This window comes from Haliotis cracherodii, unplaced genomic scaffold (genome assembly GCF_022045235.1).
Source record: "Haliotis cracherodii isolate W230 unplaced genomic scaffold, xgHalCrac1.p SCAF_20, whole genome shotgun sequence".
NCBI lineage: Eukaryota > Metazoa > Mollusca > Gastropoda > Lepetellida > Haliotidae > Haliotis > Haliotis cracherodii.
The window spans coordinates 10,774,075-10,846,163 of record NW_027266276.1 but is presented as its reverse complement, the minus strand read 5'-3'; the positions used below and the strand labels follow the sequence as shown (position 1 = coordinate 10,846,163).

At 38.7% G+C, this 72,089-nt stretch overlaps 2 protein-coding genes across 2 annotated transcripts in view; both read left to right on the top strand.

Moving 5' to 3' along the window:
- Positions 1-57,278: 57,278 nt before the first annotated feature.
- LOC139470486 (ovarian abundant message protein-like) lies at positions 57,279-58,553 on the top strand. The gene has a single exon (XM_071252892.1). The coding sequence runs from the start codon at positions 57,279-57,281 to the stop codon at positions 58,551-58,553; it is 1,275 nt and encodes a 424-aa protein (XP_071108993.1).
- A 10,457-nt stretch (positions 58,554-69,010) lies between these two features.
- The window catches only part of LOC139470063 (glycoprotein 3-alpha-L-fucosyltransferase A-like), a 14,309-nt gene continuing 11,230 nt past the window's right edge, over positions 69,011-72,089 (top strand). The window contains exon 1 of the mRNA XM_071252352.1: positions 69,011-69,235. Coding sequence (XP_071108453.1) covers positions 69,197-69,235 — 39 coding nt within the window. The 5' untranslated portion in view covers positions 69,011-69,196. The remainder of the gene's footprint in view (positions 69,236-72,089) is intronic.

Here is a 72,089-nt window from a genome sequence, read left to right as displayed (position 1 = left end):
CACAGCTTATGTCCAAGACATTTGCTCAACAGCCCTTTTCAGGGCTGACCACATATCACAAAAGAAAACTTGAAAACATAGTTTGAAAATCCTTCCAATAGTAATTTCACACCAGTGTGGAAAATGACTATAGGTCACCTCATTGAAAGAAAGCCCAATATGTCTTAATCTATGTACATCAAGATTATCCCTCTTATTTGTGTTTTTTTTTCCATATTCCTCGCTTCATGGCATACCGTTCAAATCCTGACTACACAATTTCAGTTTGCAGATGTACGATACTATTGAAAAGCAGGAGATGACAACACTGAACCAGCTCAAAGGAGAGTTACGGGAGAGAGATATTATCTTACAATGGTATAAGCATAGCCATTTACACCTGTCACATATATTGATTTCAGTGCACGTCAATAAGAAAGCAACACCTTATCATAACGGTAAAACAACAACATATCGAATTGTGTATATGAATACTCTTTGTGTCATTAAATTGTGAAAGCTTCAAAGAAATGCTCAATGTAATGGTTCTTCTTGCATGTTTACGGCAATTTACATAAAAAAATACCACTGGCTTCGTTGTGACTTCTTACTATATACTGGCCCTTTCAGAATATGGTACACTTTTCATTCATGGCTCAATACATTCACCAACAGGTGGAAACAAGTAACACTGTAACATGTTGCATCAGGACCAAACTAAATGGAAACGGTCACCCAACGTGAAAATCGGATTTGATGAGTGTTATAAAACTGTAAGATTAAAGTTGTCTGTTATCACCTACTCCTACACAGTTCTGTCTTGCACAATAGGAGTCTTCCTTCGTACATTTGATCTCAGAAACATCAAAAAGACTAGAAAATAGTATGTTACATTAGAACACGTTCTCCAGAAGTTAATCACTTGTCTATCAGCACAAACATGTGTGTTTGTTAATCTTCTCCACGTGTGGTAAACCAAATTAGACTCCTTACTGTTGGAGACCTGCAGATAGTGGTCTCACTTGAGTATAGCTCTTATCAAAATAAAGGCATATTCGATTCATCTTTTATTCCTAACACGTGTCACCGAGAAGCTCCATTATTTCAATCAGGAAAATCTATGTTGTTTCAAGATGCTGTGAAATCAAGCCTTCTACGGGCATTGCTCCCAGCTGAAAGTTCCAATGGTACGAAGAACAATATTTCATCACCATCTTTCAACAATGGTATTAAACATTTCTTTATTATGTATTCCGGGTAAACCAGCACTGTTTTCATGTCTATCAGCTTCTTTTGTGATAGTTATATGGCCCTTAAAAGAGCCTTTTAGTGCTTCTGTGTCAACGACTCACGCTGAACATTATTCGAGATCCTCTCTTTCTTCTAACAGGAAATGGCGAACCTTTACGATTTCCTGTGCTTTCCCGCAAGCGTATTCATAATAAGCATTACGAACGCCTTCCATGGTCGTCATACGCAGACGATGGTTAAAAAGAAAAGAGAGTTGTCTGTCTCTTTGCGCCTCTTCGCAATGGACCTCTAATTCCTCAAGGCGAGTATTCAAAAGCCGAACTTGGGCACATGCTTGATAAAACTTCTTCTCTTTCTCCACGAGAACGCTTTGTAAATCAGACTTTTCACACAGAATGGCCATTTTTGCAAGTACCAGTTTTCAAAGAACTGTAGTCATTTGAAGCCCAAACTGTCTTTTATACCTTTTCTCTCTCTCTCTCAGACAATATAGAATTGTTGACAGATTAACTCTAACTGATAAATCCATTAGACACTGAGAAAGAACTTTCTTCTCTCAATTAACCTAGATAAATTGATTGGTAGAAAGAATTGGTCAAAGAAACAATACTTGATTAAGTCAGTCTCAGTCACCAAGAAGAAGTGGGCTAGGACAAACAACACACACCCCAAGCTGACAGTCTCACGTCCACTTTCACTTACACTGTCATATGGATTTTGCTAACTTTCGCCTTCATTGCCTTGCTTTTAAATGTGCATCTTGCTAGGTTTTTTTAGATTGATCAGACACCCAATGAAACAAAGTGGATTTGTGAGCAGTTAAATATTCTCTCTTTATATTGGAATTGCTGTTAGTATTGTCTTAGATGGTGTTCTGAGGAAATTGCATGCCAATCAGTTGTATAAACTCGTGTCTGGTTGATAGCCTCTGTAGTGACAGTCATGAGTACAGAGTATCAGCCTGTCTCTGATTGGCTCTCGATTCACATGACTGAATATACAATTGAGATAATCGCCGTGTCAGAGCGATGAGTATTGTGACTGGCAAATTGGTGTCAAGTCCGCTATATAAGGCCCCAACCACTTTCTACTGGCCATCATATTATCAGACCTCAGAAGCATCCAAATGGAGAGATCTAACTTTGACATCAACACTCGACTTTACGAAACTGAGATGAAGTTCAAAAAGGCATGTGAACAAGTGGTCCTTCTTAATGACAAGCTGGAGGGATTGCAGACTCGTTATGACAAAGCACGACAAGAAAACCACCGCTCGTTTCGCTACAACTTAAGGCTTCGCATGGCAACAGTGGAAGGGGTTCGCAATGCATTCTACGAGTATGCCTGTGAAAAAGCTGAACGAATTGCAGAGCTTAGATACGACATCTCACAGTTGGATGCAGACTCCAGCTCGGAGCAGAGCGATTCTGATTCAATGGAGTATTGACAACACAGCTTATGTCCAAGACATTTGCTCAACAGCCCTTTTCAGGGCTGACCACATATCACGAAAGAAAACTTGAAAACATAGTTTGAAAATCCTTCCAATAGTAATTTCACACCAGTGTGGAAAATGACTATAGGTCACCTCATTGAAAGAAAGCCCAATATGTCTTAATCTATGTACATCAAGATTATCCCTCTTATTTGTGGTTTTTTTTCCATATTCCTCGCTTCATGGCATACCGTTCAAATCCTGACTACACAATTTCAGTTTGCAGATGTACGATACTATTGAAAAGCAGGAGATGACAACACTGAACCAGCTCAAAGGAGAGTTACGGGAGAGAGATATTATCTTACAATGGTATAAGCATAGCCATTTACACCTGTCACATATATTGATTTCAGTGCACGTCAATAAGAAAGCAACACCTTATCATAACGGTAAAACAACAACATATCGAATTGTGTATATGAATACTCTTTGTGTCATTAAATTGTGAAAGCTTCAAAGAAATGCTCAATGTAATGGTTCTTCTTGCATGTTTACGGCAATTTACATAAAAAAATACCACTGGCTTCGTTGTGACTTCTTACTATATACTGGCCCTTTCAGAATATGGTACACTTTTCATTCATGGCTCAATACATTCACCAACAGGTGGAAACAAGTAACTCTGTAACATGTTGCATCAGGACCAAACTAAATGGAAACGGTCACCCAACGTGAAAATCGGATTTGATGAGTGTTATAAAACTGTAAGATTAAAGTTGTCTGTTATCACCTACTCCTACACAGTTCTGTCTTGCACAATAGGAGTCTTCCTTCGTACATTTGATCTCAGAAACATCAAAAAGACTAGAAAATAGTATGTTACATTAGAAAAGGTTCACCAGAAGTTAATCACTTGTCTATCAGCACAAACATGTGTGTTTGTTAATCTTCTCCACGTGTGGTAAACCAAAATTAGACTCCTTACTGTTGGAGACCTGCAGATAGTGGTCTCACTTGAGTATAGCTCTTATCAAAATAAAGGCATATTCGATTCATCTTTTATTCCTAACATGTGTCACCGAGAAGCTCCATTATTTCAATCAGGAAAATCTATGTTGTTTCAAGATGCTGTGAAATCAAGCCTTCTACAGGCATTGCTTCCAGATGAAAGTTCCAATGGTACGAAGAACAATATTTCATCACCATCTTTCAACAATGGTATTAAAGATTTCTTTATTATGTATTCCGGGTAAACCAGCACTGTTTTCATGTCTATCAGCTTCTTTTGTGATAGTTATATGGCCCTTAAAAGAGCCTTTTAGTGCTTCTGTGTCAACGACTCATGCTGAACATTATTCGAGATCCTCTCTTTCTTCTAACAGGAAATGGCGAACCTTTACGATTTCCTGTGCTTTCCTGCAAGCGTATTCATAATAAGCATTACGAACGCCTTCCATGGTCGTCATACGCAGACGATGGTTATAAAGAAAAGACAGTTGTCTGGGTCTTTTCGCCTTTTCGCAACGGACCTCTAATTCCTCAAGGCGAGTATTCAAAAGCCGAACTTGGGCACATGCTTGATAAAACTTCTTCTCTTTCTCCACGAGAACGCTTTGTAAATCAGACTTTTCACACAGAACGGCCATTTTTGCAAGTACCAGTTTTCAAAGAACTGTAGTCATTTGAAGCCAAAACTGTCTTTTATACCTTTTCTCTCTCTCTCTCTCTCAGACAGTATAGAATTGTTGACAGATTAACTCTAACTGATAAATCCATTAGACACTGAGAAAGAACTTTCTTCTCTCAATTAACCTAGATAAATTGATTGGTAGAAAGAATTGGTCAAAGAAACAATACTTGATTAAGTCAGTCTCAATCACCAAGAAGAAGTGGGCTAGGACAAACAACACACACCCCAAGCTGACAGTCTCACGTCCACTTTCACTTACACTGTCATATGGATTTTGCTAACTTTCGCCTTCATTGCCTTGCTTTTAAATGTGCATCTTGCTAGGTTTTTTTATATTGATCAGACCACCAATGAAACAAAGTGGATTTGTGAGCAGTTAAATATTCTCTCTTTACATTGAAATTGCTGTTAGAATTGTCTTAGATGGTGTTCTGCGGAAATTGCATGCCAATCAGTTGTATAAACTCGTGTCTGGTTGATAGCCTCTGTAGTGACAGTCATGAGTAAAGAGTATCAGCCTGTCTCTGATTGGCTCTTGATCCACATGACTGAATATACAATTGAGATAATCGCCGTGTCAGAGCGATGAGTATTGTGATTGGCAAATTGGTGTCAAGTGTCGCTATATAAGGCCCCAACCACTTTCTACTGGCCATCATATTATCAGACCTCAGAAGCATCCAAATGGAGAGATCTAACTTTGACATCAACACTCGTCTTTACGAAACTGAGATGAAGTTCAAAAAGGCATGTGAACAAGTGGTCCTTCTTAATGACAAGCTGGAGGGATTGCAGACTCGTTATGACAAAGTGCGACAAGAAAACCACCGCTCGTTTCGCTACAACTTAAGGCTTCGCATGGCAACAGTGGAAGGGGTTCGCAATGCATTCTACGAGTATGCCTGTGAAAAAGCTGAACGAATTGCAGAGCTTAGATACGACATCTCACAGTTGGATGCAGACTCCAGCTCGGAGCAGAGCGATTCTGATTCAATGGAGTATTGACAACACAGCTTATGTCCAAGACATTTGCTCAACAGCCCTTTTCAGGGCTGACCACATATCACGAAAGAAAACTTGAAAACATAGTTTGAAAATCCTTCCAATAGTAATTTCACACCAGTGTGGAAATTGACTATAGGTCACCTCATTGAAAGAAAGCCCAATATGTCTTAATCTATGTACATCAAGATTATCCCTCTTATTTGTGTTATTTTCCACATTTCTCGCTTCATGGCATACCGTTCAAATCCTGAATACTACATTTCAGTTTGCAGATGTACGATACTATTTAAAAACATGATATGACAACACTGAACCAGCTCAAAGGAGAGTTACGGGAGAGAGATATTATCTTACAATGGTATAAGCATAGCCATTTACACCTGTCACATATATTGATTTCAGTGCACGTCAATAAGAAAGCAACACCTTATCATAACGGTAAAACAACAACATATCGAATTGTGTATATGAATACTCTTTGTGTCATTAAATTGTGAAAGCTTCAAAGAAATGCTCAATGTAATGGTTCTTCTTGCATGTTTACGGCAATTTACATAATAAAATACCACTGGCTTCGTTGTGACTTCTTACTATATACTGGCCCTTTCAGAATATGGTACACTTTTCATTCATGGCTCAATACATTCACCAACAGGTGGAAACAAGTAACTCTGTAACATGTTGCATCAGGACCAAACTAAATGGAAACGGTCACCCAACGTGAAAATCGGATTTGATGAGTGTTATAAAACTGTAAGATTAAAGTTGTCTGTTTTCACCTACTCCTACACAGTTATGTCTTGCACAATGGGAGTCTTCCTTCGTACATTTGATCTCAGAAACATCAAAAAGACTAGAAAATAGTATGTTACATTAGAAAAGGTTCACCAGAAGTTAATCACTTGTCTATCAGCACAAACATGTGTGTTTGTTAATCTTCTCCACGTGTGGTAAACCAAATTAGACTCCTTACTGTTGGAGACCTGCAGATAGTGGTCTCACTTGAGTATAGCTCTTATCAAAATAAAGGCATATTCGATTCATCTTTTATTCCTAACACGTGTCACCGAGAAGCTACATTATTTCAATCAGGAAAATCTATGTTGTTTCAAGATGCTGTGAAATCAAGCCTTCTACAGGCATTGCTTCCAGATGAAAGTTCCAGTGGTACGAAGAACAATATTTCATCACCATCTTTCAACAATGGTATTAAACATTTCTTTATTATGTATTCCGGGTAAACCAGCACTGTTTTCATGTCTATCAGCTTCTTTTGTGATAGTTATATGGCCCTTAAAAGAGCCTTTTAGTGCTTCTGTGTCAACGACTCATGCTGAACATTATTCGAGATCCTCTCTTTCTTCTAACAGGAAATGGCGAACCTTTACGATTTCCTGTGCTTTCCTGCAAGCGTATTCATAATAAGCATTACGAACGCCTTCCATGGTCGTCATACGCAGACGATGGTTATAAAGAAAAGACAGTTGTCTGGGTCTTTTCGCCTTTTTGCAACGGACCTCTAATTCCTCAAGGCGAGTATTCAAAAGCCGAACTTGGGCACATGCTTGATAAAACTTCTTCTCTTTCTCCACGAGAACGCTTTGTAAATCAGACTTTTCACACAGAACGGCCATTTTTGCAAGTACCAGTTTTCAAAGAACTGTAGTCATTTGAAGCCAAAACTGTCTTTTATACCTTTTCTCTCTCTCTCTCTCTCAGACAGTATAGAATTGTTGACAGATTAACTCTAACTGATAAATCCATTAGACACTGAGAAAGAACTTTCTTCTCTCAATTAACCTAGATAAATTGATTGGTAGAAAGAATTGGTCAAAGAAACAATACTTGATTAAGTCAGTCTCAATCACCAAGAAGAAGTGGGCTAGGACAAACAACACACACCCCAAGCTGACAGTCTCACGTCCACTTTCACTTACACTGTCATATGGATTTTGCTAACTTTCGCCTTCATTGCCTTGCTTTTAAATGTGCATCTTGCTAGGTTTTTTTATATTGATCAGACCACCAATGAAACAAAGTGGATTTGTGAGCAGTTAAATATTCTCTCTTTACATTGAAATTGCTGTTAGAATTGTCTTAGATGGTGTTCTGCGGAAATTGCATGCCAATCAGTTGTATAAACTCGTGTCTGGTTGATAGCCTCTGTAGTGACAGTCATGAGTAAAGAGTATCAGCCTGTCTCTGATTGGCTCTTGATCCACATGACTGAATATACAATTGAGATAATCGCCGTGTCAGAGCGATGAGTATTGTGATTGGCAAATTGGTGTCAAGTGTCGCTATATAAGGCCCCAACCACTTTCTACTGGCCATCATATTATCAGACCTCAGAAGCATCCAAATGGAGAGATCTAACTTTGACATCAACACTCGTCTTTACGAAACTGAGATGAAGTTCAAAAAGGCATGTGAACAAGTGGTCCTTCTTAATGACAAGCTGGAGGGATTGCAGACTCGTTATGACATAGTGCGACAAGAAAACCACCGCTCGTTTCGCTACAACTTAAGGCTTCGCATGGCAACAGTGGAAGGGGTTCGCAATGCATTCTACGAGTATGCCTGTGAAAAAGCTGAACGAATTGCAGAGCTTAGATACGACATCTCACAGTTGGATGCAGACTCCAGCTCGGAGCAGAGCGATTCTGATTCAATGGAGTATTGACAACACAGCTTATGTCCAAGACATTTGCTCAACAGCCCTTTTCAGGGCTGACCACATATCACGAAAGAAAACTTGAAAACATAGTTTGAAAATCCTTCCAATAGTAATTTCACACCAGTGTAGAAATTGACTATAGGTCATCTCATTGAAAGAAAACCCAATATGTCTTAATCTATGTACATCAAGATTATCCCTCTTATTTGTGTTTTTTTCCACATTCCTCGCTTCTTGGCATACCGTTCAAATCCTGAATACTACATTTCAGTTTGCAGATGTACGATACTATTGAAAAGCATGATATGACAACACTGAACCAGCTCAAAGGAGAGTTACGGGAGAGAGATATTATCTTACAATGGTATAAGCATAGCCATTTACACCTGTCACATATATTGATTTCAGTGCACGTCAATAAGAAAGCAACACCTTATCATAACGGTAAAACAACAACATATCGAATTGTGTATATGAATACTCTTTGTGTCATTAAATTGTGAAAGCTTCAAAGAAATGCTCAATGTAATGGTTCTTCTTGCATGTTTACGGCAATTTACATAATAAAATACCACTGGCTTCGTTGTGACTTCTTACTATATACTGGCCCTTTCAGAATATGGTACACTTTTCATTCATGGCTCAATACATTCACCAACAGGTGGAAACAAGTAACTCTGTAACATGTTGCATCAGGACCAAACTAAATGGAAACGGTCACCCAACGTGAAAATCGGATTTGATGAGTGTTATAAAACTGTAAGATTAAAGTTGTCTGTTTTCACCTACTCCTACACAGTTATGTCTTGCACAATGGGAGTCTTCCTTCGTACATTTGATCTCAGAAACATCAAAAAGACTAGAAAATAGTATGTTACATTAGAAAAGGTTCACCAGAAGTTAATCACTTGTCTATCAGCACAAACATGTGTGTTTGTTAATCTTCTCCACGTGTGGTAAACCAAATTAGACTCCTTACTGTTGGAGACCTGCAGATAGTGGTCTCACTTGAGTATAGCTCTTATCAAAATAAAGGCATATTCGATTCATCTTTTATTCCTAACACGTGTCACCGAGAAGCTACATTATTTCAATCAGGAAAATCTATGTTGTTTCAAGATGCTGTGAAATCAAGCCTTCTACAGGCATTGCTTCCAGATGAAAGTTCCAATGGTACGAAGAACAATATTTCATCACCATCTTTCAACAATGGTATTAAACATTTCTTTATTATGTATTCCGGGTAAACCAGCACTGTTTTCATGTCTATCAGCTTCTTTTGTGATAGTTATATGGCCCTTAAAAGAGCCTTTTAGTGCTTCTGTGTCAACGACTCATGCTGAACATTATTCGAGATCCTCTCTTTCTTCTAACAGGAAATGGCGAACCTTTACGATTTCCTGTGCTTTCCTGCAAGCGTATTCATAATAAGCATTACGAACGCCTTCCATGGTCGTCATACGCAGACGATGGTTATAAAGAAAAGACAGTTGTCTGGGTCTTTTCGCCTTTTTGCAACGGACCTCTAATTCCTCAAGGCGAGTATTCAAAAGCCGAACTTGGGCACATGCTTGATAAAACTTCTTCTCTTTCTCCACGAGAACGCTTTGTAAATCAGACTTTTCACACAGAACGGCCATTTTTGCAAGTACCAGTTTTCAAAGAACTGTAGTCATTTGAAGCCAAAACTGTCTTTTATACCTTTTCTCTCTCTCTCTCTCAGACAGTATAGAATTGTTGACAGATTAACTCTAACTGATAAATCCATTAGACACTGAGAAAGAACTTTCTTCTCTCAATTAACCTAGATAAATTGATTGGTAGAAAGAATTGGTCAAAGAAACAATACTTGATTAAGTCAGTCTCAATCACCAAGAAGAAGTGGGCTAGGACAAACAACACACACCCCAAGCTGACAGTCTCACGTCCACTTTCACTTACACTGTCATATGGATTTTGCTAACTTTCGCCTTCATTGCCTTGCTTTTAAATGTGCATCTTGCTAGGTTTTTTTATATTGATCAGACCACCAATGAAACAAAGTGGATTTGTGAGCAGTTAAATATTCTCTCTTTACATTGAAATTGCTGTTAGAATTGTCTTAGATGGTGTTCTGCGGAAATTGCATGCCAATCAGTTGTATAAACTCGTGTCTGGTTGATAGCCTCTGTAGTGACAGTCATGAGTAAAGAGTATCAGCCTGTCTCTGATTGGCTCTTGATCCACATGACTGAATATACAATTGAGATAATCGCCGTGTCAGAGCGATGAGTATTGTGATTGGCAAATTGGTGTCAAGTGTCGCTATATAAGGCCCCAACCACTTTCTACTGGCCATCATATTATCAGACCTCAGAAGCATCCAAATGGAGAGATCTAACTTTGACATCAACACTCGTCTTTACGAAACTGAGATGAAGTTCAAAAAGGCATGTGAACAAGTGGTCCTTCTTAATGACAAGCTGGAGGGATTGCAGACTCGTTATGACATAGTGCGACAAGAAAACCACCGCTCGTTTCGCTACAACTTAAGGCTTCGCATGGCAACAGTGGAAGGGGTTCGCAATGCATTCTACGAGTATGCCTGTGAAAAAGCTGAACGAATTGCAGAGCTTAGATACGACATCTCACAGTTGGATGCAGACTCCAGCTCGGAGCAGAGCGATTCTGATTCAATGGAGTATTGACAACACAGCTTATGTCCAAGACATTTGCTCAACAGCCCTTTTCAGGGCTGACCACATATCACGAAAGAAAACTTGAAAACATAGTTTGAAAATCCTTCCAATAGTAATTTCACACCAGTGTGGAAATTGACTATAGGTCACCTCATTGAAAGAAAGCCCAATATGTCTTAATCTATGTACATCAAGATTATCCCTCTTATTTGTGTTATTTTCCACATTTCTCGCTTCATGGCATACCGTTCAAATCCTGAATACTACATTTCAGTTTGCAGATGTACGATACTATTTAAAAACATGATATGACAACACTGAACCAGCTCAAAGGAGAGTTACGGGAGAGAGATATTATCTTACAATGGTATAAGCATAGCCATTTACACCTGTCACATATATTGATTTCAGTGCACGTCAATAAGAAAGCAACACCTTATCATAACGGTAAAACAACAACATATCGAATTGTGTATATGAATACTCTTTGTGTCATTAAATTGTGAAAGCTTCAAAGAAATGCTCAATGTAATGGTTCTTCTTGCATGTTTACGGCAATTTACATAATAAAATACCACTGGCTTCGTTGTGACTTCTTACTATATACTGGCCCTTTCAGAATATGGTACACTTTTCATTCATGGCTCAATACATTCACCAACAGGTGGAAACAAGTAACTCTGTAACATGTTGCATCAGGACCAAACTAAATGGAAACGGTCACCCAACGTGAAAATCGGATTTGATGAGTGTTATAAAACTGTAAGATTAAAGTTGTCTGTTTTCACCTACTCCTACACAGTTATGTCTTGCACAATGGGAGTCTTCCTTCGTACATTTGATCTCAGAAACATCAAAAAGACTAGAAAATAGTATGTTACATTAGAAAAGGTTCACCAGAAGTTAATCACTTGTCTATCAGCACAAACATGTGTGTTTGTTAATCTTCTCCACGTGTGGTAAACCAAATTAGACTCCTTACTGTTGGAGACCTGCAGATAGTGGTCTCACTTGAGTATAGCTCTTATCAAAATAAAGGCATATTCGATTCATCTTTTATTCCTAACACGTGTCACCGAGAAGCTACATTATTTCAATCAGGAAAATCTATGTTGTTTCAAGATGCTGTGAAATCAAGCCTTCTACAGGCATTGCTTCCAGATGAAAGTTCCAGTGGTACGAAGAACAATATTTCATCACCATCTTTCAACAATGGTATTAAACATTTCTTTATTATGTATTCCGGGTAAACCAGCACTGTTTTCATGTCTATCAGCTTCTTTTGTGATAGTTATATGGCCCTTAAAAGAGCCTTTTAGTGCTTCTGTGTCAACGACTCATGCTGAACATTATTCGAGATCCTCTCTTTCTTCTAACAGGAAATGGCGAACCTTTACGATTTCCTGTGCTTTCCTGCAAGCGTATTCATAATAAGCATTACGAACGCCTTCCATGGTCGTCATACGCAGACGATGGTTATAAAGAAAAGACAGTTGTCTGGGTCTTTTCGCCTTTTTGCAACGGACCTCTAATTCCTCAAGGCGAGTATTCAAAAGCCGAACTTGGGCACATGCTTGATAAAACTTCTTCTCTTTCTCCACGAGAACGCTTTGTAAATCAGACTTTTCACACAGAACGGCCATTTTTGCAAGTACCAGTTTTCAAAGAACTGTAGTCATTTGAAGCCAAAACTGTCTTTTATACCTTTTCTCTCTCTCTCTCTCTCAGACAGTATAGAATTGTTGACAGATTAACTCTAACTGATAAATCCATTAGACACTGAGAAAGAACTTTCTTCTCTCAATTAACCTAGATAAATTGATTGGTAGAAAGAATTGGTCAAAGAAACAATACTTGATTAAGTCAGTCTCAATCACCAAGAAGAAGTGGGCTAGGACAAACAACACACACCCCAAGCTGACAGTCTCACGTCCACTTTCACTTACACTGTCATATGGATTTTGCTAACTTTCGCCTTCATTGCCTTGCTTTTAAATGTGCATCTTGCTAGGTTTTTTTATATTGATCAGACCACCAATGAAACAAAGTGGATTTGTGAGCAGTTAAATATTCTCTCTTTACATTGAAATTGCTGTTAGAATTGTCTTAGATGGTGTTCTGCGGAAATTGCATGCCAATCAGTTGTATAAACTCGTGTCTGGTTGATAGCCTCTGTAGTGACAGTCATGAGTAAAGAGTATCAGCCTGTCTCTGATTGGCTCTTGATCCACATGACTGAATATACAATTGAGATAATCGCCGTGTCAGAGCGATGAGTATTGTGATTGGCAAATTGGTGTCAAGTGTCGCTATATAAGGCCCCAACCACTTTCTACTGGCCATCATATTATCAGACCTCAGAAGCATCCAAATGGAGAGATCTAACTTTGACATCAACACTCGTCTTTACGAAACTGAGATGAAGTTCAAAAAGGCATGTGAACAAGTGGTCCTTCTTAATGACAAGCTGGAGGGATTGCAGACTCGTTATGACATAGTGCGACAAGAAAACCACCGCTCGTTTCGCTACAACTTAAGGCTTCGCATGGCAACAGTGGAAGGGGTTCGCAATGCATTCTACGAGTATGCCTGTGAAAAAGCTGAACGAATTGCAGAGCTTAGATACGACATCTCACAGTTGGATGCAGACTCCAGCTCGGAGCAGAGCGATTCTGATTCAATGGAGTATTGACAACACAGCTTATGTCCAAGACATTTGCTCAACAGCCCTTTTCAGGGCTGACCACATATCACGAAAGAAAACTTGAAAACATAGTTTGAAAATCCTTCCAATAGTAATTTCACACCAGTGTAGAAATTGACTATAGGTCATCTCATTGAAAGAAAACCCAATATGTCTTAATCTATGTACATCAAGATTATCCCTCTTATTTGTGTTTTTTTCCACATTCCTCGCTTCTTGGCATACCGTTCAAATCCTGAATACTACATTTCAGTTTGCAGATGTACGATACTATTGAAAAGCATGATATGACAACACTGAACCAGCTCAAAGGAGAGTTACGGGAGAGAGATATTATCTTACAATGGTATAAGCATAGCCATTTACACCTGTCACATATATTGATTTCAGTGCACGTCAATAAGAAAGCAACACCTTATCATAACGGTAAAACAACAACATATCGAATTGTGTATATGAATACTCTTTGTGTCATTAAATTGTGAAAGCTTCAAAGAAATGCTCAATGTAATGGTTCTTCTTGCATGTTTACGGCAATTTACATAATAAAATACCACTGGCTTCGTTGTGACTTCTTACTATATACTGGCCCTTTCAGAATATGGTACACTTTTCATTCATGGCTCAATACATTCACCAACAGGTGGAAACAAGTAACTCTGTAACATGTTGCATCAGGACCAAACTAAATGGAAACGGTCACCCAACGTGAAAATCGGATTTGATGAGTGTTATAAAACTGTAAGATTAAAGTTGTCTGTTTTCACCTACTCCTACACAGTTATGTCTTGCACAATGGGAGTCTTCCTTCGTACATTTGATCTCAGAAACATCAAAAAGACTAGAAAATAGTATGTTACATTAGAAAAGGTTCACCAGAAGTTAATCACTTGTCTATCAGCACAAACATGTGTGTTTGTTAATCTTCTCCACGTGTGGTAAACCAAATTAGACTCCTTACTGTTGGAGACCTGCAGATAGTGGTCTCACTTGAGTATAGCTCTTATCAAAATAAAGGCATATTCGATTCATCTTTTATTCCTAACACGTGTCACCGAGAAGCTACATTATTTCAATCAGGAAAATCTATGTTGTTTCAAGATGCTGTGAAATCAAGCCTTCTACAGGCATTGCTTCCAGATGAAAGTTCCAATGGTACGAAGAACAATATTTCATCACCATCTTTCAACAATGGTATTAAACATTTCTTTATTATGTATTCCGGGTAAACCAGCACTGTTTTCATGTCTATCAGCTTCTTTTGTGATAGTTATATGGCCCTTAAAAGAGCCTTTTAGTGCTTCTGTGTCAACGACTCATGCTGAACATTATTCGAGATCCTCTCTTTCTTCTAACAGGAAATGGCGAACCTTTACGATTTCCTGTGCTTTCCTGCAAGCGTATTCATAATAAGCATTACGAACGCCTTCCATGGTCGTCATACGCAGACGATGGTTATAAAGAAAAGACAGTTGTCTGGGTCTTTTCGCCTTTTTGCAACGGACCTCTAATTCCTCAAGGCGAGTATTCAAAAGCCGAACTTGGGCACATGCTTGATAAAACTTCTTCTCTTTCTCCACGAGAACGCTTTGTAAATCAGACTTTTCACACAGAATGGCCATTTTTGCAAGTACCAGTTTTCAAAGAACTGTAGTCATTTGAAGCCAAAACTGTCTTTTATACCTTTTCTCTCTCTCTCTCTCAGACAGTATAGAATTGTTGACAGATTAACTCTAACTGATAAATCCATTAGACACTGAGAAAGAACTTTCTTCTCTCAATTAACCTAGATAAATTGATTGGTAGAAAGAATTGGTCAAAGAAACAATACTTGATTAAGTCAGTCTCAATCACCAAGAAGAAGTGGGCTAGGACAAACAACACACACCCCAAGCTGACAGTCTCACGTCCACTTTCACTTACACTGTCATATGGATTTTGCTAACTTTCGCCTTCATTGCCTTGCTTTTAAATGTGCATCTTGCTAGGTTTTTTTATATTGATCAGACCACCAATGAAACAAAGTGGATTTGTGAGCAGTTAAATATTCTCTCTTTACATTGAAATTGCTGTTAGAATTGTCTTAGATGGTGTTCTGCGGAAATTGCATGCCAATCAGTTGTATAAACTCGTGTCTGGTTGATAGCCTCTGTAGTGACAGTCATGAGTAAAGAGTATCAGCCTGTCTCTGATTGGCTCTTGATCCACATGACTGAATATACAATTGAGATAATCGCCGTGTCAGAGCGATGAGTATTGTGATTGGCAAATTGGTGTCAAGTGTCGCTATATAAGGCCCCAACCACTTTCTACTGGCCATCATATTATCAGACCTCAGAAGCATCCAAATGGAGAGATCTAACTTTGACATCAACACTCGTCTTTACGAAACTGAGATGAAGTTCAAAAAGGCATGTGAACAAGTGGTCCTTCTTAATGACAAGCTGGAGGGATTGCAGACTCGTTATGACATAGTGCGACAAGAAAACCACCGCTCGTTTCGCTACAACTTAAGGCTTCGCATGGCAACAGTGGAAGGGGTTCGCAATGCATTCTACGAGTATGCCTGTGAAAAAGCTGAACGAATTGCAGAGCTTAGATACGACATCTCACAGTTGGATGCAGACTCCAGCTCGGAGCAGAGCGATTCTGATTCAATGGAGTATTGACAACACAGCTTATGTCCAAGACATTTGCTCAACAGCCCTTTTCAGGGCTGACCACATATCACGAAAGAAAACTTGAAAACATAGTTTGAAAATCCTTACAATAGTAATTTCACACCAGTGTAGAAATTGACTATAGGTCATCTCATTGAAAGAAAACCCAATATGTCTTAATCTATGTACATCAAGATTATCCCTCTTATTTGTGTTTTTTTCCACATTCCTCGCTTCTTGGCATACCGTTCAAATCCTGAATACTACATTTCAGTTTGCAGATGTACGATACTATTGAAAAGCATGATATGACAACACTGAACCAGCTCAAAGGAGAGTTACGGGAGAGAGATATTATCTTACAATGGTATAAGCATAGCCATTTACACCTGTCACATATATTGATTTCAGTGCACGTCAATAAGAAAGCAACACCTTATCATAACGGTAAAACAACAACATATCGAATTGTGTATATGAATACTCTTTGTGTCATTAAATTGTGAAAGCTTCAAAGAAATGCTCAATGTAATGGTTCTTCTTGCATGTTTACGGCAATTTACATAATAAAATACCACTGGCTTCGTTGTGACTTCTTACTATATACTGGCCCTTTCAGAATATGGTACACTTTTCATTCATGGCTCAATACATTCACCAACAGGTGGAAACAAGTAACTCTGTAACATGTTGCATCAGGACCAAACTAAATGGAAACGGTCACCCAACGTGAAAATCGGATTTGATGAGTGTTATAAAACTGTAAGATTAAAGTTGTCTGTTTTCACCTACTCCTACACAGTTATGTCTTGCACAATGGGAGTCTTCCTTCGTACATTTGATCTCAGAAACATCAAAAAGACTAGAAAATAGTATGTTACATTAGAAAAGGTTCACCAGAAGTTAATCACTTGTCTATCAGCACAAACATGTGTGTTTGTTAATCTTCTCCACGTGTGGTAAACCAAATTAGACTCCTTACTGTTGGAGACCTGCAGATAGTGGTCTCACTTGAGTATAGCTCTTATCAAAATAAAGGCATATTCGATTCATCTTTTATTCCTAACACGTGTCACCGAGAAGCTACATTATTTCAATCAGGAAAATCTATGTTGTTTCAAGATGCTGTGAAATCAAGCCTTCTACGGGCATTGCTTCCAGATGAAAGTTCCAATGGTACGAAGAACAATATTTCATCACCATCTTTCAACAATGGTATTAAACATTTCTTTATTATGTATTCCGGGTAAACCAGCACTGTTTTCATGTCTATCAGCTTCTTTTGTGATAGTTATATGGCCCTTAAAAGAGCCTTTTAGTGCTTCTGTGTCAACGACTCATGCTGAACATTATTCGAGATCCTCTCTTTCTTCTAACAGGAAATGGCGAACCTTTACGATTTCCTGTGCTTTCCTGCAAGCGTATTCATAATAAGCATTACGAACGCCTTCCATGGTCGTCATACGCAGACGATGGTTATAAAGAAAAGACAGTTGTCTGGGTCTTTTCGCCTTTTTGCAACGGACCTCTAATTCCTCAAGGCGAGTATTCAAAAGCCGAACTTGGGCACATGCTTGATAAAACTTCTTCTCTTTCTCCACGAGAACGCTTTGTAAATCAGACTTTTCACACAGAATGGCCATTTTTGCAAGTACCAGTTTTCAAAGAACTGTAGTCATTTGAAGCCAAAACTGTCTTTTATACCTTTTCTCTCTCTCTCTCTCAGACAGTATAGAATTGTTGACAGATTAACTCTAACTGATAAATCCATTAGACACTGAGAAAGAACTTTCTTCTCTCAATTAACCTAGATAAATTGATTGGTAGAAAGAATTGGTCAAAGAAACAATACTTGATTAAGTCAGTCTCAATCACCAAGAAGAAGTGGGCTAGGACAAACAACACACACCCCAAGCTGACAGTCTCACGTCCACTTTCACTTACACTGTCATATGGATTTTGCTAACTTTCGCCTTCATTGCCTTGCTTTTAAATGTGCATCTTGCTAGGTTTTTTTATATTGATCAGACCACCAATGAAACAAAGTGGATTTGTGAGCAGTTAAATATTCTCTCTTTACATTGAAATTGCTGTTAGAATTGTCTTAGATGGTGTTCTGCGGAAATTGCATGCCAATCAGTTGTATAAACTCGTGTCTGGTTGATAGCCTCTGTAGTGACAGTCATGAGTAAAGAGTATCAGCCTGTCTCTGATTGGCTCTTGATCCACATGACTGAATATACAATTGAGATAATCGCCGTGTCAGAGCGATGAGTATTGTGATTGGCAAATTGGTGTCAAGTGTCGCTATATAAGGCCCCAACCACTTTCTACTGGCCATCATATTATCAGACCTCAGAAGCATCCAAATGGAGAGATCTAACTTTGACATCAACACTCGTCTTTACGAAACTGAGATGAAGTTCAAAAAGGCATGTGAACAAGTGGTCCTTCTTAATGACAAGCTGGAGGGATTGCAGACTCGTTATGACATAGTGCGACAAGAAAACCACCGCTCGTTTCGCTACAACTTAAGGCTTCGCATGGCAACAGTGGAAGGGGTTCGCAATGCATTCTACGAGTATGCCTGTGAAAAAGCTGAACGAATTGCAGAGCTTAGATACGACATCTCACAGTTGGATGCAGACTCCAGCTCGGAGCAGAGCGATTCTGATTCAATGGAGTATTGACAACACAGCTTATGTCCAAGACATTTGCTCAACAGCCCTTTTCAGGGCTGACCACATATCACGAAAGAAAACTTGAAAACATAGTTTGAAAATCCTTACAATAGTAATTTCACACCAGTGTAGAAATTGACTATAGGTCATCTCATTGAAAGAAAGCCCAATATGTCTTAATCTATGTACATCAAGATTATCCCTCTTATTTGTGTTTTTTTCCACATTCCTCGCTTCATGGCATACTGTTCAAATCCTGAATACTACATTTCAGTTTGCAGATGTACGATACTATTGAAAAGCATGATATGACAACACTGAACCAGCTCAAAGGAGAGTTACGGGAGAGAGATATTATCTTACAATGGTATAAGCATAGCCATTTACACCTGTCACATATATTATTTCAGTGCACGTCAATAAGAAAGCAACACCTTATCATAACGGTAAAACAACAACATATCGAATTGTGTATATGAATACTCTTTGTGTCATTAAATTGTGAAAGCTTCAAAGAAATGCTCAATGTAATGGTTCTTCTTGCATGTTTACGGCAATTTACATAATAAAATACCACTGGCTTCGTTGTGACTTCTTACTATATACTGGCCCTTTCAGAATACGGTACACTTTTCATTCATGGCTCAATACATTCACCAACAGGTGGAAACAAGTAACTCTGTAACATGTTGCATCAGGACCAAACTAAATGGAAACGGTCACCCAACGTGAAAATCGGATTTGATGAGTGTTATAAAACTGTAAGATTAAAGTTGTCTGTTATCACATACTCCTACACAGTTCTGTCTTGCACAATGGGAGTCTTCCTTCGTACATTTGATCTCAGAAACATCAAAAAGACTAGAAAATGGTATGTTACATTAGAAAAGGTTCACCAGAAGTTAATCACCTGTCTATCAGCACAAACATGTGTGTTTGTTAATCTTCTCCACGTGTGGTAAACCAAATTAGACTCCTTACTGTTGGAGACCTGCAGATAGTGGTCTCACTTGAGTATAGCTCTTATCCAAATAAAGGCATATTCGATTCATCTTTTATTCCTAACACGTGTCACCGAGAAGCTACATTATTTCAATCAGGAAAATCTATGTTGTTTCAAGATGCTGTGAAATCAAGCCTTCTACGGGCATTGCTTCCAGCTGAAAGTTCCAATGGTACGAAGAACAATATTTCATCACCATCTTTCAACAATGGTATTAAACATTTCTTTATTATGTATTCCGGGTAAACCAGCTCTGTTTTCATGTCTATCAGCTTCTTTTGTGATAGTTATATATGGCCCTTAAAAGAGCCTTTTAGTGCTTCTGTGTCAACGACTCATGCTGAACATTATTCGAGATCCTCTCTTTCTTCCAACAGGAAATGGCGAACCTTTACGATTTCCTGTGCTTTCCTGCAAGCGTATTCATAATAAGCATTACGAACGCCTTCCATGGTCGTCATACGCAGACGATGGTTATAAAGAAAAGACAGTTGTCTGGGTCTTTTCGCCTCTTCGCAACGGACCTCTAATTCCTCAAGGCGAGTATTCAAAAGCCGAACTTGGGCACATGCTTGATAAAACTTCTTCTCTTTCTCCACGAGAACGCTTTGTAAATCAGACTTTTCACACAGAACGGCCATTTTTGCAAGTACCAGTTTTCAAAGAACTGTAGTCATTTGAAGCCCAAACTGTCTTTTATACCTTTTCTCTCTCTCTCTCTCAGACAGTATAGAATTGTTGACAGATTAACTCTAACTGATAAATCCATTAGACACTGAGAAAGAACTTTCTTCTCTCAATTAACCTAGATAAATTGATTGGTAGAAAGAATTGGTCAAAGAAACAATACTTGATTAAGTCAGTCTCAATCACCAAGAAGAAGTGGGCTAGGACAAACAACACACACCCCAAGCTGACAGTCTCACGTCCACTTTCACTTACACTGTCATATGGATTTTGCTAACTTTCGCCTTCATTGCCTTGCTTTTAAATGTGCATCTTACTAGGTTTTTTTATATTGATCAGACCACCAATGAAACAAAGTGGATTTGTGAGCAGTTAAATATTCTCTCTTTACATTGAAATTGCTGTTAGAATTGTCTTAGATGGTGTTCTGCGGAAATTGCATGCCAATCAGTTGTATAAACTCGTGTCTGGTTGATAGCCTCTGTAGTGACAGTCATGAGTAAAGAGTATCAGCCTGTCTCTGATTGGCTCTTGATCCACATGACTGAATATACAATTGAGATAATCGCCGTGTCAGAGCGATGAGTATTGTGATTGGCAAATTGGTGTCAAGTGTCGCTATATAAGGCCCCAACCACTTTCTACTGGCCATCATATTATCAGACCTCAGAAGCATCCAAATGGAGAGATCTAACTTTGACATCAACACTCGTCTTTACGAAACTGAGATGAAGTTCAAAAAGGCATGTGAACAAGTGGTCCTTCTTAATGACAAGCTGGAGGGATTGCAGACTCGTTATGACAAAGCGCGACAAGAAAACCACCGCTCGTTTCGCTACAACTTAAGGCTTCGCATGGCAACAGTGGAAGGGGTTCGCAATGCATTCTACGAGTATGCCTGTGAAAAAGCTGAACGAATTGCAGAGCTTAGATACGACATCTCACAGTTGGATGCAGACTCCAGCTCGGAGCAGAGCGATTCTGATTCAATGGAGTATTGACAACACAGCTTATGTCCAAGACATTTGCTCAACAGCCCTTTTCAGGGCTGACCACATATCACGAAAGTAAAACTTGAAAACATAGTTTGAAAATCCTTACAATAGTAATTTCACACCAGTGTAGAAATTGACTATAGGTCATCTCATTGAAAGAAAGCCCAATATGTCTTAATCTATGTACATCAAGATTATCCCTCTTATTTGTGTTTTTTTCCACATTCCTCGCTTCATGGCATACTGTTCAAATCCTGAATACTACATTTCAGTTTGCAGATGTACGATACTATTGAAAAGCATGATATGACAACACTGAACCAGCTCAAAGGAGAGTTACGGGAGAGAGATATTATCTTACAATGGTATAAGCATAGCCATTTACACCTGTCACATATATTATTTCAGTGCACGTCAATAAGAAAGCAACACCTTATCATAACGGTAAAACAACAACATATCGAATTGTGTATATGAATACTCTTTGTGTCATTAAATTGTGAAAGCTTCAAAGAAATGCTCAATGTAATGGTTCTTCTTGCATGTTTACAGCAATTTACATAATAAAATACCACTGGCTTCGTTGTGACTTCTTACTATATACTGGCCCTTTCAGAATACGGTACACTTTTCATTCATGGCTCAATACATTCACCAACAGGTGGAAACAAGTAACTCTGTAACATGTTGCATCAGGACCAAACTAAATGGAAACGGTCACCCAACGTGAAAATCGGATTTGATGAGTGTTATAAAACTGTAAGATTAAAGTTGTCTGTTATCACATACTCCTACACAGTTCTGTCTTGCACAATGGGAGTCTTCCTTCGTACATTTGATCTCAGAAACATCAAAAAGACTAGAAAATGGTATGTTACATTAGAAAAGGTTCACCAGAAGTTAATCACCTGTCTATCAGCACAAACATGTGTGTTTGTTAATCTTCTCCACGTGTGGTAAACCAAATTAGACTCCTTACTGTTGGAGACCTGCAGATAGTGGTCTCACTTGAGTATAGCTCTTATCCAAATAAAGGCATATTCGATTCATCTTTTATTCCTAACACGTGTCACCGAGAAGCTACATTATTTCAATCAGGAAAATCTATGTTGTTTCAAGATGCTGTGAAATCAAGCCTTCTACGGGCATTGCTTCCAGCTGAAAGTTCCAATGGTACGAAGAACAATATTTCATCACCATCTTTCAACAATGGTATTAAACATTTCTTTATTATGTATTCCGGGTAAACCAGCTCTGTTTTCATGTCTATCAGCTTCTTTTGTGATAGTTATATATGGCCCTTAAAAGAGCCTTTTAGTGCTTCTGTGTCAACGACTCATGCTGAACATTATTCGAGATCCTCTCTTTCTTCCAACAGGAAATGGCGAACCTTTACGATTTCCTGTGCTTTCCTGCAAGCGTATTCATAATAAGCATTACGAACGCCTTCCATGGTCGTCATACGCAGACGATGGTTATAAAGAAAAGACAGTTGTCTGGGTCTTTTCGCCTCTTCGCAACGGACCTCTAATTCCTCAAGGCGAGTATTCAAAAGCCGAACTTGGGCACATGCTTGATAAAACTTCTTCTCTTTCTCCACGAGAACGCTTTGTAAATCAGACTTTTCACACAGAACGGCCATTTTTGCAAGTACCAGTTTTCAAAGAACTGTAGTCATTTGAAGCCCAAACTGTCTTTTATACCTTTTCTCTCTCTCTCTCTCAGACAGTATAGAATTGTTGACAGATTAACTCTAACTGATAAATCCATTAGACACTGAGAAAGAACTTTCTTCTCTCAATTAACCTAGATATATTGATTGGTAGAAAGAATTGGTCAAAGAAACAATACTTGATTAAGTCAGTCTCAGTCACCAAGAAGAAGTGGGCTAGGACAAACAACACACCCCCCAAGCTGACAGTCTCACGTCCACTTTCACTTACACTGTCATATGGATTTTGCTAACTTTCGCCTTCATTGCCTTGCTTTTAAATGTGCATCTTACTAGGTTTTTTTATATTGATCAGACCACCAATGAAACAAAGTGGATTTGTGAGCAGTTAAATATTCTCTCTTTACATTGAAATTGCTGTTAGAATTGTCTTAGATGGTGTTCTGCGGAAATTGCATGCCAATCAGTTGTATAAACTCGTGTCTGGTTGATAGCCTCTGTAGTGACAGTCATGAGTAAAGAGTATCAGCCTGTCTCTGATTGGCTCTTGATCCACATGACTGAATATACAATTGAGATAATCGCCGTGTCAGAGCGATGAGTATTGTGATTGGCAAATTGGTGTCAAGTGTCGCTATATAAGGCCCCAACCACTTTCTACTGGCCATCATATTATCAGACCTCAGAAGCATCCAAATGGAGAGATCTAACTTTGACATCAACACTCGTCTTTACGAAACTGAGATGAAGTTCAAAAAGGCATGTGAACAAGTGGTCCTTCTTAATGACAAGCTGGAGGGATTGCAGACTCGTTATGACAAAGCGCGACAAGAAAACCACCGCTCGTTTCGCTACAACTTAAGGCTTCGCATGGCAACAGTGGAAGGGGTTCGCAATGCATTCTACGAGTATGCCTGTGAAAAAGCTGAACGAATTGCAGAGCTTAGATACGACATCTCACAGTTGGATGCAGACTCCAGCTCGGAGCAGAGCGATTCTGATTCAATGGAGTATTGACAACACAGCTTATGTCCAAGACATTTGCTCAACAGCCCTTTTCAGGGCTGACCACATATCACGAAAGTAAAACTTGAAAACATAGTTTGAAAATCCTTACAATAGTAATTTCACACCAGTGTAGAAATTGACTATAGGTCATCTCATTGAAAGAAAGCCCAATATGTCTTAATCTATGTACATCAAGATTATCCCTCTTATTTGTGTTTTTTTCCACATTCCTCGCTTCATGGCATACTGTTCAAATCCTGAATACTACATTTCAGTTTGCAGATGTACGATACTATTGAAAAGCATGATATGACAACACTGAACCAGCTCAAAGGAGAGTTACGGGAGAGAGATATTATCTTACAATGGTATAAGCATAGCCATTTACACCTGTCACATATATTATTTCAGTGCACGTCAATAAGAAAGCAACACCTTATCATAACGGTAAAACAACAACATATCGAATTGTGTATATGAATACTCTTTGTGTCATTAAATTGTGAAAGCTTCAAAGAAATGCTCAATGTAATGGTTCTTCTTGCATGTTTACAGCAATTTACATAATAAAATACCACTGGCTTCGTTGTGACTTCTTACTATATACTGGCCCTTTCAGAATACGGTACACTTTTCATTCATGGCTCAATACATTCACCAACAGGTGGAAACAAGTAACTCTGTAACATGTTGCATCAGGACCAAACTAAATGGAAACGGTCACCCAACGTGAAAATCGGATTTGATGAGTGTTATAAAACTGTAAGATTAAAGTTGTCTGTTATCACATACTCCTACACAGTTCTGTCTTGCACAATGGGAGTCTTCCTTCGTACATTTGATCTCAGAAACATCAAAAAGACTAGAAAATGGTATGTTACATTAGAAAAGGTTCACCAGAAGTTAATCACCTGTCTATCAGCACAAACATGTGTGTTTGTTAATCTTCTCCACGTGTGGTAAACCAAATTAGACTCCTTACTGTTGGAGACCTGCAGATAGTGGTCTCACTTGAGTATAGCTCTTATCCAAATAAAGGCATATTCGATTCATCTTTTATTCCTAACACGTGTCACCGAGAAGCTACATTATTTCAATCAGGAAAATCTATGTTGTTTCAAGATGCTGTGAAATCAAGCCTTCTACGGGCATTGCTTCCAGCTGAAAGTTCCAATGGTACGAAGAACAATATTTCATCACCATCTTTCAACAATGGTATTAAACATTTCTTTATTATGTATTCCGGGTAAACCAGCTCTGTTTTCATGTCTATCAGCTTCTTTTGTGATAGTTATATATGGCCCTTAAAAGAGCCTTTTAGTGCTTCTGTGTCAACGACTCATGCTGAACATTATTCGAGATCCTCTCTTTCTTCCAACAGGAAATGGCGAACCTTTACGATTTCCTGTGCTTTCCTGCAAGCGTATTCATAATAAGCATTACGAACGCCTTCCATGGTCGTCATACGCAGACGATGGTTATAAAGAAAAGACAGTTGTCTGGGTCTTTTCGCCTCTTCGCAACGGACCTCTAATTCCTCAAGGCGAGTATTCAAAAGCCGAACTTGGGCACATGCTTGATAAAACTTCTTCTCTTTCTCCACGAGAACGCTTTGTAAATCAGACTTTTCACACAGAACGGCCATTTTTGCAAGTACCAGTTTTCAAAGAACTGTAGTCATTTGAAGCCCAAACTGTCTTTTATACCTTTTCTCTCTCTCTCTCTCAGACAGTATAGAATTGTTGACAGATTAACTCTAACTGATAAATCCATTAGACACTGAGAAAGAACTTTCTTCTCTCAATTAACCTAGATATATTGATTGGTAGAAAGAATTGGTCAAAGAAACAATACTTGATTAAGTCAGTCTCAGTCACCAAGAAGAAGTGGGCTAGGACAAACAACACACCCCCCAAGCTGACAGTCTCACGTCCACTTTCACTTACACTGTCATATGGATTTTGCTAACTTTCGCCTTCATTGCCTTGCTTTTAAATGTGCATCTTACTAGGTTTTTTTATATTGATCAGACCACCAATGAAACAAAGTGGATTTGTGAGCAGTTAAATATTCTCTCTTTACATTGAAATTGCTGTTAGAATTGTCTTAGATGGTGTTCTGCGGAAATTGCATGCCAATCAGTTGTATAAACTCGTGTCTGGTTGATAGCCTCTGTAGTGACAGTCATGAGTAAAGAGTATCAGCCTGTCTCTGATTGGCTCTTGATCCACATGACTGAATATACAATTGAGATAATCGCCGTGTCAGAGCGATGAGTATTGTGATTGGCAAATTGGTGTCAAGTGTCGCTATATAAGGCCCCAACCACTTTCTACTGGCCATCATATTATCAGACCTCAGAAGCATCCAAATGGAGAGATCTAACTTTGACATCAACACTCGTCTTTACGAAACTGAGATGAAGTTCAAAAAGGCATGTGAACAAGTGGTCCTTCTTAATGACAAGCTGGAGGGATTGCAGACTCGTTATGACAAAGCGCGACAAGAAAACCACCGCTCGTTTCGCTACAACTTAAGGCTTCGCATGGCAACAGTGGAAGGGGTTCGCAATGCATTCTACGAGTATGCCTGTGAAAAAGCTGAACGAATTGCAGAGCTTAGATACGACATCTCACAGTTGGATGCAGACTCCAGCTCGGAGCAGAGCGATTCTGATTCAATGGAGTATTGACAACACAGCTTATGTCCAAGACATTTGCTCAACAGCCCTTTTCAGGGCTGACCACATATCACGAAAGAAAACTTGAAAACATAGTTTGAAAATCCTTACAATAGTAATTTCACACCAGTGTAGAAATTGACTATAGGTCATCTCATTGAAAGAAAGCCCAATATGTCTTAATCTATGTACATCAAGATTATCCCTCTTATTTGTGTTTTTTTCCACATTCCTCGCTTCATGGCATACTGTTCAAATCCTGAATACTACATTTCAGTTTGCAGATGTACGATACTATTGAAAAGCATGATATGACAACACTGAACCAGCTCAAAGGAGAGTTACGGGAGAGAGATATTATCTTACAATGGTATAAGCATAGCCATTTACACCTGTCACATATATTATTTCAGTGCACGTCAATAAGAAAGCAACACCTTATCATAACGGTAAAACAACAACATATCGAATTGTGTATATGAATACTCTTTGTGTCATTAAATTGTGAAAGCTTCAAAGAAATGCTCAATGTAATGGTTCTTCTTGCATGTTTACGGCAATTTACATAATAAAATACCACTGGCTTCGTTGTGACTTCTTACTATATACTGGCCCTTTCAGAATACGGTACACTTTTCATTCATGGCTCAATACATTCACCAACAGGTGGAAACAAGTAACTCTGTAACATGTTGCATCAGGACCAAACTAAATGGAAACGGTCACCCAACGTGAAAATCGGATTTGATGAGTGTTATAAAACTGTAAGATTAAAGTTGTCTGTTATCACATACTCCTACACAGTTCTGTCTTGCACAATGGGAGTCTTCCTTCGTACATTTGATCTCAGAAACATCAAAAAGACTAGAAAATGGTATGTTACATTAGAAAAGGTTCACCAGAAGTTAATCACCTGTCTATCAGCACAAACATGTGTGTTTGTTAATCTTCTCCACGTGTGGTAAACCAAATTAGACTCCTTACTGTTGGAGACCTGCAGATAGTGGTCTCACTTGAGTATAGCTCTTATCCAAATAAAGGCATATTCGATTCATCTTTTATTCCTAACACGTGTCACCGAGAAGCTACATTATTTCAATCAGGAAAATCTATGTTGTTTCAAGATGCTGTGAAATCAAGCCTTCTACGGGCATTGCTTCCAGCTGAAAGTTCCAATGGTACGAAGAACAATATTTCATCACCATCTTTCAACAATGGTATTAAACATTTCTTTATTATGTATTCCGGGTAAACCAGCTCTGTTTTCATGTCTATCAGCTTCTTTTGTGATAGTTATATATGGCCCTTAAAAGAGCCTTTTAGTGCTTCTGTGTCAACGACTCATGCTGAACATTATTCGAGATCCTCTCTTTCTTCCAACAGGAAATGGCGAACCTTTACGATTTCCTGTGCTTTCCTGCAAGCGTATTCATAATAAGCATTACGAACGCCTTCCATGGTCGTCATACGCAGACGATGGTTATAAAGAAAAGACAGTTGTCTGGGTCTTTTCGCCTCTTCGCAACGGACCTCTAATTCCTCAAGGCGAGTATTCAAAAGCCGAACTTGGGCACATGCTTGATAAAACTTCTTCTCTTTCTCCACGAGAACGCTTTGTAAATCAGACTTTTCACACAGAACGGCCATTTTTGCAAGTACCAGTTTTCAAAGAACTGTAGTCATTTGAAGCCCAAACTGTCTTTTATACCTTTTCTCTCTCTCTCTCTCTCAGACAGTATAGAATTGTTGACAGATTAACTCTAACTGATAAATCCATTAGACACTGAGAAAGAACTTTCTTCTCTCAATTAACCTAGATAAATTGATTGGTAGAAAGAATTGGTCAAAGAAACAATACTTGATTAAGTCAGTCTCAATCACCAAGAAGAAGTGGGCTAGGACAAACAACACACACCCCAAGCTGACAGTCTCACGTCCACTTTCACTTACACTGTCATATGGATTTTGCTAACTTTCGCCTTCATTGCCTTGCTTTTAAATGTGCATCTTACTAGGTTTTTTTATATTGATCAGACCACCAATGAAACAAAGTGGATTTGTGAGCAGTTAAATATTCTCTCTTTACATTGAAATTGCTGTTAGAATTGTCTTAGATGGTGTTCTGCGGAAATTGCATGCCAATCAGTTGTATAAACTCGTGTCTGGTTGATAGCCTCTGTAGTGACAGTCATGAGTAAAGAGTATCAGCCTGTCTCTGATTGGCTCTTGATCCACATGACTGAATATACAATTGAGATAATCGCCGTGTCAGAGCGATGAGTATTGTGATTGGCAAATTGGTGTCAAGTGTCGCTATATAAGGCCCCAACCACTTTCTACTGGCCATCATATTATCAGACCTCAGAAGCATCCAAATGGAGAGATCTAACTTTGACATCAACACTCGTCTTTACGAAACTGAGATGAAGTTCAAAAAGGCATGTGAACAAGTGGTCCTTCTTAATGACAAGCTGGAGGGATTGCAGACTCGTTATGACAAAGCGCGACAAGAAAACCGCCGCTCGTTTCGCTACAACTTAAGGCTTCGCATGGCAACAGTGGAAGGGGTTCGCAATGCATTCTACGAGTATGCCTGTGAAAAAGCTGAACGAATTGCAGAGCTTAGATACGACATCTCACAGTTGGATGCAGACTCCAGCTCGGAGCAGAGCGATTCTGATTCAATGGAGTATTGACAACACAGCTTATGTCCAAGACATTTGCTCAACAGCCCTTTTCAGGGCTGACCACATATCACGAAAGAAAACTTGAAAACATAGTTTGAAAATCCTTACAATAGTAATTTCACACCAGTGTAGAAATTGACTATAGGTCATCTCATTGAAAGAAAGCCCAATATGTCTTAATCTATGTACATCAAGATTATCCCTCTTATTTGTGTTTTTTTCCACATTCCTCGCTTCATGGCATACTGTTCAAATCCTGAATACTACATTTCAGTTTGCAGATGTACGATACTATTGAAAAGCATGATATGACAACACTGAACCAGCTCAAAGGAGAGTTACGGGAGAGAGATATTATCTTACAATGGTATAAGCATAGCCATTTACACCTGTCACATATATTATTTCAGTGCACGTCAATAAGAAAGCAACACCTTATCATAACGGTAAAACAACAACATATCGAATTGTGTATATGAATACTCTTTGTGTCATTAAATTGTGAAAGCTTCAAAGAAATGCTCAATGTAATGGTTCTTCTTGCATGTTTACAGCAATTTACATAATAAAATACCACTGGCTTCGTTGTGACTTCTTACTATATACTGGCCCTTTCAGAATACGGTACACTTTTCATTCATGGCTCAATACATTCACCAACAGGTGGAAACAAGTAACTCTGTAACATGTTGCATCAGGACCAAACTAAATGGAAACGGTCACCCAACGTGAAAATCGGATTTGATGAGTGTTATAAAACTGTAAGATTAAAGTTGTCTGTTATCACATACTCCTACACAGTTCTGTCTTGCACAATGGGAGTCTTCCTTCGTACATTTGATCTCAGAAACATCAAAAAGACTAGAAAATGGTATGTTACATTAGAAAAGGTTCACCAGAAGTTAATCACTTGTCTATCAGCACAAACATGTGTGTTTGTTAATCTTCTCCACGTGTGGTAAACCAAATTAGACTCCTTACTGTTGGAGACCTGCAGATAGTGGTCTCACTTGAGTATAGCTCTTATCCAAATAAAGGCATATTCGATTCATCTTTTATTCCTAACACGTGTCACCGAGAAGCTACATTATTTCAATCAGGAAAATCTATGTTGTTTCAAGATGCTGTGAAATCAAGCCTTCTACGGGCATTGCTTCCAGCTGAAAGTTCCAATGGTACGAAGAACAATATTTCATCACCATCTTTCAACAATGGTATTAAACATTTCTTTATTATGTATTCCGGGTAAACCAGCTCTGTTTTCATGTCTATCAGCTTCTTTTGTGATAGTTATATATGGCCCTTAAAAGAGCCTTTTAGTGCTTCTGTGTCAACGACTCATGCTGAACATTATTCGAGATCCTCTCTTTCTTCCAACAGGAAATGGCGAACCTTTACGATTTCCTGTGCTTTCCTGCAAGCGTATTCATAATAAGCATTACGAACGCCTTCCATGGTCGTCATACGCAGACGATGGTTATAAAGAAAAGACAGTTGTCTGGGTCTTTTCGCCTCTTCGCAACGGACCTCTAATTCCTCAAGGCGAGTATTCAAAAGCCGAACTTGGGCACATGCTTGATAAAACTTCTTCTCTTTCTCCACGAGAACGCTTTGTAAATCAGACTTTTCACACAGAACGGCCATTTTTGCAAGTACCAGTTTTCAAAGAACTGTAGTCATTTGAAGCCCAAACTGTCTTTTATACCTTTTCTCTCTCTCTCTCTCAGACAGTATAGAATTGTTGACAGATTAACTCTAACTGATAAATCCATTAGACACTGAGAAAGAACTTTCTTCTCTCAATTAACCTAGATATATTGATTGGTAGAAAGAATTGGTCAAAGAAACAATACTTGATTAAGTCAGTCTCAGTCACCAAGAAGAAGTGGGCTAGGACAAACAACACACACCCCAAGCTGACAGTCTCACGTCCACTTTCACTTACACTGTCATATGGATTTTGCTAACTTTCGCCTTCATTGCCTTGCTTTTAAATGTGCATCTTACTAGGTTTTTTTATATTGATCAGACCACCAATGAAACAAAGTGGATTTGTGAGCAGTTAAATATTCTCTCTTTACATTGAAATTGCTGTTAGAATTGTCTTAGATGGTGTTCTGCGGAAATTGCATGCCAATCAGTTGTATAAACTCGTGTCTGGTTGATAGCCTCTGTAGTGACAGTCATGAGTAAAGAGTATCAGCCTGTCTCTGATTGGCTCTTGATCCACATGACTGAATATACAATTGAGATAATCGCCGTGTCAGAGCGATGAGTATTGTGATTGGCAAATTGGTGTCAAGTGTCGCTATATAAGGCCCCAACCACTTTCTACTGGCCATCATATTATCAGACCTCAGAAGCATCCAAATGGAGAGATCTAACTTTGACATCAACACTCGTCTTTACGAAACTGAGATGAAGTTCAAAAAGGCATGTGAACAAGTGGTCCTTCTTAATGACAAGCTGGAGGGATTGCAGACTCGTTATGACAAAGCGCGACAAGAAAACCACCGCTCGTTTCGCTACAACTTAAGGCTTCGCATGGCAACAGTGGAAGGGGTTCGCAATGCATTCTACGAGTATGCCTGTGAAAAAGCTGAACGAATTGCAGAGCTTAGATACGACATCTCACAGTTGGATGCAGACTCCAGCTCGGAGCAGAGCGATTCTGATTCAATGGAGTATTGACAACACAGCTTATGTCCAAGACATTTGCTCAACAGCCCTTTTCAGGGCTGACCACATATCACGAAAGAAAACTTGAAAACATAGTTTGAAAATCCTTACAATAGTAATTTCACACCAGTGTAGAAATTGACTATAGGTCATCTCATTGAAAGAAAGCCCAATATGTCTTAATCTATGTACATCAAGATTATCCCTCTTATTTGTGTTTTTTTCCACATTCCTCGCTTCATGGCATACTGTTCAAATCCTGAATACTACATTTCAGTTTGCAGATGTACGATACTATTGAAAAGCATGATATGACAACACTGAACCAGCTCAAAGGAGAGTTACGGGAGAGAGATATTATCTTACAATGGTATAAGCATAGCCATTTACACCTGTCACATATATTATTTCAGTGCACGTCAATAAGAAAGCAACACCTTATCATAACGGTAAAACAACAACATATCGAATTGTGTATATGAATACTCTTTGTGTCATTAAATTGTGAAAGCTTCAAAGAAATGCTCAATGTAATGGTTCTTCTTGCATGTTTACAGCAATTTACATAATAAAATACCACTGGCTTCGTTGTGACTTCTTACTATATACTGGCCCTTTCAGAATACGGTACACTTTTCATTCATGGCTCAATACATTCACCAACAGGTGGAAACAAGTAACTCTGTAACATGTTGCATCAGGACCAAACTAAATGGAAACGGTCACCCAACGTGAAAATCGGATTTGATGAGTGTTATAAAACTGTAAGATTAAAGTTGTCTGTTATCACATACTCCTACACAGTTCTGTCTTGCACAATGGGAGTCTTCCTTCGTACATTTGATCTCAGAAACATCAAAAAGACTAGAAAATGGTATGTTACATTAGAAAAGGTTCACCAGAAGTTAATCACCTGTCTATCAGCACAAACATGTGTGTTTGTTAATCTTCTCCACGTGTGGTAAACCAAATTAGACTCCTTACTGTTGGAGACCTGCAGATAGTGGTCTCACTTGAGTATAGCTCTTATCCAAATAAAGGCATATTCGATTCATCTTTTATTCCTAACACGTGTCACCGAGAAGCTACATTATTTCAATCAGGAAAATCTATGTTGTTTCAAGATGCTGTGAAATCAAGCCTTCTACGGGCATTGCTTCCAGCTGAAAGTTCCAATGGTACGAAGAACAATATTTCATCACCATCTTTCAACAATGGTATTAAACATTTCTTTATTATGTATTCCGGGTAAACCAGCTCTGTTTTCATGTCTATCAGCTTCTTTTGTGATAGTTATATATGGCCCTTAAAAGAGCCTTTTAGTGCTTCTGTGTCAACGACTCATGCTGAACATTATTCGAGATCCTCTCTTTCTTCCAACAGGAAATGGCGAACCTTTACGATTTCCTGTGCTTTCCTGCAAGCGTATTCATAATAAGCATTACGAACGCCTTCCATGGTCGTCATACGCAGACGATGGTTATAAAGAAAAGACAGTTGTCTGGGTCTTTTCGCCTCTTCGCAACGGACCTCTAATTCCTCAAGGCGAGTATTCAAAAGCCGAACTTGGGCACATGCTTGATAAAACTTCTTCTCTTTCTCCACGAGAACGCTTTGTAAATCAGACTTTTCACACAGAACGGCCATTTTTGCAAGTACCAGTTTTCAAAGAACTGTAGTCATTTGAAGCCCAAACTGTCTTTTATACCTTTTCTCTCTCTCTCTCTCTCAGACAGTATAGAATTGTTGACAGATTAACTCTAACTGATAAATCCATTAGACACTGAGAAAGAACTTTCTTCTCTCAATTAACCTAGATAAATTGATTGGTAGAAAGAATTGGTCAAAGAAACAATACTTGATTAAGTCAGTCTCAATCACCAAGAAGAAGTGGGCTAGGACAAACAACACACACCCCAAGCTGACAGTCTCACGTCCACTTTCACTTACACTGTCATATGGATTTTGCTAACTTTCGCCTTCATTGCCTTGCTTTTAAATGTGCATCTTACTAGGTTTTTTTATATTGATCAGACCACCAATGAAACAAAGTGGATTTGTGAGCAGTTAAATATTCTCTCTTTACATTGAAATTGCTGTTAGAATTGTCTTAGATGGTGTTCTGCGGAAATTGCATGCCAATCAGTTGTATAAACTCGTGTCTGGTTGATAGCCTCTGTAGTGACAGTCATGAGTAAAGAGTATCAGCCTGTCTCTGATTGGCTCTTGATCCACATGACTGAATATACAATTGAGATAATCGCCGTGTCAGAGCGATGAGTATTGTGATTGGCAAATTGGTGTCAAGTGTCGCTATATAAGGCCCCAGCCACTTTCTACTGGCCATCATATTATCAGACCTCAGAAGCATCCAAATGGAGAGATCTAACTTTGACATCAACACTCGTCTTTACGAAACTGAGATGAAGTTCAAAAAGGCATGTGAACAAGTGGTCCTTCTTAATGACAAGCTGGAGGGATTGCAGACTCGTTATGACAAAGCGCGACAAGAAAACCACCGCTCGTTTCGCTACAACTTAAGGCTTCGCATGGCAACAGTGGAAGGGGTTCGCAATGCATTCTACGAGTATGCCTGTGAAAAAGCTGAACGAATTGCAGAGCTTAGATACGACATCTCACAGTTGGATGCAGACTCCAGCTCGGAGCAGAGCGATTCTGATTCAATGGAGTATTGACAACACAGCTTATGTCCAAGACATTTGCTCAACAGCCCTTTTCAGGGCTGACCACATATCACGAAAGAAAACTTGAAAACATAGTTTGAAAATCCTTACAATAGTAATTTCACACCAGTGTAGAAATTGACTATAGGTCATCTCATTGAAAGAAAGCCCAATATGTCTTAATCTATGTACATCAAGATTATCCCTCTTATTTGTGTTTTTTTCCACATTCCTCGCTTCATGGCATACTGTTCAAATCCTGAATACTACATTTCAGTTTGCAGATGTACGATACTATTGAAAAGCATGATATGACAACACTGAACCAGCTCAAAGGAGAGTTACGGGAGAGAGATATTATCTTACAATGGTATAAGCATAGCCATTTACACCTGTCACATATATTATTTCAGTGCACGTCAATAAGAAAGCAACACCTTATCATAACGGTAAAACAACAACATATCGAATTGTGTATATGAATACTCTTTGTGTCATTAAATTGTGAAAGCTTCAAAGAAATGCTCAATGTAATGGTTCTTCTTGCATGTTTACAGCAATTTACATAATAAAATACCACTGGCTTCGTTGTGACTTCTTACTATATACTGGCCCTTTCAGAATATGGTACACTTTTCATTCATGGCTCAATACATTCACCAACAGGTGGAAACAAGTAACTCTGTAACATGTTGCATCAGGACCAAACTAAATGGAAACGGTCACCCAACGTGAAAATCGGATTTGATGAGTGTTATAAAACTGTAAGATTAAAGTTGTCTGTTATCACATACTCCTACACAGTTCTGTCTTGCACAATGGGAGTCTTCCTTCGTACATTTGATCTCAGAAACATCAAAAAGACTAGAAAATAGTATGTTACATTAGAAAAGGTTCACCAGAAGTTAATCACTTGTCTATCAGCACAAACATGTGTGTTTGTTAATCTTCTCCACGTGTGGTAAACCAAATTAGACTCCTTACTGTTGGAGACCTGCAGATAGTGGTCTCACTTGAGTATAGCTCTTATCCAAATAAAGGCATATTCGATTCATCTTTTATTCCTAACACGTGTCACCGAGAAGCTACATTATTTCAATCAGGAAAATCTATGTTGTTTCAAGATGCTGTGAAATCAAGCCTTCTACGGGCATTGCTTCCAGCTGAAAGTTCCAATGGTACGAAGAACAATATTTCATCACCATCTTTCAACAATGGTATTAAACATTTCTTTATTATGTATTCCGGGTAAACCAGCTCTGTTTTCATGTCTATCAGCTTCTTTTGTGATAGTTATATATGGCCCTTAAAAGAGCCTTTTAGTGCTTCTGTGTCAACGACTCATGCTGAACATTATTCGAGATCCTCTCTTTCTTCCAACAGGAAATGGCGAACCTTTACGATTTCCTGTGCTTTCCTGCAAGCGTATTCATAATAAGCATTACGAACGCCTTCCATGGTCGTCATACGCAGACGATGGTTATAAAGAAAAGACAGTTGTCTGGGTCTTTTCGCCTCTTCGCAACGGACCTCTAATTCCTCAAGGCGAGTATTCAAAAGCCGAACTTGGGCACATGCTTGATAAAACTTCTTCTCTTTCTCCACGAGAACGCTTTGTAAATCAGACTTTTCACACAGAACGGCCATTTTTGCAAGTACCAGTTTTCAAAGAACTGTAGTCATTTGAAGCCCAAACTGTCTTTTATACCTTTTCTCTCTCTCTCTCTCAGACAGTATAGAATTGTTGACAGATTAACTCTAACTGATAAATCCATTAGACACTGAGAAAGAACTTTCTTCTCTCAATTAACCTAGATAAATTGATTGGTAGAAAGAATTGGTCAAAGAAACAATACTTGATTAAGTCAGTCTCAATCACCAAGAAGAAGTGGGCTAGGACAAACAACACACACCCCAAGCTGACAGTCTCACGTCCACTTTCACTTACACTGTCATATGGATTTTGCTAACTTTCGCCTTCATTGCCTTGCTTTTAAATGTGCATCTTACTAGGTTTTTTTATATTGATCAGACCACCAATGAAACAAAGTGGATTTGTGAGCAGTTAAATATTCTCTCTTTACATTGAAATTGCTGTTAGAATTGTCTTAGATGGTGTTCTGCGGAAATTGCATGCCAATCAGTTGTATAAACTCGTGTCTGGTTGATAGCCTCTGTAGTGACAGTCATGAGTAAAGAGTATCAGCCTGTCTCTGATTGGCTCTTGATCCACATGACTGAATATACAATTGAGATAATCGCCGTGTCAGAGCGATGAGTATTGTGATTGGCAAATTGGTGTCAAGTGTCGCTATATAAGGCCCCAACCACTTTCTACTGGCCATCATATTATCAGACCTCAGAAGCATCCAAATGGAGAGATCTAACTTTGACATCAACACTCGTCTTTACGAAACTGAGATGAAGTTCAAAAAGGCATGTGAACAAGTGGTCCTTCTTAATGACAAGCTGGAGGGATTGCAGACTCGTTATGACAAAGCGCGACAAGAAAACCACCGCTCGTTTCGCTACAACTTAAGGCTTCGCATGGCAACAGTGGAAGGGGTTCGCAATGCATTCTACGAGTATGCCTGTGAAAAAGCTGAACGAATTGCAGAGCTTAGATACGACATCTCACAGTTGGATGCAGACTCCAGCTCGGAGCAGAGCGATTCTGATTCAATGGAGTATTGACAACACAGCTTATGTCCAAGACATTTGCTCAACAGCCCTTTTCAGGGCTGACCACATATCACGAAAGAAAACTTGAAAACATAGTTTGAAAATCCTTACAATAGTAATTTCACACCAGTGTAGAAATTGACTATAGGTCATCTCATTGAAAGAAAGCCCAATATGTCTTAATCTATGTACATCAAGATTATCCCTCTTATTTGTGTTTTTTTCCACATTCCTCGCTTCATGGCATACTGTTCAAATCCTGAATACTACATTTCAGTTTGCAGATGTACGATACTATTGAAAAGCATGATATGACAACACTGAACCAGCTCAAAGGAGAGTTACGGGAGAGAGATATTATCTTACAATGGTATAAGCATAGCCATTTACACCTGTCACATATATTATTTCAGTGCACGTCAATAAGAAAGCAACACCTTATCATAACGGTAAAACAACAACATATCGAATTGTGTATATGAATACTCTTTGTGTCATTAAATTGTGAAAGCTTCAAAGAAATGCTCAATGTAATGGTTCTTCTTGCATGTTTACAGCAATTTACATAATAAAATACCACTGGCTTCGTTGTGACTTCTTACTATATACTGGCCCTTTCAGAATACGGTACACTTTTCATTCATGGCTCAATACATTCACCAACAGGTGGAAACAAGTAACTCTGTAACATGTTGCATCAGGACCAAACTAAATGGAAACGGTCACCCAACGTGAAAATCGGATTTGATGAGTGTTATAAAACTGTAAGATTAAAGTTGTCTGTTATCACATACTCCTACACAGTTCTGTCTTGCACAATGGGAGTCTTCCTTCGTACATTTGATCTCAGAAACATCAAAAAGACTAGAAAATAGTATGTTACATTAGAAAAGGTTCACCAGAAGTTAATCACTTGTCTATCAGCACAAACATGTGTGTTTGTTAATCTTCTCCACGTGTGGTAAACCAAATTAGACTCCTTACTGTTGGAGACCTGCAGATAGTGGTCTCACTTGAGTATAGCTCTTATCCAAATAAAGGCATATTCGATTCATCTTTTATTCCTAACACGTGTCACCGAGAAGCTACATTATTTCAATCAGGAAAATCTATGTTGTTTCAAGATGCTGTGAAATCAAGCCTTCTACGGGCATTGCTTCCAGCTGAAAGTTCCAATGGTACGAAGAACAATATTTCATCACCATCTTTCAACAATGGTATTAAACATTTCTTTATTATGTATTCCGGGTAAACCAGCTCTGTTTTCATGTCTATCAGCTTCTTTTGTGATAGTTATATATGGCCCTTAAAAGAGCCTTTTAGTGCTTCTGTGTCAACGACTCATGCTGAACATTATTCGAGATCCTCTCTTTCTTCCAACAGGAAATGGCGAACCTTTACGATTTCCTGTGCTTTCCTGCAAGCGTATTCATAATAAGCATTACGAACGCCTTCCATGGTCGTCATACGCAGACGATGGTTATAAAGAAAAGACAGTTGTCTGGGTCTTTTCGCCTCTTCGCAACGGACCTCTAATTCCTCAAGGCGAGTATTCAAAAGCCGAACTTGGGCACATGCTTGATAAAACTTCTTCTCTTTCTCCACGAGAACGCTTTGTAAATCAGACTTTTCACACAGAACGGCCATTTTTGCAAGTACCAGTTTTCAAAGAACTGTAGTCATTTGAAGCCCAAACTGTCTTTTATACCTTTTCTCTCTCTCTCTCTCAGACAGTATAGAATTGTTGACAGATTAACTCTAACTGATAAATCCATTAGACACTGAGAAAGAACTTTCTTCTCTCAATTAACCTAGATAAATTGATTGGTAGAAAGAATTGGTCAAAGAAACAATACTTGATTAAGTCAGTCTCAATCACCAAGAAGAAGTGGGCTAGGACAAACAACACACACCCCAAGCTGACAGTCTCACGTCCACTTTCACTTACACTGTCATATGGATTTTGCTAACTTTCGCCTTCATTGCCTTGCTTTTAAATGTGCATCTTACTAGGTTTTTTTATATTGATCAGACCACCAATGAAACAAAGTGGATTTGTGAGCAGTTAAATATTCTCTCTTTACATTGAAATTGCTGTTAGAATTGTCTTAGATGGTGTTCTGCGGAAATTGCATGCCAATCAGTTGTATAAACTCGTGTCTGGTTGATAGCCTCTGTAGTGACAGTCATGAGTAAAGAGTATCAGCCTGTCTCTGATTGGCTCTTGATCCACATGACTGAATATACAATTGAGATAATCGCCGTGTCAGAGCGATGAGTATTGTGATTGGCAAATTGGTGTCAAGTGTCGCTATATAAGGCCCCAACCACTTTCTACTGGCCATCATATTATCAGACCTCAGAAGCATCCAAATGGAGAGATCTAACTTTGACATCAACACTCGTCTTTACGAAACTGAGATGAAGTTCAAAAAGGCATGTGAACAAGTGGTCCTTCTTAATGACAAGCTGGAGGGATTGCAGACTCGTTATGACAAAGCGCGACAAGAAAACCACCGCTCGTTTCGCTACAACTTAAGGCTTCGCATGGCAACAGTGGAAGGGGTTCGCAATGCATTCTACGAGTAAGCCTGTGAAAAAGCTGAACGAATTGCAGAGCTTAGATACGACATCTCACAGTTGGATGCAGACTCCAGCTCGGAGCAGAGCGATTCTGATTCAATGGAGTATTGACAACACAGCTTATGTCCAAGACATTTGCTCAACAGCCCTTTTCAGGGCTGACCACATATCACGAAAGAAAACTTGAAAACATAGTTTGAAAATCCTTACAATAGTAATTTCACACCAGTGTAGAAATTGACTATAGGTCATCTCATTGAAAGAAAGCCCAATATGTCTTAATCTATGTACATCAAGATTATCCCTCTTATTTGTGTTTTTTTCCACATTCCTCGCTTCATGGCATACTGTTCAAATCCTGAATACTACATTTCAGTTTGCAGATGTACGATACTATTGAAAAGCATGATATGACAACACTGAACCAGCTCAAAGGAGAGTTACGGGAGAGAGATATTATCTTACAATGGTATAAGCATAGCCATTTACACCTGTCACATATATTATTTCAGTGCACGTCAATAAGAAAGCAACACCTTATCATAACGGTAAAACAACAACATATCGAATTGTGTATATGAATACTCTTTGTGTCATTAAATTGTGAAAGCTTCAAAGAAATGCTCAATGTAATGGTTCTTCTTGCATGTTTACAGCAATTTACATAATAAAATACCACTGGCTTCGTTGTGACTTCTTACTATATACTGGCCCTTTCAAAATACGGTACACTTTTCATTCATGGCTCAATACATTCACCAACAGGTGGAAACAAGTAACTCTGTAACATGTTGCATCAGGACCAAACTAAATGGAAACGGTCACCCAACGTGAAAATCGGATTTGATGAGTGTTATAAAACTGTAAGATTAAAGTTGTCTGTTATCACATACTCCTACACAGTTCTGTCTTGCACAATGGGAGTCTTCCTTCGTACATTTGATCTCAGAAACATCAAAAAGACTAGAAAATGGTATGTTACATTAGAAAAGGTTCACCAGAAGTTAATCACCTGTCTATCAGCACAAACATGTGTGTTTGTTAATCTTCTCCACGTGTGGTAAACCAAATTAGACTCCTTACTGTTGGAGACCTGCAGATAGTGGTCTCACTTGAGTATAGCTCTTATCCAAATAAAGGCATATTCGATTCATCTTTTATTCCTAACACGTGTCACCGAGAAGCTACATTATTTCAATCAGGAAAATCTATGTTGTTTCAAGATGCTGTGAAATCAAGCCTTCTACGGGCATTGCTTCCAGCTGAAAGTTCCAATGGTACGAAGAACAATATTTCATCACCATCTTTCAACAATGGTATTAAACATTTCTTTATTATGTATTCCGGGTAAACCAGCTCTGTTTTCATGTCTATCAGCTTCTTTTGTGATAGTTATATATGGCCCTTAAAAGAGCCTTTTAGTGCTTCTGTGTCAACGACTCATGCTGAACATTATTCGAGATCCTCTCTTTCTTCCAACAGGAAATGGCGAACCTTTACGATTTCCTGTGCTTTCCTGCAAGCGTATTCATAATAAGCATTACGAACGCCTTCCATGGTCGTCATACGCAGACGATGGTTATAAAGAAAAGACAGTTGTCTGGGTCTTTTCGCCTCTTCGCAACGGACCTCTAATTCCTCAAGGCGAGTATTCAAAAGCCGAACTTGGGCACATGCTTGATAAAACTTCTTCTCTTTCTCCACGAGAACGCTTTGTAAATCAGACTTTTCACACAGAACGGCCATTTTTGCAAGTACCAGTTTTCAAAGAACTGTAGTCATTTGAAGCCCAAACTGTCTTTTATACCTTTTCTCTCTCTCTCTCTCAGACAGTATAGAATTGTGGACAGATTAACTCTAACTGATAAATCCATTAGACACTGAGAAAGAACTTTCTTCTCTCAATTAACCTAGATAAATTGATTGGTAGAAAGAATTGGTCAAAGAAACAATACTTGATTAAGTCAGTCTCAATCACCAAGAAGAAGTGGGCTAGGACAAACAACACACACCCCAAGCTGACAGTCTCACGTCCACTTTCACTTACACTGTCATATGGATTTTGCTAACTTTCGCCTTCATTGCCTTGCTTTTAAATGTGCATCTTACTAGGTTTTTTTATATTGATCAGACCACCAATGAAACAAAGTGGATTTGTGAGCAGTTAAATATTCTCTCTTTACATTGAAATTGCTGTTAGAATTGTCTTAGATGGTGTTCTGCGGAAATTGCATGCCAATCAGTTGTATAAACTCGTGTCTGGTTGATAGCCTCTGTAGTGACAGTCATGAGTAAAGAGTATCAGCCTGTCTCTGATTGGCTCTTGATCCACATGACTGAATATACAATTGAGATAATCGCCGTGTCAGAGCGATGAGTATTGTGATTGGCAAATTGGTGTCAAGTGTCGCTATATAAGGCCCCAACCACTTTCTACTGGCCATCATATTATCAGACCTCAGAAGCATCCAAATGGAGAGATCTAACTTTGACATCAACACTCGTCTTTACGAAACTGAGATGAAGTTCAAAAAGGCATGTGAACAAGTGGTCCTTCTTAATGACAAGCTGGAGGGATTGCAGACTCGTTATGACAAAGCGCGACAAGAAAACCACCGCTCGTTTCGCTACAACTTAAGGCTTCGCATGGCAACAGTGGAAGGGGTTCGCAATGCATTCTACGAGTATGCCTGTGAAAAAGCTGAACGAATTGCAGAGCTTAGATACGACATCTCACAGTTGGATGCAGACTCCAGCTCGGAGCAGAGCGATTCTGATTCAATGGAGTATTGACAACACAGCTTATGTCCAAGACATTTGCTCAACAGCCCTTTTCAGGGCTGACCACATATCACGAAAGAAAACTTGAAAACATAGTTTGAAAATCCTTACAATAGTAATTTCACACCAGTGTAGAAATTGACTATAGGTCATCTCATTGAAAGAAAGCCCAATATGTCTTAATCTATGTACATCAAGATTATCCCTCTTATTTGTGTTTTTTTCCACATTCCTCGCTTCATGGCATACTGTTCAAATCCTGAATACTACATTTCAGTTTGCAGATGTACGATACTATTGAAAAGCATGATATGACAACACTGAACCAGCTCAAAGGAGAGTTACGGGAGAGAGATATTATCTTACAATGGTATAAGCATAGCCATTTACACCTGTCACATATATTATTTCAGTGCACGTCAATAAGAAAGCAACACCTTATCATAACGGTAAAACAACAACATATCGAATTGTGTATATGAATACTCTTTGTGTCATTAAATTGTGAAAGCTTCAAAGAAATGCTCAATGTAATGGTTCTTCTTGCATGTTTACAGCAATTTACATAATAAAATACCACTGGCTTCGTTGTGACTTCTTACTATATACTGGCCCTTTCAGAATACGGTACACTTTTCATTCATGGCTCAATACATTCACCAACAGGTGGAAACAAGTAACTCTGTAACATGTTGCATCAGGACCAAACTAAATGGAAACGGTCACCCAACGTGAAAATCGGATTTGATGAGTGTTATAAAACTGTAAGATTAAAGTTGTCTGTTATCACATACTCCTACACAGTTCTGTCTTGCACAATGGGAGTCTTCCTTCGTACATTTGATCTCAGAAACATCAAAAAGACTAGAAAATAGTATGTTACATTAGAAAAGGTTCACCAGAAGTTAATCACTTGTCTATCAGCACAAACATGTGTGTTTGTTAATCTTCTCCACGTGTGGTAAACCAAATTAGACTCCTTACTGTTGGAGACCTGCAGATAGTGGTCTCACTTGAGTATAGCTCTTATCCAAATAAAGGCATATTCGATTCATCTTTTATTCCTAACACGTGTCACCGAGAAGCTACATTATTTCAATCAGGAAAATCTATGTTGTTTCAAGATGCTGTGAAATCAAGCCTTCTACGGGCATTGCTTCCAGCTGAAAGTTCCAATGGTACGAAGAACAATATTTCATCACCATCTTTCAACAATGGTATTAAACATTTCTTTATTATGTATTCCGGGTAAACCAGCTCTGTTTTCATGTCTATCAGCTTCTTTTGTGATAGTTATATATGGCCCTTAAAAGAGCCTTTTAGTGCTTCTGTGTCAACGACTCATGCTGAACATTATTCGAGATCCTCTCTTTCTTCCAACAGGAAATGGCGAACCTTTACGATTTCCTGTGCTTTCCTGCAAGCGTATTCATAATAAGCATTACGAACGCCTTCCATGGTCGTCATACGCAGACGATGGTTATAAAGAAAAGACAGTTGTCTGGGTCTTTTCGCCTTTTCGCAACGGACCTCTAATTCCTCAAGGCGAGTATTCAAAAGCCGAACTTGGGCACATGCTTGATAAAACTTCTTCTCTTTCTCCACGAGAACGCTTTGTAAATCAGACTTTTCACACAGAACGGCCATTTTTGCAAGTACCAGTTTTCAAAGAACTGTAGTCATTTGAAGCCCAAACTGTCTTTTATACCTTTTCTCTCTCTCTCTCTCAGACAGTATAGAATTGTTGACAGATTAACTCTAACTGATAAATCCATTAGACACTGAGAAAGAACTTTCTTCTCTCAATTAACCTAGATAAATTGATTGGTAGAAAGAATTGGTCAAAGAAACAATACTTGATTAAGTCAGTCTCAATCACCAAGAAGAAGTGGGCTAGGACAAACAACACACACCCCAAGCTGACAGTCTCACGTCCAGTTTCTCTTACACCGTCATATTGATTTTGCTAACTTTCGCTTTCATTGCCTTCCTTTTAAATCCGCATCTTACTAGGTTTTTTATATTGATCAGACACCCAATGAAACAAAGTGGATTTGTGAGCAGTTAAATATTCTCTCTTTACATTGGAATTGCTGTTAGAATGGTCTTAGATGGTGTTCTGCGGAAATTGCATGCCAATCAGTTGTCTGGTTGATAGCCTCTGTAGTGACAGTCATGAGTAAAGAGTATCAGCCTGTCTCTGATTGGCTCTTGATCCACATGACTGAATATACAATTGAGATAATCGCCGTGTCAGAGCGATGAGTATTGTGATTGGCAAATTGGTGTCAAGTCCGCTATATAAGGCCCCAACCACTTTCTACTGGCCATCATATTATCAGACCTCAGAAGCATCCAAATGGAGAGATCTAACTTTGACATCAACACTCGTCTTTACGAAACTGAGATGAAGTTCAAAAAGGCATGTGAACAAGTGGTCCTTCTTAATGACAAGCTGGAGGGATTGCAGACTCGTTATGACAAAGCGCGACAAGAAAACCACCGCTCGTTTCGCTACAACTTAAGGCTTCGCATGGCAACAGTGGAAGGGGTTCGCAATGCATTCTACGAGTATGCCTGTGAAAAAGCTGAACGAATTGCAGAGCTTAGATACGACATCTCACAGTTGGATGCAGACTTCAGCTCGGAGCAGAGCGATTCTGATTCAATGGAGTATTGACAACACAGCTTATGTTCAAGACATTTGCTCAACAGCCCTTTTCAGGGCTGACCACATATCACGAAAGAAAACTTGAAAACATAGTTTGAAAATCCTTCCAATAGTAATTTCACACTAGTGTGGAAATTGACTATAGGTCATCTCATTGAAAGAAAGCCCAATATGTCTTGATCTTTGTACATCAAGATTATCCCTCTTATTTGTGTTATTTTCCACATTTCTCGCTTCATGGCATACTGTTCAAATCCTGAATACTACATTTCAGTTTGCAGATGTACGATACTATTGAAAAGCATGATATGACAACACTGAACCAGCTCAAAGGAGAGTTACGGGAGAGAGATATTATCTTACAATGGTATAAGCATAGCCATTTACACCTGTCACATATATTGATTTCAGTGCACGTCCAAAAGAAAGCAATACCTTATCATAATGGTAAAACAACAACATATCGAATTGTGTATATGAATACTCTTTGTGTCATTAAATTGTGAAAGCTTCAAAGAAATGCTCAATGTAATGGTTCTTCTTGGATGTTTACAGCAATTTACATTAAAAAAATACCACTGGCTTCGTTGTGACTTCTTACTATATACTGGCCCTTTCAGAATACGGCACTTTTTTCATTCATGGCTCAATACATTCACCAACAGGTGGAAACAAGTAACTCTGTAACATGTTGCATCAGGACCAAACTAAATGGAAACGGTCACCCAACGTGTAAAATCGGATTTGATGAGTGTTATAAAACTGTAAGATTAAAGTTGTCTGTTTTCACCTACTCCTACACAGTTCTGTCTTGCATAATAGGAGTCTTCCTTCGTACATTTGATCTCAGAAACATCAAAAAGACTAGAAAATAGTATGATACATTAGAAAAGGTTCACCAGAAGTTAATCACTTGTCTATCAGCACAAACATGTGTGTTTGTTAATCTTCTCCACGTGTGGTAAACCAAATTAGACTCCTTACTGTTGGAGACCTGCAGATAGTGGTCTCACTTAAGTATAGCTCTTATCCAAATAAAGGCATATTCGATTCATCTTTTATTCCTAACACGTGTCACCGAGAAGCTACATTATTTCAATCAGGAAAATCTATGTTGTTTCAATATGCTGTGAAATCAAGCCTTCTACAGGCATTGCTCCCAGCTGAAAGTTCCAATGGTACGAAGAACAATATTTCATCACCATCTTTCAACAATGGTATTAAAGATTTCTTTATTATGTATTCCGGGTAAACCAGCACTGTTTTCATGTCTATCAGCTTCTTTTGTGATAGTTATATATGGCCCTTAAAAGAGCCTTTTAGTGCTTCTGTGTCAACGACTCATGCTGAACATTATTCGAGATCCTCTCTTTCTTCCAACAGGAAATGGCGAACCTTTACGATTTCCTGTGCTTTCCTGCAAGCGTATTCATAATAAGCATTACGAACGCCTTCCATGGTCGTCATACGCAGACGATGGTTATAAAGAAAAGAGAGTTGTCTGGCTCTTTGCGCCTTTTCGCAACGGACCTCTAATTCCTCAAGGCGAGTATTCAAAAGCCGAACTTGGGCACATGCTTGATAAAACTTCTTCTCTTTCTCCACGAGAACGCTTTGTAAATCAGACTTTTCACACAGAACGGCCATTTTTGCAAGTACCAGTTTACAAAGAACTGTAGTCATTTGAAGCCCAAACTGTCTTTTGTACCTTTTCTCTCTCTCTCAGACAATATAGAATTGTTGACAGATTAACTCTAACTGATAAATCCATTAGACACTGAGAAAGAACTTTCTTCTCTCAATTAACCTAAATAAATTGATTGGTAGAAAGAATTGGTCGAAGAAACAATACTTGATTAAGTCAGTCTCAATCACCAAGAGAAGTGGGCTAGGACAAACAACACACGCCAAGCTGACAGTCTCACGTCCACTTTCTCTTACACTGTCATATAGATTTTGTTAACTTTCGCCTTCATTGCCTTGCTTTTAAATCCGCATTTTGCTAGTTTGGGGATATTGATCAGACACCCAATGAAACAAAGTGGATTTGTGAGCAGTTAAATATTCTCTCTTTACATGGGAATTGCTGTTAGAATTGTCTAAGATGGTGTTCTGGAGAAATTACATGCCAATCAGTCGTACAAACTCGAGTCTGGTTGATAGCCTGTGTAGTGACAGTCATGAGTAAAGAGTATCAGCCTCCCTCTGATTGGCTCTCGATTCACCTGACTGAATATACAACTGAGATAATCCCCGTGTCAGAGCGATGAGTATTGTGATTGGCAAATGGTGTCAAGTGTGGCTATATAAGGCCCCAACCACTTTATACTGGCCATCATATTATCAGACCTCAGAAGCATCCAAATGGAGAGATCTAGATTTGACATCAACACGCGTCTTTACGAAACTGAGATGAAGTTCAAAAAGGCATGTGAACAAGTGGTCCTTCTTAATGACAAGCTGGAGGGATTGCAGACTCGTTATGACAAAGCGCGACAAGAAAACCACCGCTCGTTTCGCTACAACTTAAGGCTCCGAATGGCAACAGTGGAAGGGGTTCGCAATGCATTCTACGAGTATGCCTGTGAAAAAGCTGAACGAATTGCAGAGCTTAGATACGACATCTCACAGTTGGATGCAGACTCCAGCTCGGAGGAGAGCGATTCTGATTCAATGGAGTATTGACAACACAGCTCATGTTCAAGACATTTGCTCAAAAGCCCTTTTTAGGGCTGACCGCATATCACGAAAGAAAACTGAAAACATAGTTTGAAAATCTTTACAATTGTGATTTCACACCAGTGTGGAAATTCGCTATAGATCACTTCATTGAAAGAAAGCCCAATATGTCTTAATCTATGTACATTAAGATTATCCCTCTTATTCGTGTTATTTTCCACATTTCTCGCTGGATGGCATACTGTTCAAATCGTGGAAACTAATTTTCAGTTTGCAGATGTACGATACTATTGAAAAGCATGAGATAACAACACTGAACCAGCTTAAAGGAGAGTTACGGGAGAAAGATATTATCTTACAATGGTACAAGCATAGCCATTTACACCTGTCACATAAATGGATTTCAGTGCACGTCAATAAGAAAGCAATACCTTATCATAATGGTAAAACAACAACATATCGAATTGTGTATATGAATACTCTTTGTGTCATTAAATTGTGAAAGCTTCAAAGAAATGCTCAATGTAATGATTCTTCTTGGATATTTACAGCAATTTACATGAAAAATAACCACTGGTTTCGTTATGACTTCTTACTATAAACTGGCCCTTTCAGAATACGGTACTCTTTTCATTCATGGCTCAAATACATTCACCAACAGGTGGAAACAAGTAACTCTTTAACATGTTGCATCAGGACCAAACTAAATGGAAACGGTCACCCAACGTGTAAAATCGGATTTGATGAGTGTTATAAAACTGTAAGATTAAAATTGTCAGTTTTCACCTACCCCTACACAGTTCAGTCTTGCACACTAGGAGGATTCCTTTGTACATTTGATCTCAGAAACATCAAAAAGACTAGAAAATGGTATGTTACATTCGACAACGTTCACCAGAAGTTAATCACTTGTCTATCAGCACAAACATGTGTGTTTGTTAATCTTCTCCACGTGAGGTACACCAAATTAGACTCCTTACTGTTGGAGACCTGCAGATAGTGGTCTCACTTGAGTATAGCTCTTATCAAAATAAAGGCATATTCGATTCATCTTTTATTCCTAAAACGTGTCACCGAGAAGCTACATTATTTCAATCAGGAAAATCTATGTTGTTTCAATATGCTGTGAAATCAAGCCTTCTACAGGCATTGCTCCCAGCTGAAAGTTCCAATGGTACGAAGAACAATATTTCATCACCATCTTTCAACAATGGTATTAACCATTTCTTTATAATGTATTCCGGGTAAACCAACACTGTTTTCATGTTTATCAGTTTCTTTTATGATAGTTATATATGTCCCTTAAAAGAGCCTTTAAGTGCTTCTGTGTCAACGACTCATGCTGAACATCATTCGAGATCCTCTCTTTCTTCCAACAGGAAATGGCGAACCTTTACGATTTCCTGTGCTTTCCTGCAAGCATATTTATAATAAGCATTACGAACGCCTTCCAGGGTCGTCATACGCAGACGATGGTTATAACGAAAAGACAGTTGTCTGGCTCTTTGGGCCTTTTCGCAACGGACCTCTAATTCCTCAAGGCGAGTATTCAAAAGCCGAACTTGGGCACATGCTTGATAAAACTTCTTCTCTTTCTCCACGAGAACGCTTTGTAAATCAGACTTTTCACACAGAACGGCCATTTTTGCAAGTACCAGTTTACAAAGAACCGTTGTAATTTGTAGCAAAAACTGTCTTTTGTACCTTTTCTCTCTCTCAGACTATATAGAATTGTTGACAGATTAACTCTAACTAATAAATCTCAATAAGAAAGGAACACCCTGTCATAATGGTAAAACAACAACATATCGAATTGTGCATACGAATACCCTGAATATGAAATTGTGATAATCGTCGTGTCAGAGCAATGAACATTGTGATTGGCAAATTGGTGTCAAGTGTCGCTGTATAAGGCCTTAACCACTTTCTGCAGGTCATTCTATCAGCATGCCTGTGAAAATGCTAAACAAATTACAGAGCTTAGATACGACATCTCACAGTTGGATGCAGACTCCAGCTCGGAGCAGAGCTATCCTGACTCAATGAAGTATTGACAACAGAGCTGATGTTCAAGACATTTGCTAAACACATATGATCACATAACGTTATTACGAAAGAAAACTTTAAAACTAGTTTAAAAATCCTTACAATAGTGATTTCACACCAGTGTGAAACTTGCCTGTGGAACACCTTATTAAAGGAAATCCCAATATATCTTAATCTATATACGTCGAGATTATCCCTCTCATTCTTGTTATTTGTCGCATTTATTGCTTGATGGCATACTGCTTAAATCGTGGATACACATCTTCAGCTTGTAAATGTATGTTACTATTGGAAAGCGCAGCTTATCACTTTAACTCTTAAAGAAGCTTATAATTCCATATCTACCTAAATGTCACTTTATGGTGTCACAGATTGTGGTATTTAAAGTTAACAGATTTCTTAAAGTGAAGCCTTTTTCCTCTACATTCTCAACATAGTCCCTATAAAAGGTTTTTGTCTATGTTCTGTCCGACTTACCCCATAGATGTGTCATCACATGTGCTTACATCTATAAAATAGTTTTATATTTAACTAAATACTATTTTAAAATGGCATAAGTGTTTTTTAAAGAAACAAGTGACATTAAAGTGAAGCAATGCGAAAAATGAGTGAAATTAGCTATTTATTTCCACTTTGAGATAAAATATAGCCATTAGTAAGCCCTTGACCCAAGATGAATATTTTACCATACGTTTGTGTTGTCTACATCTAAATTTCCTTAGAAAAAATAGCTTTGGTCAGTTTGTTCATGTTCAAATATTCCAAATATTGTCCATGTAAATCTCTAAAATCCGACTTATTGTCGCATGCGATGGATGTATCTCCAAACAACTTATAATTATTCCGTACTTTTACATGTGCACATGTACTATATTGAACTATCGTATATGTATATGCCCACTTTAATGTGATTTGGGTTCGGAGATTGGTCTTAACTGGGTAGCCCTTTGCGGACCCTTTCGTATTTGTCCATAGGCTCCAACTGGGTCTTGATTTGGCAGATATTGCAGCCCAAATGGGACATAGATGGGATGTGTCTGTGAATGTTTGTTTTCCATGCATGATTATCATTTGCAATCCTTTTGTGGCATTCCTACCTCTTATATTGACATCTATATAAATTCAAGACTTTTTCGAGCAAATGTCATGATTCAAATTCAACATTACAATCCTGAGTAATATTTCCTCTTGTCTAATCAAAATGGCCGAATTTATGACATCTTTTAGATGAACAATATAGTTGTGTACATGAACAAGATGGATACACTTCAAAATATCTTACAAATGAGATCAGTGATCATCAGTGTAAACTGATCAAAATAGTTTGTTAAATAGTTTAATGCCACTCCGTTCTTCACGATAATAACACAGACATTCATGATAACATTGTTTTCAGTCAGCGCAAAGTTCCGACAAATGATTGGGTCATATTTTGTTATTTAACCAATACCATTTATGCATATTTAGACCTCTTTGTTCCTTTTTGATAAGTAAAGCTAATCCATCAAACTAAGGATATGATGTTTTGTCCCTGTATCATATCGTCGTAAGTAAACTTTGATTACCCAAAATATATAGTGGGTAATCAAAGTTTATTTGCATTAATTAGTCATTTACTGATTACACAAGTTGGTTCTGAGCGAACCGATTTCAGGTTTAATCACTGCGTTTCAATTTGGAAATCACCTTCTAACAGTAGGTCTCAACTGTTTGGATAAAGGTTTCTCTGAAATAGTAACTGTATCATTTTATACAAACTCGATTCATATATAAGATATCACAAATAGTCTCAGTTATATTGATTTTCTGTTCTAAATATGTCACTTGATTAATGCTTTGGGTGTGCTGTCTTCTTGATCCTAGACCACCATTACTACATAGAGATGTATATTGTTCATGTTTTACGAAAACCTGTGTCATCACAACTGCTTATTAGTGTTCCATTGATATATTTTTCACCGCCATTTGCCTTTTTACGCCCATTCGAAACTTTGTTTCGGCGATAAGCGAGATTGGTTAATCTCTGACGTTGAGTTTTATAGTTATAGTTACATGCAGGCCGTAGGGTTTACCACTTTGTTGAAGTCCACGAGTAAGGGTATTGTTAAAACCAGAGAATTATAATAGGGAAGAATAGCGTCCCCACACCAGCGTAGAGACTGCGTTTAGATCACCTTATTAAAAGAACGCCCAATATATTTTAGTATATGTACATCGAGATATTCCTCTCATTCCTGTTATTGTCCATACTTGTCGCATGGCATACTCTTCAAATCGTGGGTACAAATCTTCGTTTTAGTAGATGTAAGTTACTGTTGGAAAGCATAATATAACATCCAAACCCTTAAAGGAGAGTTACGGGCGAGAAACATTGTCTTGAATTGTCCAAGCAAACGTCGTGGGACACTTACTAAAGGTGTGAGGAAGCCCGTTAGCCCGACATGTCGTTACATGTTAATTGATCACTTTCACTGTTACATTAAGAAGAGAAGACACATATACGTCCAAGATTGGCCGGGCTAAAAGGGGATAAAACAAGTGCTGGTCGGTGTATGCGTGGGGTTTCCGTGTTTAAGTGTCGCATGGTATCTCGGCGTATACTCATCCGGACACACACACACGCACGCACGCACGCACACAGACACACACACACACACGTTCATGTCGATATATAAGTGCATTAATGTTGAACGTTGAGCCCCAGTTCACCTCACTGTATGTTCGACTGGTTGCCTGTGTGTCAGTGTGTCTGTGTGTGTGCCGGTGCAATCAAGTTAATTTCGTAATTCAGGCCACATGGCCCATAGTACAGTTGTAAGATAAATAACATTTTAGGTCACATGTCCAGAGTGTTACATCTCTGTCGATCTCATTTTAAATAATTTACATAAATATAAGACTATCAAGCGTAGTACATTAATATCACTTGATTTAAATAAATTTGGAAACATAATATTACTTTTATAATATTTCTGCAATGAGGTAAAAAAAAGTATTTCTCAAGTGAATATATTTCTTACATACAAAAAAGACATGTTTTTCATCCTCTACTAAATGAAAGTCACATTTTTTACATATAGATTCTGTATGAGGTATATTTAACAATTATCTTTAACGAATAATGTTGACTCGAAAGTTATGAAGAGATATTCAAAATTTACAAATTGCTCTAACTAATCGTTTGTCTCTGAGTACTGTTATGTATAATTCGGGTTGCAGAAGAGATTTAATATTAGCATAATGCACTAAAAAAGTAGACGACTCTAAACTGTGGTACCATGATTGGAAATATATATATATATCTTAAGCGTCTTCTAAATGCAGATAAAAACATCTTCTTGTCACTAACATCTTGGAATAACCACACATACGCAAAACCGCTACTAAATAACATTTGACTCACATACGATGCCCAATTGACTTTTCCATTCTCATCTAATACTTTAAGCATAACATAACTTTGGAAGGGGTATCGACTTGCATTCATTCGCAAAAGTTTATTCCAGTACTTAATACCTTTATTTGCGTATTTATAAACATACAATGACGCCCAGTTTCACCCAGAATAGCTTTGCTTGATGCAAATTTACAGACACCAAGAAAACGTTTAACATAGCATGTTTGTATCTTTTCAATTGTACCCCATATTTCCGAACCATAAATCAATATTGGAGCGATTTTACTGTCAAATATTTTCCAAGCAGTCGAGAAATCAATAAATCTGTTATTACTAAACAAATGAAAAACTGGCCCTTTTGCCTCCCGTGCTTGCAAGGCAAGGGCTTCACACGCTTTAGACCATATTAATCGTGAGGAGAACATTATTCCAAGATATTTATAGTACGTCACCGTCTTTATCTTCACATTATCCAGTGTCCATGCTTCATACTTGGTGATTATCCCTCCATTTCTAAATACAATAACATTTGATTAATCAAGATTTACACACAATCCCCATTTCAAACAATATGTATTTAAAACATCTATCTGTCTCTGCAAGCCCCGTACAGTATACGAGAAAAGTACAATGTCATCGGTAAAACAGAGTAACATCAGATCTTCAATATTTTGGGTAACAAATATACCATGATCGCAAGCAACATACATTTCCAACACAAGCTCATTAATAAATAATATAAATAAGACAGGGCTGAAAACGCAGCCTTGTCTTACCCCACTAGAGGTTTAAAAAAAGAAGTTTTAAAGCAACCAATCTTTACACTTGCTTTTACAGATGCATACATACTTTTTAACAAATTGTACATTTTACCATGGCATCCTTTTTGAAGGAGTAAATATAACATTTTTTTCCTATCAATATAATCAAACGCCTTTCTAAAATCAATGAAAGCACAACAAAATCTGCCCTTTGGCTTACACAGATATTTGGAACATAATGCATGCAGCGTAAAGATATATGATCAGTGGTAGAATATTGAGAGAGAAAACCTGCTTGGGATTCGGAAATAAGCTCATTTACCTCTATCAAGATTCTGGGGTGTTTTTCTAAAATAGACGTAAACACATTCCTTAATATGTTCAAAAGAGAAATGACCCTGTAGTTGTTAGGATCTGTTTTAACTCCACTTTTGTATAATGGCATTATCATCCCAAGATGCCATACCTCAGGAAACACTCCGCTATCAAGAACTTTGTTAAATAACAAGACTTAGAAGTGGTAGAAAATAATTATTAGAACGTTTTAAAAATTCAGGCGGTATACCGTCCTCTCCTGGTGCTTTTCCCATTTTTAAGTCCGCAACAGTGACCTGGATCTCTTTCTCAGTAATACGACTAGATAACAATTCGTCAGTAAATGGCAATTCGTTACAATCGTGACATGAATGGCTTTCAATAAAATCTGAAACGGACTGATCAAACAGCAAATGATCAGTTCGTTGATCGGGGTTTAACAAATTCTTAAAAAAAAAATGCCACACTTCTGGGGTAATAGATGAGTTGCCTTTATCACTATAGAGAAGGCGTTTTAATGATTTCCAAAACTGTTTACAGTTACTCTGGGAGGCGGCATCTGTTATATCATTAGCTGTTTTACTGTCATAGAAACTCGTTTTTTGCTTACAGCAATGTTTAAAGGTGGATTTGGCCGATATATAATCATTGATGTTCTTTTCGCACTTAAATTTCCTTAACTTATATAGACATTTGTACTATTCAGCCTTGCGATTATAACATTCTTCATCAAACCATGGTGGTTGATTATCTGTGCTCTGTGCTGTCATAACCAACTTGTGAGCAACACAGTCCAAATAATTCAATTAATTTAACTACTGCAACATTGACATCCTCAGTTAATAACATTACAAATTCTTCCTTCATCAAACTCAAAGAGTTGGTTGAAATTAAGATATCAAACTTCAAGTGAGACTCATCTCGCAGTCTAAATCTTGAGATTCTCTCAACAGGAATATTCACTAAATTACAGTCCGAACTTTGAAAAGCAAAAATGTTTTCTAACTTACATTCCAGTGGCAAGTGATCAGGCTCAGTTCGCGGCAATACAGTCATATCATGGAGATTAGTAAATAAGGCAGTACTAATGATAAAATAGTCAACAACACTAGTTCCTATATTTGAAATAAAAGTAAAGTTACCTGGAGTGTCGCCATTTGTACGACCATTAACAGTATGCATATTCATGGATTTGCACAAAGCAAGAAGTTGCTTTCCATAATTGTTTACTAGATTATCACAAGATAATCTCGGTTCAACAAACGAATCTTCATGATATAATTCTTCATCAACAGGTACATATTTGGGGTCATCGTCCAGAATATAATCTGGCTCAGAGACTGTTCTAGCATTAAAATCTCCACATATGATAAACGAAGAATCAACTTTATATTCATGTTTTAACTCTTCAGGTTTATCTTCTAATAGGTCGAGACCACTATCTTCTGAATTGTCATCCTCTGTCGACCCCGCCGGGTGTATATAGAAGAATGCAAGAAACATTGGATAAGGCAAATTAGCATTAAGTAATTGAAAACTGACACAAAATTCACACACGCGATTATAGCAAAAGTTTACCTGTTTGAGTCCTTGTGTCACTTATTTGCACAGGTTATCTACAAACACCGAACACACGACTGTCAGAACTGCTGGTCACGTGACATATATATATATATATATATATATATATATTCCAATAACATGATCTGATATATATTCCACTTACTTATGGTCGAATATATTTAATACAAACTTTAATCCGATATACTCCAGTAAAATATAATTCGATATTTTCCACTAACTTATGGGTTGTGATGTTTTAAAATCATTTGTTCCAGAAAATACTGGAATTTTGTTTGATCGCTGGACATACTGGCTGTCCTTAAAACATTATGTTGTGAAAAACGTATTAAATAAAAAAGAGCACAAAGTCAGTGTAGATGTACTTAAGTATCACTGTACAGAAATAAGCAAACAATATGATATCCGTATCCTTACCTTACTAGCTATCCAACAAGCCAACGACAGACCACCGTTATTCTTTCCCTTATCAAAATATGTTCAGCATAGAAAGTACAGTCGTCGCGGTAACTCACTATCACTTTCAGCTTGAGGGTTGATCACTGACGAGACACCTTGCGCAACGTTATGTGCATTATGAACACATGTTGCATCAGTATAAAATCGATTTAGATAAAGCCCCATGTTAGTTTTTATGTATTTCCATGAACCTCTTTTTGCACGCGACACCACGACTGATACATAAACAAAGATCACGGGTAACGTTTGAACATCGATACAATACACCAAAAAGGCTTTGGTGTAACGCCGATTGACCACTTTTAAAATTTAGCCGTGCAACGTTTGTCAATTGGCGTTTATTCAATGAAAACCTTAAGGTTCATTCACATTTATTAAACATCCGATCCAATTTCAATATCAGAGGATGAATAACACCTTTGACCTATATTTCAGCAATATCTTGACGTGCTGTTGTCCAAAGTAATGCCGTTGTCCAAAGTAATGCCGTTGTCCAAAGTAATGCCGTTGTCCAAAGTAATGCCGATGTCCAAAGTAATGCCGTTGTCCAAAGTAATGCTGTTGTCCAAAGTAATGCCGTTGTCCAAAGTAATGCCGTTGTCCAAAGTAATGCCGATGTCCAAAGTAATGCCGTTGTCCAAAGTAATGCCGTTGTCCAAAGTAATGCTGTTGTCCAAAGTAATGCCGTTGTCCAAAGTAATGCTGTTGTCCAAAGTAATGCCGTTGTCCAAAGTAATGCCGTTGTCCAAAGTAATGCCGTTGTCCAAAGTAATGCCGTTGTCCAAAGTAATGCTGTTGTCCAAAGTAATGCCGTTGTCCAAAGTAATGCTGTTGTCCAAAGTAATGCCGTTGTCCAAAGTAATGCCGTTGTCCAAAGTAATGCCGATGTCCAAAGTAATGCCGATGTCCAAAGTAATGCTGTTGTCCAAAGTAATGCCGTTGTCCAAAGTAATGCCGATGTCCAAAGTAATGCCGTTGTCCAAAGTAATGCTGTTGTCCAAAGTAATGCCGTTGTCCAAAGTAATGCCGATGTCCAAAGTAATGCCGTTGTCCAAAGTAATGCTGTTGTCCAAAGTAATGCCGTTGTCCAAAGTAAGGCCGTTGTCCAAAGTAATGCTGTTGTCCAAAGTAATGCTGTTGTCCAAAGTAATGCCGTTGTCCAAAGTAATGCCGTTGTCCAAAGTAATGCTGTTGTCCAAAGTAATGCTGTTGTCCAAAGTAATGCCGATGTCCAAAGTAATGCCGATGTCCAAAGTAATGCCGTTGTCCAAAGTAATGCCGATGTCCAAAGTAATGCCGTTGTCCAAAGTAATGCCGTTGTCCAAAGTAATGCTGTTGTCCAAAGTAATGCCGTTGTCCAAAGTAATGCCGTTGTCCAAAGTAATGCCGTTGTCCAAAGTAATGCCGTTGTCCAAAGTAATGCAGATGTCCAAAGTAATGCCGATGTCCAAAGTAATGCCGTTGTCCAAAGTAATGCCGTTGTCCAAAGTAATGCCGATGTCCAAAGTAATGCCGTTGTCCAAAGTAATGCCGTTGTCCAAAGTAATGCCGATGTCCAAAGTAATGCAGATGTCCAAAGTAATGCCGTTGTCCAAAGTAATGCCGATGTCCAAAGTAATGCCGTTGTCCAAAGTAATGCCGATGTCCAAAGTAATGCAGATGTCCAACGTTAAGTCAAGTCTTTATTGCAGAAATACCGACAGGCCACAGGCCTGTAGTGCAAATCTGCGTGAACAGTAGATAATGTTTACTTGTATATGTCACACGACATTTATACATATATTTAATGGAAACCTACAGCATTCACTATATACAACTGCATTTTGATGTGTTTATCTTATCACACAATAACCTTTTACGTGCAAATGACTGTACTTACTCTATCGATAAAGTCTAACTGATGTAAACCCCATACGTCAGCTCCATATAAACCCCTCGAAGTTCCGAGTTAGAGTAGTTCTTCAGCAACCTATGCTTGCTGTGAACGGCGACTGTGCTTGTTGTAAGAGGCGACTAACGGGATCGGGTAGTCAGACTCGCTGACTTGGTTGATGCCAGCCGTCGTCGACCGCCGTCGTATAGCTGGAATATTGCTGAGTGCAGCATTAAACAACAAACAAACAAACAGCTGCATATAAAAGAATTGGAATTATTTCTGTGTCACAGATTTGATAGATTTTACTGACGTTTAACGCTGACGGTATATCTGGGGTACTTGTAATATCCCAAAAGTGTTTGGCGTGGCTTGTGTTCCAGCTTGTATTGAATGAAACTGCCGAGATAATGAACTAGAAAAATTTACTCGTACCCCCATGTACACCCAAGGCCCTGTCCTTATAAAACCATCGTTTTGCAAGCTGTTGAGGTTTGCCACTTTGGTAGATCAAAATTGAAATATTGATGACAAACTAAGGATCACAATTAGGACGAATCATTTATATCAACCTAAGATAATAGGATCCTGGCTCGTCTAGGGTTTGCATCTCTGCACAGTTACCAGTGTGCCCGACCAGTGTATCAAATCATAGGGCATATGGGTTCGAGCAATGAAGCTGAAAAATGTTGACCTGTGGAGTTCTACTACTTCATGACAATGCCTCTTCTAACACCTCTCGACTTGCACAGGCTGCTGTGCGACAATGTGGGTTCGAACAGCTTCCTCACCTTCCATACTCGCAAGACCTAGCCCCAAATGATTCCCACCAGTTTCCTAAACTGAAAAAGCACCTTCATGGAACGCGCTATGACGACAACGATGACCTCAAAGCTGCCGTGAATGGATGTTCAGAAAACTCCCCCCTGACTGGAATTGAAAAGCTTCACTGTCGATATGAGAATTGTATTGAAAGCAGGGTGATTATGTTGAAAACTAAAACTAAAAACACTTTCACAATTGTTGGTTTTGTTTGCTAGGCTTAGAACCTTTTGACCAGCCCTCGTATATTGTGACATTTCATTTACTTGCATCACAGAATTGAACGTTTTATTACATGCATGTGAGCCGGAGGCCTTAAGGACAAAAAAGCAGTGGTCAGAGGACACAGTCCATTGCACTGTAGTTGTGTTGTGTTCAACCAGCACCTTCAAATATGATAAAATGTTGTTGAATGCTTGTTCTGTGCAAAACAAAGTACACATACTTACTGATTAGAAGGTGCTTGTTCCATGGCCGATTCATGATAGATAGCACGGACAAAGTTGAATGTTACTGGCGATGACATTCCTTGTTCCGTCTATCTTCTACACGACCGTCACATCGGCACTGTGGACTTATACCCTTATAAAAAATAAGAAACTGTACAAAGGATGATAATTGCCAAAACGCATCTTATTTGTGATGAGTACATATCATTCGCACATCAACTGAACGAATGGCGAACAACGAACACATTGCTGTGCCAGTTCTATACATTTCAGTGCAATAAATAATATGTATGTACATATTCAGTCTCTCAAACAAGACTCTCAGTTTGAGTGAGTGAGTGAGTGGTTATGTTTTTTTGCCGCTTTTGAAAATATTTCAGCAACATCTAGGCGGGGTATATCGGAAATGCGAACGCTTTTGCATGAGACCCCACGGGGATTTTGAGGGCTATTTGACTTGATGTTTAGAAGATGCTTTGATATTAATGGAATAATGCTGGCTGCGGCAAAAAACAACTTTTATTCACGTCTTCACAACTGCAGTTCTAATTCCTCGGATCAGATATCTTTCGATAAATCAGCGTTCAAGCATCTTGACCATGTTTCTATCATCTTCATTCTACAAAGCGATCTTGGCGTTAATGTGATCATAACTCCCATGCTTTAACATTGGCTTACACACCAAACAGTGCATCCGTCTTATTACGTGTAGTTTATATCTGAACTGGTATTAACACGCAAAGCTGAGAATTGGGAGTCATTGTAAATTTGAATACATATTTTGACGACTATTTATACCTTTAAACGTGCTGCAGAACGAAATAGCTGAATCTTTAAACTCAAACATGTCCTTGAAAATGACACTAAATCTTCAGTGGCTGCTCCTGTTATCAATTTGTTTACAAGAAAATATTTGAATTGAATGAGCTGCAATTTCCACAACAGTAACTAACATTTTATAGTGTGCAGTGAATGCAACTTATACATGTTTATGGAAGCCAATCTTTTTGTCAAGATATTGTGTTTAATGATATACAAATAGACATTATCTCAATATGAAATTTCTGGGAGGATGTAATGGGTAATGTCAGATGCATTATTGCGGAAAGTGAAAATGCATTTGTTACCCCCGCCTGCATATAATATTCTAAAACTTTTATGCTCGGCTGTCAAAAGAAAATGATGATACTATGAAAAGTCGTGATAATAGGATTTACTGACGCTTCATCGGATCAGTTGTTCGCCAACTCATAGCACAGATTGGAGTGAGTATGGTTTTACGCCGCCTTTTGCAATATTCCAGCAATATCACGGCGGGGGACACCAGAAATGGGCTTCACACAATGAACCCATGTCGGGAATCGAACCCGGGTCTTCGGCGTGACGAGCGAACGCTTTAACCACTAGGCTACCCGACCTCCCCTTGCGGAGATTGGAACATAACACGTTGGTTTACTTCAGTAATCATACAGTGCATGGAGCACAATAGGTCTTCTCTAGACAGATGTCTAGAATCTCTAAAGACGTATTTTAGTTTGTGACTATCCCTGGATTGTCTGGTCCAGACTAGACTGTTTTCAAGCCGCCGCCATGTGGCAGAAGTATGGTTGGAAGCGGGGTTGGGCAACAGCAAGCTCTAACTTTTTTATGTGTGAGTGCGGGTGCTAATTTCGGGAGCAGGACATGTTTACCCTTTTCGCGAACACCTGGTGTCATTTCTGTCTTTCAGTGATGCATCCATTACATTTCATCACTGTTTTGCCCTTTTACACCCAAATGACATCTGGTTCGGCAGATGATGGGAACTGATTGTTCTCTGGCGTTGACTTCAAATTATTTGTATTGAAAGATGATATAATCCTTACGCGTCATCAGCCACATCAAGAGGCAACCGTATTGTATTCGATTTCAATTTCAAGGCAAATATCATGTATCCCTCATATTCAAACTGCTACATTCTTGATGGACAGTCGACCATGTTAATTAGGATTTGGGGGTCAAGGGTGGCCCTGTCGTCAAAGGCGCCGCGATTTGCTGTCCAGAGTTACCTCCCGTGGGCACGCCAGAAACCTATGATTGTGGGCTCGAATCTCGGTTCGCCCCGATTATGGTTCTAGGTTTGTCAGCACCATACCCGTGCTCGTGGGTTTCACCGAAGTGGTAAACGCCTGAGACCTGCATCACTTCGGGCTTTCCTCCCACATTAAGCTGAAGCGCCGCGATATAACTGGAATATTATTAAAATCGGCGTTAAACCCAACTCACTCACTCACTTATTAGGAATTGGCATTTCTTCACAAAATTTGTAGATATGAATTAGTCATTCCAAGCCTACATGCATCCCACACCAGAATGAAATACTGGTATTTAGAGAATGTTTGGACCGAAGTATACACGTAGTTCTTTTAGCACTAAACATGAATAACACGGAGACATTTTTTCCATTTCATTTTCAGTGATCCATTCACGTTTCACCGCTATTTTGCCTTTTACACCCAAGGGAATCTGTTTGGCGGCTTACCGAGACTGATTACTGGTATTCTCTGGCGTTGCTTGATGTTTGTGTTGTGTGTGTTGTGTGTGGACGGTCCAGCAGTACAGAACCATCAACAAAATCATCACTGACATTGAGATTATGTCCTAAATCCACATCCTTGGTTCTTTTAGGAAAATTGTGAAATGTCTTGTTTCCATCATCATCAATTAATAATATAAACAGACAGATTAAAATACAAAATGCAGCAAAGAGGGTTTGGGTGACCCTGTGTCACCGCTGCGTTCTATTGCTCGCGTCACGGTCTAGTGACCTCTCCACTCCCCGACTTTATTTCCGACACCGCTCGGCAAAGTCCGGATGTCATCAGCCATTGAGAGGTTACTGTGGTAAGTTTTAGCCTCTTCAAGGAGCATTTTCTGAACCAGCGATTGATCCGTACATCCCCAACATCCATTCCTGGCGCTTTTCTGCTCCAAGTAAATAATGTCATTGGTAGCGCAGTATGCTGACACAAGATCAGTAAGACCCTGTACATATGTTGTATTGTGTGTTCAGATAAGTAATTGGGCGGAAGTTGTTCGGATCAGTCAAAATGATCTATCTTTGAGAGAAGAGTTGTTCAACCCTTGCACCACCAAGGCGGAAAATCTACAAGAGGATTTAAACAGTGAAGTGACGGTGTGTGGGCACACGGGAACAGTTTCCAATACTTGTTTCGAATGCCATAAGGCCCTAGCGCAGTATTAGATTTGGACTTTTTAATTATTTTTCAAACAATCAGCTGCAATGAAACACAACATTATTTTGCCGTGTGCAATATCATGGTAATCCTCCACCCTTCTCGAGGTATAGAACACAACTGTCATTGGAATTCATGGTGGATCTTTTCTCGTCACTGCCATTGATTGCATTTTATTACCCGTTTTTCATTAGTGTTCAACAATCTATATTGTTTCATGAAACTATTTTTCTTGTCCCACTTTATTTTTCTTTCTGTTCAAACATTTAACTTTGCCTTCAGATAGTCAAGAATTTGATTTGGAATTTTCTCTTTTGTTGTTTTATATTTTGTTTTTACTTTTTTCCAAATTGATTTTTGGCGTTTTGACATTGATTGCTCCGAAGAACGTTATTTCAAGCACAGGTCTCTCCAGAATATATCTTTCCTTGTTTCATTTAGTTTTACTTGGAACCGGTTTATTTCCCTTTTGTCATTGTCTTTTGAAACTGTATGGAGTTACCACAGGGTTTGAAAAGCAGCATACACGCAGCAGGTTAATGTCATGCAAAGAACAGTCCGCATAGAGAGTGACAGAAATAATGTCACTAACTATCAAGTCGATTCTGTGGAAATGATTGGTTAAATTAAGCGAAGTAACGAAGAAATATTTTATTGAAGTGTCACACGATGTAGATTAATTGAAACGTTCATAAAATAATTCACAGACTGTACAATGCCTTCATCCAGACAAACGTAAGTAAAATCTGTGTGAACAGTTTTGGGACTTTATGCCCCAAAACACAAACGTGTGTGTGTGTGTGTCTGTGCCTGTGTGTGTCTGTGTGTGTCTGTGTCTTTGTCCGTGTGTGTCTGTGTGTGTGTCTGTGTGTGTGTCTGTGTTTGTGCCTGTGTCTGTGTTTGTGTCATGCATGGATGGGTTGATGGATGAATGGATGGATGAATGTAATGTGCATGATATTGTACATTTCAACCTTCGCCTCACCCATTAAGAAACAACCATTTTACATATGTAGTTGATGCCACATTCACAATATCATACACACTATAGCTATTTTATATTTAGAATGTATAATAAACATAAACTGGTCTGTCCCCAATGTAAGGGATGTTGATTGTAAGTAGAATATCATACACAATGATTCATGCCTACACCTGCAGTGATAAGCACAGTGAGATGTAGGGGGAGTGCTTCGAGTGATGTGAATGGGAGAGCATTACCTGCACGATAAAACTCTGTTACTACGGGGGCGTACGCGCGTGTGTGCGTGCGTGTGTGTTTGTGTTTCACTGTGTGTCCGTTTGTTTGTGACTGTGTTTTGTGTGTGTTTGTGTCTCTGTGTAAGTGTGTTTGTGACCCTGTGCCCTGGTTTGTGTCTGAGTGTGTGTGTGTGTGCGTGTGTGTGTGTTTGTGACCCTGTGTCCGTGTGTTTGTGACTGTGTGATGTGTGTGTTTGTGTCTGTGTGTGTGTGCGTTTGTGACCCTGTGACCGTGTGTTTGTGTGTCTCTCTCTCTCTGTGCGTTTGTGACCCTGTGTCCGTGTTCTTGTGTCCCTCTGTGTGTGCGTTTGTGACCCCGTTTCCGTGTGTTTGTGACTGCGTGTTGTATGCGTTTGAGGACCTGTGTGTGCTGTTAGTGTTTGTCATTCTGTGTGTGTTGTGTGTGCTTATGGCTGTGTGTGTGGGTCTCTGTGTGTTTGTGACTGTGTGTTGTGTGTGTGTTTGCAGCTGTGTTTAAATTTATACTCTGTGTGTTGTATGTCTGTGTGTGTTTATGACTGTTTTGAGTGTCTGTGTCTATTTGTGTCTCTGATTGTCTATTGTGTGTGTTTGTGATTCTGTCTGTGTTGTGTGAGCTTATGACTGTGTGTATGCGTCTGTGTTTGTTTGTGACTCTTTGAGTTGTGTGTGTGTTTGCGACTGTGTTTATTTATACTCTGTATGTTGTATGTTTGTGTGTGTTTATGACTGTGTGATTGTGTGTGACTGTGAGTTGTGTGTGTTTGTGATTCTGTGTGTGTTTATGATTCTGTGTTTACGTCTGTGTGTTTTTGTGACTGTGCGTTTGTGTGTGTGGCTTCTTGTCAGGACTAATGTTGGTTTTATGGCACTATTCATAAGAAGCTTTAATTATGATGTTAACATGATGTCGGATATCGTATTGTGACTTTATACCCAATGTTTTCGAGGTTTTAGGGGAACAATTGAATTGCCTTTGCATGCGTTTTTGACGAGTGTACAATAACACCTTGTTGTAAAAGTTTCGCCCGTTACTCCGAAATCTAAGGTTTTATACCCCTGATACTTTCAATGTTTCAAGCCCATTTCTGGTGTCCCACGCTGTGAAAAGTGTAAATAATGTAAAGCGGTGAAAAACTGTACTCACTAACCCTTATTCTTCCCCGCCTTGAAGGCGTGGAAGTATGAGGGAAAAGTTTATAGCATGTATGTCGACATGTAAGTTTACTTGAAATTTCAAGCCAAGCAGTTACCGAAACGAAACATACAAGTCATGTGCGTGAAATGTTGATGCTATAGGGGAAATATATATCTCATTTCGCCTAAGTTAACCGGTCTTTATTTTGTAGGAATAAACTATTGCGCATTGAGCGATCATCTCCTTTATCTATAGGCGTAGTTTAGAGCTTTATCACGCACTGACCTTGCAATGCTGTACATCGTATCTTATTCAAGCTGTATCACTCAGAGTGAGTGATTATCTCCCTTATCCGAACAGCTCCATTGTGCACTACCTTCGCAGTGTATCGTTTGCCTATGTTATTCAAGCAGCCATCGAGAAAGATTCCAGGGAGGATGCTCAAAACGATTAAATACCAGGCAAGTATGTCTTTGGTCAATAAACAACACATGTAAAACAACGGGTTTGATATGAGAAATTTGTAATTAGTTGTCTTCATAATCACATGTATGGCGCTTGCTGTGCGTGGTTGAGCACAGAATTGCTTCAAGTAGTTCACTGTATGTAATGTAATATTCATACCGTTTAATGCGGCGGTTTACGGTTCAGCAGGGTTTATTGCTTTGGCAGTATTTTTTGGCAGAGATTAAACACCCGTATATGTTCTTTGTTCCTGGAGATATAGGAAATCAACAGGTTGATCTGTAGTTTGCAATTATTTTCCTAAACAATAATACGGTTGCGTGATATATTAACATTCTTCTAAACATACTTCAAATCTAAACCGGAAGTAATCACAAAACAAAGCCAGTTAACCAAACGGAACCGTACACAAGAGTGAGTGAGTGAGTTTGGTTTATCGCCGTTTTGATTAGTATTCCGTATCAGCTTGATGTGGGAGGAAAACAACAAAGATGTTGTAGATGAGATATGTATTGCGTAACATTCCATGAAAAAAACAGTATCAATATATCACTACAGAATATATGCGGAATAAGTGACAATTAAAACACACAGGTACATTCAACATACAAAAGAGGTACATTATAACGATTTTATTTCAAAGCAAGTGTATTATAATTATATGGAAACAATATTGCGCAAAACTATGGTAGTGTTGTACATACAAGCGATGTATAGCGAACTTCGCTTATAACGAACTAAAAGGAGCGGCCCCTTTAAGTTCGTTATAACCGTAGTTTACTGTATTCGAATTTGCATATTTTCTTAGTGTGATCAGGAGAAATACAGCAGTAAACACAAAAGAATGTAATAAGATAATGTTTATCATTCAAGTTTTTAATACGCATTAGGGAAGATTGGGTGAAGAGAGAGGGTCACATATATTGACAGTCGCGCCTTGAAGCCAACAGGTAAACATATATATTGTGATGTCATTGATGTTGTGATGTTGTGCTTTGCTCATAAATAAAAGCGACAAAAACATTTCCATAATCATACGAAACATCTACTACAACCAGATTCCGACTTGCAAAGGCAAGTCAATTGGTCACTTGAGGTGAGGTGAATTTAACCCCGCGTTCAAGATAATTTCAGTCATATAGCAACGTATATAAAAGTGCGTACAGTATGTGTGTGTGCGTTGCTGCTTGTACTAGTCCAGGTCACCTATATACCATGCCTCAGTTTAATATGAATACTCAGACACTCAGACACAGGATAACTCCGAGCCGACCAGTCCTTACTTTAGTAATGTCGAGTTCCAGTCAGGGTAACAACAAGCACCATCTTTCCACGTCTTTTGGTATGACGCGGCCGGGGATCGAACCCCCGACCTTCCGCTCTCCGGGACAGACGCTCTACCACTTGACCTTGCAGGCGGTATTTAGTCACTTGAAAATTTGGGAAAATATAGTACAAATCAAACTAGGGAATTGTATTTGACATCTAAATTTTTGTCACTGATGCATTAAACTTGGAAATGTCTTCCACATGTCTACCACAAAAACTCTAAAATATTTTCTGAAGCGAGCTACCTCGAGCTGAGATTCTCCTGTCGAATTTTCCTGTCTTTCTTCTTTCTGGCCTTGTGTAGATGTATTACGTGTTCATTGGCAATAATGCTGCAGAGTTATATTCATGATAACACGTGTGCTTCGCATGGACATTTATTGAGTCGAGCTTGTTTATATTACAGGGTACAAATAATGATGAATGTATTCGATGCACGCTGTATTACATTATTCATCTTGTTCGTCTGTTATGGATGGTACAGTGAACGTTTATCCATCTTTAGCATACAAAATACACCAAACGCCCATAAAATAAGTTAATGTTGAAGCTTAAATTCCAATGTTCAACTCATGTAACATAGATAGATAACATACTTCATGTAATATTTTCCGCAAACTAAATCTAACATATAGTCCACCAATCTTGTCCCATATATTTCACTAACTTATCTCAGATATGCCACTAACTGAGTTTCATATAGAGTCAAATACCGTTGTGTCGAGGTTTATGATACCTACGTAAACATTTCGAGTTATCCGCGGTTCGAAACAACCAAAACATGATGAATAAAGAAGGAAGTTGCAGGGACCAAGCTTATATTTCGAGACAGCCGTAAGCTCATCACATCAAATGTGCTGCATAATTTACTCAACCGGTTTCACCAATGTGAATGGTATACGAATGAAATACGGTAATAACGAACCAAAATAAGTGGTCCCTTTTAGTTCGTTTTAAACGTAATGAGGCATTTCACGATACATTCCACACAATACTAAAACCGGTTGATTCAAGTCTTTGGTTTCTAAACTCAACTGAATAACGTACAGTCACACTCTGAAAACTCTGAAAACCTCGCAATGGAAAATTATGAGTCGACCATGGAGAGCTAACGGCCCTCTATTCGTTTCCAAGTACATTATAACTACGGCCATCAAAGCGGGGTCTTCAGGTGCAGGATCTTAATATGATGTATCTGAAGGGCGCGGTATGTCGCTACGCTTGAATGGGTTTCATGAAAAAGTTTGACAATGTTAGTTTGTCTGTTTGTTGTTTAACATCGCACTCAGCAATATTCCAGATATATGATGGCGGTTTGTAAATAATCGAGCCTGGACCAGACACTCAGTGATTGTATTCAAGTACACTTTAAAATTAAATATTTAGCAATTGACATGCCCAGCTAAGTCACAATTACACGAAGTTACACCCAAAATTCTTTGTATAATTTGCTGATATAAATTTAACCCCTTAATCTTTGTTGGTGTATGAATTGTGATGAAGTGGTGCGTGAAGCCGTTTATACAAATACCTTTTGGTACGAAAAGAAATTTGGGGGTAATTGAATCTCTTTCATGTTATTACAACACTATATTTATTTCTTATCTCTCATTTTCTAACGGAAACATTCGTCCATAACGAACGTCACACATAATTGCCACGATGTAAAGAAGAAAGATAATAGTCAGTGTAACCGGACAGTGCTACTCAGTGAGAACTGACAATACGTCGACAAACGATCGCTGCTGTACATCTATCCTACAGTGAACATTGGATGGCGAGAAGCAGGGGAATGGCGAGGACCTGACAGAGGAACGGTGACTGTATGTGTTATGTATAGACTGGACGGCGCATGGTCAGGCAAAATGAAGGTAAGATTGTTTTGTAGAGAGTGGACGAGTGTGTCCTACTTTCTTGATGCCTTCGCGAAGCTATTCTTAGATTTGTAAAGCGGAAGATTATGAATTTATCAGTAAAGGCTGTTAGCTCTAGTCAGGCATTTCACGATAAATTTGACACAAAAGAGGTTACACACACCCGAATATGTGAGACTTGGTAGGTGGAAAGTATATCATATATATAAATACATACAGTAAATTGAACAGCTTATCTTTGGACGTTGTATTTCATCATTTCATCTATCTATCTATCTATCTATCTATCTATCTATCTATCTGTCTGTCTGTCTGTCTGTCTGTCTGTCTGTCTGTCTGTCTAAGTGTCTGTCTGTCTGTCTGTCTATCTATCTATCTATCTATCTATCTGTCTATCTGTCTATCTGTCTATCTGTCTATCCATCTATCTATCTATCTATCTAACTTGAAGCAACCGGTTTGTACAACCCCCTAACCCACCCCCTAACCCACCCACCCTCTCAAAAGCACGTGGCGCTGAATCTAACATTGAACTACGGTTATAACGAATTAAAATAAGTGGTCCCTTTCAGTTCGTTTTAACCGTGGGGGCACGGGTGGCCCAGTCGTTTAAGGCGCCGTGATTCGCTTTGCAGAGTTGCATCCCCTGGGCACGCAAGAAACCTTTGATTGTGGGTTCGAATCCCGGTTCGCCCCGATTATGTTTCTAGGTTTGACAGCACCATACCCGTGCTCGTGGGTTTCACCGAAGTGGTAAACGTCTGAGACCTGCATCACTTCGGGCTTTCCTCCCACATTAAGCTGACACGCCGTGATATAACTGGAATAATGTTAAAAGTGGCGTTAAACCCAACTCACTCACTCACTCGTTTTAACCGTAGTGTACTGTACATCTATCTGTCTATTTGAGATTCGTATTCGTATATATATGAGAATAGATCAGTGGTATACATGAGACTAAGTTAGTTAATTAAATGTGAAACAAGGTTATACACGGTCAAACACCGTTGTGTCGAGCTTTGATGTGATGAGCTTACGGGTGTCTCGAAATAAAAGCTTGGTCCCTGCAACTTCCTTCTTTATTCATCATGTTTTGGTTGTTTCGAACCGCGGATAACTCGAAATAGTTACGTAGGTACCATAAACTTCAACACAATGGTATTTGACTGTATATGAGACTCAGTTAGTGGCATATCTGAGATAAGTTAGTGGTATAAATGTGAGAGTAAGATGGTAGAGTATGTATGAGAGTAAGTTAGTGAAATATATATGGGACAAGAATGGTGAGTTATATGTTAGATTTAGTTAGCGGAAAATATTACATGAAGTGGTAAGGAAATATGAGGTTTAACGTCGAATTCAAGACAGATTGGCATATATATGTCTGCTTGTACTAGCCCTTACATATACTGGTGTCAAGCAAGCGAGATAAACAAACTATTTCTGCATAAGCGTGCAGTTATTAGCAATATAACATGTCTTTCTCCCTTACAACCAATTAACATATTTCCTGTTTTCATGTAAATATCCAACAGTTAATTACCATGCAGATGTGGTTATAATGTCTTTCGGGGGCGGCCGGGTAGCCTAATGGTTAAAGCGTTCGCTCGTCACGCCGAAGACCCGGGTTCTATTCCCGACATTGGTGAAGCCAATTTGTGGTGTCCTCCGCCGGGATATTGCTGGAATATTGCTAAAGGCGGCGTAAAACCTCACTCACTCACTCACTATAATGTCTTTCCCCAACTAAAGCCGATAATACACACACATAGACACAAACGCACACATACACACATACACACATACACACATCCACACATCCACACATCCACACACACACACACACATACACACACACATGTATATACACACACACATACATACATACATACATACATACATACATACATACATACATACATACATACATACATACATACATACATACATACATACATACATACATACATACATACATACATACATTGATAGGATGAGTGAGTGACATGGGGGTTTCTAAGTTAGTGATTAATAGGATTTTACAAGCCATGTCATCTATATGCCCACATCACGGCGTGGGGCCACCGGAAACTGTACCCGTGTTGGGAATCTCTCCCGGGATGACGAGTGACCGTTTTAGCCATAATTTAATATTCTGCGGGAACCTTGGATTTTGAACGGAGACTAGATATTTCTTCAGCTACAGCCACATAACAAGTTATATTTTTAAAATACAATTAATGATAAAGCTCTAACATCCATTTTTGTGGTAGACAATGTATTTTTACAACAGTCTGAAGGATAATTTCTTTTTCAATCATTTTCGGTGACAATTTACGTTTTTCGATCAAATCCACACAAATAGGATGATCCTTACATTTTACAATTTAGGCAAGAGTAAGAGGCGGAATTGTTCACCAACTGACGCAAGAATGGGGCTTAGCTGGAGCGATACTAACTCGTCAAATAAATTGGAGGGTGTATCGTACAACGCCCGTAACACAAAGGAATATTTGAACGTTGTATCCAATGAAATGCGAACATATATAGCATTTATAAAAGAAATCGGAAACTTTATCCCGCCTTGCTAATATTCCCTCCTGGTTAAATCGTGTACAACGTGTCAGTGTACATTATCCCATGAACCCACAAATACCAAGTACATTTCCGGGAACGTCACAAAATAGGGGCTAGCCACGAAGTACCGCCCAAAACGCAATACAGACTCCTCAATGGCAAGACACAATACCATGTCCCTGGTGAATGTGAAGGTACCATCATCCATCAATGAGGGGTGTGACTCAAGCAAGTTATTGACCTGGTTTATTCTATTGATACCATTGATGCGAAG

What these genes read in the sequence shown, in the direction of transcription:
- LOC139470486 (XM_071252892.1), top strand. Translation starts at nt 57,279, where the DNA reads ATGCCGTTGTCCAAAGTAATGCCGTTGTCCAAAGTAATGCCGTTGTCC.